The 72,089-nt window shown below is 41.3% G+C and overlaps 2 protein-coding genes across 6 annotated transcripts; one reads left to right on the top strand and one right to left on the bottom strand.

Annotated features, from left to right (window-relative positions):
- Nucleotides 1-9,401: 9,401 nt before the first annotated feature.
- ZNF182 (zinc finger protein 182) lies at nucleotides 9,402-33,982 on the bottom strand. 5 transcript variants are annotated; one of them, XM_055564797.1, is made up of 6 exons: nucleotides 33,744-33,982; nucleotides 33,285-33,467; nucleotides 32,388-32,447; nucleotides 17,645-17,777; nucleotides 17,238-17,333; nucleotides 9,402-12,568 (listed from the first exon to the last, which is right to left on the bottom strand). In XM_055564797.1, exons 3-6 carry the CDS (start codon nucleotides 32,400-32,402, stop codon nucleotides 10,941-10,943), a joined length of 1,872 nt encoding a protein of 623 aa, XP_055420772.1. In that variant the 5' UTR covers nucleotides 32,403-32,447; nucleotides 33,285-33,467; nucleotides 33,744-33,982; the 3' UTR covers nucleotides 9,402-10,940. The 5 variants fall into 5 exon arrangements, with proteins under 5 accessions (XP_055420772.1, XP_055420773.1, XP_055420775.1 ...); XM_055564798.1 differs by having other exon boundaries at nucleotides 33,696-33,982; XM_055564800.1 differs by having other exon boundaries at nucleotides 17,645-17,729; nucleotides 33,680-33,982.
- Nucleotides 33,983-39,843: 5,861 nt separating this feature from the next.
- LOC129639324 (sperm acrosome-associated protein 5) lies at nucleotides 39,844-42,354 on the top strand. The gene is made up of 4 exons (XM_055564401.1): nucleotides 39,844-40,215; nucleotides 40,648-40,806; nucleotides 42,001-42,079; nucleotides 42,183-42,354. The coding sequence occupies exons 1-4, from the start codon at nucleotides 40,080-40,082 to the stop codon at nucleotides 42,277-42,279; spliced, it is 471 nt and encodes a 156-aa protein (XP_055420376.1). The 5' UTR covers nucleotides 39,844-40,079; the 3' UTR covers nucleotides 42,280-42,354.
- Nucleotides 42,355-72,089: the final 29,735 nt, after the last annotated feature.

Below are 72,089 nucleotides of genomic sequence, written 5' to 3' on the forward strand. Positions count from 1 at the left end.
TGCTTTCTAAGGGACTTGCGTCCCTGTCCAGCATTATGTGCGGCTGTGACAAGGATTGTTTGTGTGATTCTCATTCCATTCAGAACTGTCACAGATCAGCTGCTTCACTCTCAGCCTCAAATGCTTCTCTGTTCCAAACAATGCCCCAATGTGGGGATCTGATCCCTGCTTCAGTTCCTCTCACACACAGCCACCCCCTGCCAGGTGCAGGTCCAGTCCTGCTCACTCTCATCTTTTTCCCACCTCCTTCCTTCGTCCTACCAAATTTTGCATGGGCCTGTGTATTATTTTCTGGCAACCAGGTACTCGTGCCCACTCTCAGATGGTGTTCTGCAATATCTTCTGTGTCTTAAAGTGTATTCGTGGTGTATCCATGGAGAGAGATGTATTCCAGGTCCACCTACTCCTCCGCCATCTTGTTCTCCCTATTTCCCCACCTCCAAACACAACCACACCATGGGGTTACAGCTTCAGCATATGAATTTGTTGAGGGACATAAACAGTCAGTCCATAACAACCATGAAAACAGTGCAGTAGTTATTTTAAATCAAGAAATTTAACATCAGTATCATATATTATCTCATTTGTTTTCACCGATTCTGGTCCTGGATCCAATCTAGGATCACACGTTGCATTAATAATCATGTCTTTTTTTGACACTATAAAACTCCTAGAGGAAAAATATAGGCAGAACACTCTCTGACATAAACCACAGCAATATCTTTTCAATCTATCTCCCAGAATAAATTATATAAAAGCAAAAATAAACAATTAGGACCTACTTAAACTCAAAAGCTTTTGCAGAGGAAAAGAAATAATAAACAAAATCTATCTACAGACTAGGAGTAAATATTTGCAAATATCTAACTGACAAAATTTACAGATAGTCCATGATACATAACAGCATCAAAACAACGCAATCAAAAAATGGGCAGAAGACCTACATAGACATTTCTCCAAAGAAGACATATAGATGGCCAAGAGGCACATGAAAAGATGTTCAACATTGCTAATTATTAGAGAAATGCAAGTCAAAACTACAATAAGATATCACCTCACACCAGTCAAAATGGCTATCATCCAAAAATCTACAAACAATAAATGATGGAGAGAGTGTGGAGAGAAGGGAACCATCGTACACTGTTGGTGGGAATGTAAATTGGTACAGCCACCATGGAAAACAGTGTGGAGGTTCCTTAAAAACTAAAAATAGAGTTGCCATACACCCCTGTAGTTCCACTGCTGGGCATGTGTCTGGAGAAAAACATGATCTGAAAGGATACATGCATCCCAGTGTTAATAGCAGCACTGTTAACAGTAGCCAAGACATGGACACAATCTAAATGTCCATTGGCAGAGGAATGGATAAAGATGTGGTACATATATGCAATAGAATGTTACTCAGCCATTAAAAAGAATGAAGTAATGTCATTTGCAGCAACATGGATGGACCCAGTAACTGTCATACTGAGTGAAGTTAGAGAAGGAGAAAATGACATCCCTTATATATGGAATCTAAAAAGTGATACAATTGAACTTATTTACAAAACAGAAACAGATTCACAGACTTAGAAAACAACCTTATGGTTGCCAGGGGAGGTCAAGCAGAAGCGATAGTTAGGGAGTTTGGGATGGACATGTACACACTGCTATATTTAAAATGGATAACCAAAAAGGACCTACATGGAACTATGTTCAATGTTATATGGCAGCCTGGATGAGAGGGGAGTTCGGGGGAGAATGGATACATGTTTATGTATGGCTGAGTCCCTTTGTTGTTCGCCTAAAACTATTCCAACATTGTTTGTTAATTAGCTATGCCTCAGAACAAAATATAAAGTTTTTTTTTAAGAGTTTTCAGGTCTGGTCAAGGGAAAAAATCTGGCCACAAAGTGGTAGAAGCACACAGCAGCTTTAAAATAATGCTTTGAAAGGATACAGGCAAGAGGATGTCCTCATAGCTGAAGACCTTCCAGGTGTTGAGGTCCTTTAATGGACCGGAACCTGGTGGTCCAGAGTTGACGATAAGAAAGTAAAAGAGAGAGAGAGGCTGATATCCCCCGGTTTATGCAGAACCCAATAAAGCCCTTGGCACAGGGCTTGCGTCGCTCACAAAGGCACCAGGTGCCCTCTCGAGGGGGTGAAGGCACAGTGCACCTTCTCGAGAGGGTCTTAGAAGTCTGGGCAGGAGAGTGAGCACAAGTTCCTACACTCCAGAGAATTAGTCAGAGAGAGAGAGAAAGAAAGACAGACACAGGGACCCAAGCTCTGATGGAACAAGGGTGTTTTAGTCAACATAATGTGGGTATATCTACTGTCTTACAAGGTAGCTTTGTTCAGCAAAGATAAAGATCAAAAGTCCAGACTTACAAATTATCAAGGAAACATAAGACAATCCATATCAAAGAGAGAGGGTTGTAAATAATCACTTTTACCGTATGGTTCATAAAATGAAGAGGGTCGTAAATAGTTACTTATCACCGCATGGAAAAACTAATGAAGGAAATGCATGTATTCCTCAGCCCCAGGAGCGGTTTGCCACTCCACTTAATTCCTGAATATTCAGGAATTAAGGAACAAAGGATTCATGACAGATCCAAAACAGCACACAGGAAGCCTCCTGTTAAATGCTTCCTGACATCCAGGAACCACGCCACTCAGAAGGGGAGAAGGACAAGGAAACTCCAGTGTGAGGGGTGTCTAAGAGGGGATTTATATGTCAAGGTAGAAAGTCTCTGTGTAAGTGCCCTAAGGAGCACAGTGGTTTGGGATCTTTTATAGACCTAGGATTTATCTTTTCAAATGGCTAGCTAATGTTGCCTGAAATTTTGAGGAGTATACAAAGCAGGCAGGCTCTAAATGGCTAAAAGTCTGCTTATTGGAGCTATATTTAAAACAAATGCGTGTGTAAAAATTTGAGTTTGGCACCAGCAACTTTTCAGCTAAGGGTATTGGCCTGCTGTGAAAAAGTAAACAATATAGGGCTAGTATACTTGGGCCGTCTTTGTCTCATTTATGTAACAGCTCATCCCCCGGTCCCATGTTGTTTTGCAACCTGAGTTGTAGGTCAGTTTTTTTTAAGATTTATTTATTTATGGTTGTGCTGGGTCTTTGTTGCAGTACACAGGCTTCTCGTTGCAGTGGCTTCTCTTGTTGTAGAACACAGGCTGTAGGCATGTGGACTTCAGTAGTCGCAGCACAGGGGCTCAGTAATTGTGGTTCATGGGCCCTAGAACTGGCTTAGTAGTTGTGGTGCATGGGGCTTTGGTTGCTCTGCGGCATGTGGGAACTTCCCGGACCAGGGATTGAACCAGTGTCCTCTGCATTGGCAGGTGGATTCTCAACCACCAGGAAAGCCCCTGTATGTTATTTCTTAACACATGAGTTTGGAGTCAGTGCAAAGCATCCTCAAGACCCAGAATTCTATAAAGACACAAACTGAGATTTCAAAGCCCCTTCAAAGCCAGTCTGCCAATTTAGTAGGGAAACACAGGAGAATCAATTAGGAAAGATTTTTATTTGTTCAATCTGTTTCGTCAGTAGAGTGATATTATGACCTCTATGGTGTATATCCCTGACTTTCAGTAAAACTTGGTGTTATCTACTCATATGTAGAGAGATGTATTGGCAAGTATGCAGGACCCCACCCTCATCCTCAGACAAGCAACCAATAAGTAATTTAGGGCTATGTGGTTATCTAACACCATGGCTCCTAAACTATGGTAAGATTCAGTCGAGAGTTCCAGTTCATGGATGGCTAGTTTAATTTATGTGGACATAGCTCTGTCTGGTCTTTTCATTGTTATGTGATGTCCCAAATGTATACTGTTTCTACTGCCCCCAAAACCAGTGATCCTAGAGTGGTTAGTATAAGAGGGACTCTGTGGAAAGCTCATTTGCAGTGATGGAGAGTGGTAGCTAGCATGATCTGTGGAGGCAAGTCCACGTGGAACTGGGGATGAGAGCAGCAAACTGCCTTTAAGAGCCAAAAATATTATTGAAGCAGATGAAAGCTTGATGCATCTCCCAAACAGGGCTACCATTTGAATTAGATGTGTCTGGGGCTCTGGAAAGGATGGGTTGGGCACCATGGCAGAGACAACAAAGAGAGTACCCCTAGGATTCTGTTTCCAGCTCTGGAAGGGAGCAGAAATCCAACATATCCCCATAGAACAACAGCTCCTAGCAGCATGCACAGCGTTTCTCCAGGTAGAGCCTCTTACAAAGGAACAGCATCATGAGAAAAACTCCCCTTCCTATCCAGGAGTGGATTGAGAGTATGTTCCATTGACCCACCTCTGTCATGGCTTAACACCCCCACTTTGACTAAGTGGCATGCCTATTCACAGCAAAGAAGCACCCTGTCAGTCAGCCCACTCTCCTTAGATTGCAGGTGCTACTAGGCACGTAGAGTATGTAGATCCTCCAGATGCCCTCATCCCTATTCCTGTGGTAACCCCTGCAGCTTATAAAGTGGGAGTGGGGGAAATTCAAGCTGATGCCTAGTATACAGTTGCCTGGAAACAAGAAATAAGATTTTTTTCCAGAGAAAAAATTTATTTTTCAAAAAGATACATGAATTATACTTTTTAAATTTTTTAAATTGAAGGATAATTGCTTTACAGAATTTTGTTTTCTGTCAAACATCAACAAGAATCACCCATGTCCCCTCCCTCCCCATCCTACCCTTCTAGATTGTCACAGAGCCCCTGTTTGAGTTCCCTGAGCCATACAGCAAATTCCCATTGGTTATCTATTTTACGATTGGTGTCATTAAGTGGATATTAACACACATAATATTGGTTTAATTTGCTGGTGATATGAGGGCAATACAGTTGAGTATAGTAAAAATAGATTCCTTGGCCTTGCCCCAGACTAAATCATATGCTCCTTGGGAAGTGTTCAGTGGGCTGAACTCAGAGCAGTTCAGCTGGTGATCACTTATGATGCCTGGCCATTAGTCCTTTGCATTGACAATTGGGTTGTTCTAAAGGAGTTAACTCTATGACTTGCACAATGGAAAGCTGAGGGGTAGATAATCATGAATAAGCCCTTGTGGAGTCAGGATATATGAAGACATTTGGGCTCACCTGCAAGAGCCTGAGTCCATGCTTACTGTCTTCCAGATCCCAGCTCGCAAGGCACTGACACTCCTTGCAATCAGGAAGCTGATGCCCTAGCTCAGGTATGTGACCTAGCAACTGACCCTTCGGTAGATACAACTGATTGAGTGCACAGGAAAAGCCATTACCATAGCATCCAGGTGGAACGCTATATTGCCAAAGATGCTGGATTGCCCTTGAAATGCAGTGACTTGGTTAATGCAGTAACAGCATGTCCTGTGTGTTCTATGCAATGTCCAAGGCAGCTGTCAAAGGGGTCTGGGGCCATCCACTGGAGTTCCCAAGTGGTGAGGGATTGGCAAGTTGATAATAGACTCCCTCCCTCTGAGAAAGGGTTCTAAAAATGCCTTGGTTTGTGTGGACACTGCGTCTGGCCTAACCCAAGCTTTCCTGTCACTGCACAAACCAGACTGCCACCATTAAGGGATTAGAGAAACTGAGTACCAAATAGATACCGTCATCGACTAGACAGTGATCAGGTGTCTCATTTCAAAGGTCACAATGTGAAAGACTGGGCAAAAGATCATGACACTGAATGGAGATTTCATCTCCTCTATAACAGGGCTTGTAGACAGCATGCAATGTTAAAGCAGCAGATTAAATTGCTACAAAGATAAAACCGCTTTGGCTGTGTAGAACGAAGTACTGCCCTAGGCTTCAGTAAATTTGAATGACCAACCAGTAGGGCCTGTAGCCCTATATGCCAGACTGGGAACCCCTGCCAAGATACCCAGCACTTCCCCTGGCCACCCTCTGTGTACAGGGGCTGGTTTGTGAAGCAACATCATCCTTGGGTGATGAGGAAAAGATATGTGGGGTCTTATTACCTCTGAAGTGCTAAACATATTCAGGAGTGAAATGTTCTCATCCCTTTTAGACCCTGGAGTGGGTATTTGTTTTCTCACCTTTCAAGGGAAATGGGCAGCCTTTGCCAAGATAAAATTGAGCAGCTTTGTTGTGTAGCCACTGAAACTGCCCCTTCCTCAGTCTTCAGAAGGCCCCAAGCCCAAGCAGATACCTTAAATCCTGAATCATGTCCTCTTATCAGGGTATCAAGTTACCAAACCAGACTTAATCTTCATGTTTGAGAAAGAAGAGCACAAAGAAAAATCTAAAATTGCATAGGTGAATGAGAACTAGAAAGATTGGGGATAATGGATGGTGGATGGAAGATTCCAGCCAGTGAGGAAGAGGTTCCTTTGATGTGCCACAGACATGCCAACAGTATTCCTCAAAGGAAAAGAGGTAGGACATGGATAGGAGTTCTTTAGATTAAAGGACCTCTCCATGAATCTTCCCCTACTCTTTGCTTAGCTTTGAGAAAGAACCCTGGGACTTCCCTGGTGGTCCAGTGGTTAAGAGTCCATCTTCCAATGCAGGGGACTCAGGTTCAATCCCTGGTTGGGGAATTAAGATCTCTCATGCTGTGGGGCTGGAGAAGACAATGGCACCCCACTCCAGTACTCTTGCCTCGAAAATCCCATGGATGGAGGAGCCCGGTAGGCTGCAGTCCATGGGGTCGCTAAGATTCAGGCACGACTGAGCGACTTCACTTTTACTTTTCACTTTCATGCACTGGAGAAGGAAATGGCAACTCACTCCAGTGTTCTTGCCTGGAGAATCCCAGGGACAGAGGAGCCTAGTGGGCTGCCGTCTATGGGGTCACACAGAGTCGGACACGACTGAAGTGACTTAGCAGTAGCAGTACCATGCTGTGGGGCAACTAAGCCTTCATGCCACAACTATGCCGCCTGTGCGCTCTGGAGCACATGTGCTGCAGCAAAGACCCAGTGCAACCAAAATTTTAAAAATAATATAAAATCAACATATAAAAAGAAAAAAGAACGCTGCCTGCCTGCCATGTCCTCAGGATGTTATCCTTGCCTCCTCAGGCTGAAATGAACTTTTCTCGATCATTCTCCCCTTCCCTGGCCTTTTTACTTTCCCTCTCTCCAGTTGTCAATTCCTTTCCTTACACAGACACTTAAAGAGCTGTCCTTACCTTTGTGACTTTCATTTCTTCTACTTCTCTCACCCTTGTGAGAAACCTCAAGGTGTTTTTCTCCCTGTGTTTTAGTCAGATTCCACCCCATCCAAATTTAAACTTTCAAGGACTTCCATTCTATGGCCCGATTGCTTGTTTCTCTCTGTTCCCCAAAATTGAAACTGTGGTGTCAGTTTTCTAGTTGTTTGCTGCCAGTACAAAGATAAACACTTTCTGTAATTTCAGCTTATATTTAGCAAGTGTGCTAAATTCACTTATTCAGAATGTATCTGTAGGTCCTTTGGGATTTTCTGTGTGTACATGTCACCTGCAGACACTGAGAGTTTTATTTATTCCTTTCCAGTCATTACTCCTTTTTCTTGCTTTATTTCACTGCCCAAGGCCTCCAGTACATTGTTGAATAGGAGTGGGCATAGCAGGTATCTTGTCTCAAGAGAAGTTTTTACTATATCACCATTAAATCTTTGCGATTTCTTTTAATGCACCCTTTATCAGACTTAAGGAAGTTCTCTTCTAGTCCTAGTTTGTTAATTTATATTTGGAAAGGGTGTTGAGTTTTATGAGATCCTTTCTCTACATCTATAGAGGTCATCATATTTTTCTCCTTTATTAATTACATTATCAACTTTACTGTCAGAGTTTTTTCATAATTCCTTGATGTTTATATTAAATCTGTAGTGATATCCACTATATCATTTCTGATTTGAAAATTTGTGTTTTCCTTTTTTTTTTCCTCCCTTGATCAGCCCAGGGTTTCTCACTTTATTAATCTTTTCAAAGAATGTGATTTTCTCTATTGCTTCATTACGTCTGAAGGACAAGAAAACAAATGTGATGGAGGAAGCTCCTAAGAAGTGTTAAGCATAGGTAGTAAGTACACTAGGAGCTTGAAATAGGAGCCAATGTGTGAAGTACAGGTGATGACTAAGCAAGCAGCTTTTGAGACGCAGGCAGAATTCCTAAGATGTGTTAAATATAGTCAGCAAGTAAGTTAATAGCTTGTAGGATGCATTAAAGAGAATAAATGAAATCTACTATGGAAGAAACAAGAGTTACTGAAATATAGGAATGTGAATATCAAGTCGATTTGGGGAAGGTGTCAGGGATACACTTGTCAGAGGGCCTTGCCCTCTCTGCATGTTGTTGACATGGAGAAACTGTTCATTGAGCTGTGTGTCCTGATCATAGGCTGCTCCCATCCCATATACCTGTGGTCACCAGTGGGGGGCCTGGGGAAGCTTCTGAGACCACCTCCCACTTCTTCCCCTCAGTTCTCATCAACACGAGCTTCTGCATCACTGAGACTCTGAGACCCTACAGCGCAACTCCACAGATCCCCCTCACTCACCACACATACCACCTGGCACTCGCCTGGTCTGGTGGTCTGCCACACGTTGCCCACCCACACTCTTCCTCTATGCACTTACTAAACACTCTGCCCCATTTTTCCATTAGCCTGACTGCCTTTCACTCTGCCCCATTCACCACTGTCACGCCCACTGTGCCTCATATTATTCCCAATTTATTCCACTTGGTCCACATTTCCAATATCCACCCTCTGTCTGCTCAAACTATTCACTCCCATTCTCCCTGGCATTGCTTACATTCAACTGTTTCTTCTCCAGTAACTCACTCTATTGGATACTTCCATTTCTCTGCCCTGCCCTGTTCACCCCCACTCTGCCCCTCATCGACCCATTCCCATACTCAGCCCTTCATCATCTTTCCCCCAATTCCATTCCATTTATCCACATTCTGCTGTTCATCCCCACTCCTTTGCCTCTGGGTCCCTGCCTCACTCACCTCTGATTACCTACACGGCCCATCACATCAGATTGCCACCTGGCCTCCAGGAAGCAGGAGTCCAAAATCAACCTCAAGTGGCAAGACCTGACCACCCCTCCCCATCCCACTTAAGGGTGACCTTTGATGGGCCAGAAACCCCAGGAATATTTTTCTATCAGTAGGAGGATGAAGTTCCTTCTGTTTTTTAATTTTATTGAAGTATAATTGATTTACAATATTGTGTTAATTTCTGCATAGCTAAGTGCTACATACTCTTTTCAGTCATGGTTTATTACAGGATATTGAATATAGTTCCCTGTGCTATAAAGTTGGACCTTGTTGTTTATCCATGCTAAATATAAGTTTGCATCTACTAACCCCAAACTCCCAGTCCATCCCTCCCCTCCCTCTTCTCCCTGGCAACCCCAAGTCTGTTCTCTGTGTCTGTGAGTCTGTTTTGTATGTGCGTGCTCAGTTGTGTCCAACTCTTTGCAACCCCAGGGACTGCAGCCCACCAGGTTCCTCTGTCCATGGGATTTTCCAGGCAAGAATACTGGAGTGGGTTGCCGTTTCCTACTCCAGGGGATCTTCCCAACCCAGGGATCAAACCTGTGTCTCCTGCACTGGCAGGTAGATTCTTTATCATTGAGCCACCTGGGAAGCCCTAAGCTCCACCTTAAGCGTATCTATATTTAAATGTTATGAAATCCTGTATCTGGAATCTGACTTCCTTTGAACACTAACAGAACAAAACACGTTGTTTAAAAGTTATTTTTTGAGAAGGTAGTACATCCACATAGTATAATTTTCAAAAGTTATCTCACTCCCAGTTCTTTCCCTCAAGCCACCCACTTCCCCATCCCTTTCCCAGAGGTAATCAAGGTTCCCAGCTTCTTGTGTATCTTTCCAGAGATAGTTTATGCATATACACTCAATTATGTATTTACCATTTATTCTCCTTTTTATATACAAATGGCAGCATAGTATTCTCACTATCCTGCACCTTGCTTTTCTCACCCAATAATGTATGTTGGATATCATCCCACATCACTATACAAATGGTGTCCAAGTTTTCTTTATCTATTCTTTTTTGTCTACCTGAAAGGTTGCTGTATGAACATTTCAGGGTTTCAGGAGCCATGTGGAAAGCTTCTAACCTTTTGTTTTCACAAACAGTACATCACTGAATACGTCTCTATGTCCATCTTTTGGTACATGCATGAGTATATACAGTCCTAGAAGTGGAACTGCTGGCTCAAAAGCCATGTGTGTTTTTGGTTTTGATTCTTTGGAATCATTCCTCCTTGAGTAAGTTTTCCTGGACTTGCTGTTTGCTGGAAGTTCATGTAGGGGAAGAAAAAGGGGCCATGTTCTAGGCAGATCAGAGCTTTTCCAGCTGGAATTTTTTTTTCCCATTTGGTAGTTCTTTCAGACTTCTCCAGAGTCAGTAAAGAGGGGCAGCTGTTGGTTTCTTCACAAGAACACTCCCTTCTCTTTCCCCAACCCCTACCAACTGCTCCTCTCACAAGTATAGACAACTTTCTGCAAATATGGCTTGTCTGAGCACTTCCTTGTTGAGGCCCCTGCCTGTCTCTCCTGAGACTTCCATATGGGTTGAGGAAACATCCCACCTGCCCATGCTCTGTTACCACTGTTATGCATCTATATGGTCTTGCACTTAGGGAATAGCCTAAAACTTGGCTAAGAGTCCTTACAGTGCTATCTCACATCTGCAGCCTTGACCACTCCTCTCTAGCCTTTGAACTCTCCTTGCACTGGTGCTTGATTTCCTCTGCCTCTGGCAGCCCTCTCATCTGTTTTCAGCTATTTCCTAATTTTGTCAGATACAAAGTCCTTCCTTTTCTCCTTGTAGCTTCTGGGTGAAGACTGAGATGAAAAGAAAAAAAAAAAAAAAAAAGGCTGACTTTACTCCTTATATTTAAACCAGAAGTCAGAATATACTTTTTAAATGTTTAATTAAACGGACAAAAATGTCCTTCAGTAAACACAAATGCACCATCAACTTTCTAATGTGCAATGAGCTTGGACTTCCAAGAATGACCTTTCCCATGGGCTTTCTTTCCTGTATGCGTTCTCTGATGTACAATAAGATTTGATTTTTGAGTAAAGGCTTTCCCACATTCTGCACACTTATAGGGTTTCTCTCCAGTATGAGTTCTCTGATGAACAGTGAATGTTGATTTTTCTCTGAAGGCTTTGCCACACTCGGTGCATGCATAGGGTTTCTCTCCTGTGTGTGTTCGCTGATGTATTATGAGCTGCGACTTCTGGCTGAAAGCTTTCCAACATACAGGACATTCATAGGGTTTCTCTCCTGTATGAATTCGCTGATGTATAATGAGCTTCGACTTTTCTCTGAAGGCTTTGCCACATTCATTGCATTTATAGGGTTTTTCTTCTGTATGTGTTCTTTGATGTATAATGAGATAAGATTTCTGGGAAAATGCTTTTTCACATTCATTGCATTCATAGGGCTTCTCTCCTGTATGACCTCTCTGGTGTAGCATGAGATAGGATTTCTGAGAGAATGCTTTCTCACATTCATTACATTCAAAGGGTTTCTCTCCTGAATGAGTTCTTTGATGTACACCAAGGTTTGACTTTTGGGTGAAGGTTTTCCCACACACATCACATTCATAGGGTTTCTCCCCTGTATGAGTTCGCTGATGCACAATGAGGGTTGACTTCTCGTTGAAAGACTTCCCACATTCCATACATTTATGAGGTTTCTCTCCTGTATGAGTTCGCTGATGTATAATGAGAGTTGACTTATCACTGAAAGTTTTCTTACATTCATTACATTCATGGGGTTTCTTTCCTGTATGAGTACTATGATGTATAATTAGATCAAGCTTCTGTATGAAAGATTCCCCACATTTGGTGCATTCATAAGTTTTTTCTCCTGTGTGGGTTTTCTGATGGACAATGAGGTTTGACTTCTGAGTGAAGGCTTTTCCACATTCATTACATTCATAAGGTTTCTCTCCTGTATGAGTCCTGTAATGTATAATGACAGTAGATTTTTCTCTGAAAGCTTTTCCACATTCTGGACACTCAAAGGGTCGCTCTCCTGTATGAGTTCTCAGGTGTATAATGAGCTGAGATTTTTGGCTAAAAGCTTTTCCACATTCTGTACATCCAAAGGGTTTCTCTCCTGTATGAGTTCTCCAATGTACAATGAGGTGTGACTTCTTGCTGAAAGTTTTCCTACAGGCAGTACATTCAAAGGGTTTCTCTCCATTTTTAATTCTCTGATGTAGACTAAGACCCTTCTTTTGCCTGAGGGTCTTCCCACACTCTTTATATCCATAAGGTTTCACTCTGGGAGTTGTTTTCTCATACTCAGTATGGAAGAATGATTTTGCACATCCATTATCATATTTCTTTCCCACAGAACTTCTACTATATAAGTCTAAATTATCAACCATATTATATCCAAATGATTCATATTTATGGGGCCTTTGTATTGAAGCAAAAAGGTTTGTACTCAGATAAAGTATGTTTCCAAGTTCATTATAGTCAAGGCCACTCTTACTGGTAATTGTTTTCTTGTCATGGAATCCAACTTGCATCAAATATTTATCTTGGTCATCCTGATGCTGTCTCTCAATCTGTTCATCAACCTGGCAGGCTTCTAGAAAGAAGTACAATAAACCACCTTTATACTTTGACATTATGGAATGGACCTTCTTTAGAAATGTTTTGCCATATGAAAGCTGATACTGATATGTCATTTTATCAGAGTTCCTGGAGAAAGAATCTTGACCATCAAATCCTGTTCTTTTACTTAACTCCCACTTGCTAGCCTTTTTGTTACCAAGAACAATCTTATCCTAACACTTCAGTCTTTTTTACTTCTACTTTTATATTACTCTGGGGACCTTATCACCCTTTATCTTCTTCATTTATCATATGAACTCTTTTAACTATTCCTGATATACTGTTGCTGTTGCTGTTAAGTCACTTTAGTCGTGTCCGACTCGGCGATCCCATAGACAGCAGCCCACCAGGCTCCCCCGTCCCTGGGATTCTCCAGGCAAGAACACTGGAGTGGGTTGCCATTCCCTTCTCCAATGCATGAAGGGAAAAGTGAAAGTGAAGTCGCTCAGTCGTATCCGACTCTTAGTGACCCCATGGACTGCAGCCTACCAGGCTCCTCCGTCCATGGGATTTTCCAGGCACGAGTACTGGAGTGGGGTGCCATTGCCTTCTCCTCCTGATATATTACTTCCACCTAGATAGAAATGAACACTGTGACTCATGGACTCAAATCTTCCAACAATCCTGAGATCCACATTTTCAATAAAATGTGAGAGAAAGATCCAGAATTAACCTTACAAAAACAAAGAAACCTAATGATCTTTGCTGAATTTGGATTTTTGCATTCATCCTAATGATCTTTGCATTCATCCAAGTTTGCATTCACAGTTCTTCAATACCAACTTCTACTTTTGCCTATACTATTTCCACTAAAAACTATATCTATTATTAATCCAAATCCTTCTTCATGTTTCATCACCCACATAGCCCAGTCCTGCATGTTTTGCTATATTCATAATCTAGATAAATTTCAAGAAGCAGTTTAGTCTTTTCAAAAAAAAGTTTACTCTGATCTTCTTATATAACTTTAACTTTCATTAACTTCTAAAGTAGTCAGTTATCTGTGCCACTCATTTAGACAGTTGAAAGCACAAAGCCTTGCTTTTAATATATCATCAATTACAAGATGCATATTACTCCACATTTTAATACCACTAAATCCAGATTCACCTTACAATCAATGACATGTCATTAATTGGTAGCAAATTTTCTTTCTCAGTGGTGTGTTTTAAAATCAATGGTGTCTGGGTCAGTAAATACTTTTTGCATATATATTGAATTTTTATTTTTTGTAGTTTAATTTTCTTCTCACCTTTTCCTAAAATTTTATATGAAAAATTTCAAACATACAGAAGAGTTGAAAGAAGAGTACAGTAACTACTCATATTACCACTTAGATTTAACAGCAACATTTAAGAGTAATACTGGATTTTAAAATGGATCATGCAGCTGTGGCTTCTCTTCCTATGACTTCCTTTCTTTCTATAGTAAAGCACTAGTTCTTAACTGGGTGTGAACGTCATGAAGAAAAGTTTTTACAAAATACATTTGATGGGACCCCAGCTCCACCAAGGATCTGCTGAATCTGGACCTCCTTAGGTATTAAGAAGCAACACAGCACATGTGGCTAGGGTTGTAATTTCTCTAGCCCAGGATCAAATCCTGGATCAGACTTTTACATGTTCTGTGACCTTAGGCATAGTAGCTAATCTATTTGTATCTTACTTCCACATCTGGAAAACAGGAATTGTAACAGTATCCACCTATTGTATGTCTATAGGATTAAATTAATTACAATAGGGCATGTATAGCACTTCAAATGTTTACTAGAAAAACTACTACAATAATAATAGCTACTACTATTATGATTAAGAATTATTATACTATAAAAAGAAATAAGGACTGTCTCAGGATATTTAATATATTCTTGAATTAAATGAAAAAAGACGAATAAAAATATGCACAGTAGACTACCATTTTTCCATGGAGGAAACAAGTATTAAGTATATATTTAAAATAATATAGGCTCATTCTGTAAAAAACAGTAGGATAAACTTTTAAATTTTAATAAATGGTTACCTATGGGATAAGGAAAGGAAAGAGTAGGATGGAGAGGGAAAGAGGCTGGACTTCTTTGAATATACATTGTTTTCTAGATTTGATTTTGGAATCAAGTAAATATTTTACAAATATTTTATATAATCATAAAGCAAAACTGAAAATAAAAGGATTACCTAATAGTAATAAGTATCAACTCATTCTGTATTTCCTAACAACCATGCTAAAAATTCTTGATTCTCAATGGCACCAACATGATGAGCTCAATTGAATCAACCCATTGTACACATTCAGCAGTCTCAGAATAATACTAACAATACTACCATCAGATGTAAAATTAATAAATTAAAAAATTTTAAGCCCAGAATTTGATTTGGAAATATACATTTGAATACATGATGTATTTTCTCTTAAAAAATCTTTTACATAGTTCCTAGCTATGTCAATTTAATAAAAAGCCTAGAAAACAATTCCCTACCATCCAAACTGTGGTCATGAAACATTACCACTAAAAAGAACCAAAGCTCCTTGGAGAAATGGCTGCAGGGCAGGTACAGGAAATACATAATATGAGCCTGGAATATCTTGTAACAACAGAAAGCAAGAAAGCTACCAAAGACTCAGGACCCAACTTAAAGGGGAATCCACTGGCCAGAGATGGAGCAGTTTGATTTATAATAAGGCAATGGATCAAAACATAAAAGTGTTTAAATCCATAAGTCCATAAATGATACTCAAAAAAGATGTATTAGGCACCTTTGAATGATGCAACAAAACCAACTCATTTTGAAAACTGGTAAATAAATGGAAAAATATATGTAACTCATATAATCAAATACAGTTGACCCTTGAACAACACAGGGGTTGGGGGCACTGACCCTCTGCACAGTTGAAAATCCAATTGTAACTTATTGGCCCTCCATACAGGCAGTTCCTCCTCCAAGTCTGTGGTCCCATATCTGTGGATTCAATCAACCATAGATTGTCTAGCACGGTATTATTAGCATTGAAAAAGGCATAAAAGTGGACCTGCATGCTTCAAACCCATGTTGTTCAAGGGTCAACTGTAACAGATGGAGGGCAATCCCTCTTTATGGAAGTATTCCAGCTAATCAACAAAGAAAGAAAGTCCTTAAAAGTGCCAACTTACAAATTTAGAACAAATGATAGAAAATGCATAGTTTTTCCAGCCATCTTAGTAATACAGTAAGCACCCTACATATGAACCTTCAAGTTTTGAACTTTCAAAAGATGCAAATGTGCGTTCACATGTCCATTCACGTAAGTCAGAGTAGTACCATATAGCTGATTGTGTTAGTTGGGTACCGAGGCTAACTTTGTTGGACTTATGAACAAACTGGACTTATAAATGCACTCTCAGAAAGGAACCTGTTCATATGTAGGGGACTTACTGTAATTGATTCAGGCAAGAATCATCAGTGAACATTAAAACCACTGGGTAAAAAATTTTTGAGGAACAGGATGTTCAGAGTTTGGCAGTTCTACAAAATGTTAAACAGTTATCACACAGTCTAACAATTCCACTATGTATGTACTCACAAAAAATGAAGATGTACATTTCAAAACTTCTGCATGAATATTCATAGTGGCATTATATTTAATACAGAAAAAGTGAAAATAACCTAAATGCCCATCAACAGATGAATGGATAAACAAAATGTGGAATATCCATACAATTAAATATCATTCCACCATAAAAAGGGATGACACATACTACAATATGAATGAACCTTGAAACATACAAATGAAAGAAACTGGACATAAAATTCCACATTTTGTATGGTTCTATTTATATGAAATGTCCAGAATAGGCAAAACTAGAGATAGAAAGTAGATTAGTGCTTGCCAGGGGATGGGGGCTGGGGGATTGGAGGGTGACTGATATGGGACAGGAGTTTCTTTGAGGGGTGATAATAATGTTCTAGAAGTAGATAGTGGGGTTAGATAGAATATTCTGTGAACATACTAAAAATCACTGAGTTTTTGAGTTTCACTTCAAAAGCATGAATTTTGTTGTATGTGTATTATATCTTAATAAAGATATTTTAAAAGAGAACCAAGATGCTTTAGGAGACCGAATCTGATAGGAATATCTAAACTGGATAGAATCAGGAAATCCAATCCAGAATTAGACCACTAGTGCCTAGGCCTGTGACTAATGTGGGCCTGGCTTCTGATGAGCAGTGGGAAATGAGAACAACAGAAGAGGCAGGGCTTGGGGCCAGGGGGCTGGCACTTATAAGACACCTGTATTACAGGGAAATGGGACTGTGCAGAAACTTATGGGTGAGCACCAACTTAAGGAGAGTGACCTGGTGGGTGTAGAACAGGGGAGAAGGTGTTAGTCTTAGGTGTTGATATCCCTGTCCTCCATAAACCATCCCTGAGATATTCCTGAAAGTCATTTCACAGACCCTCACCCCTGACTTCTGGAGAAGGCAATGGCATCCCACTCCAATACCCTTGCCTGGAAAATCCCATGGATGGCAGAGCCTGGTAGGCTGCAGTCCATGGGGTCGCTAAGAGTCGGACACAACTGAAGCGACTTAGCAGTAGCAGCAGCAGCACCCCTGACTGACAAGCTGGGATCTCCTGCCCCCATAGCCTGGGTCAATGCCACTTACCTGGAAAGCTCCAAATTGGAATTTTTCCTTCTGGCAGGCATTTCTCTTCCACCTCCAATTTGAGGATAAGATCTGGTTTGGTAACATGATGCCCTGCTAATGAGAAATGAAAGTAATACCTCCTAGGTCTTCAGAGATTCTGAGAAAAAGGAAGGTGGAGTGTGGGGCAGTACAAGGGATGTATTACTTGACACAATGGTAGTCAATCCAATTCACCTGGGTTTTGAGTTCCCAAACACCTTGTCAGGAAAGCAAAGAGGGGAAAGGAACTCTGATCCTTGGAATTTAATGTCAAACTCTTCTATAGTTCAGAGGCCTAACAAGTTTCAAACTTGAGAAAGGAAATGGCATTCTTGTTGGACAGAGTAATCATAAATAGCAAAATTACCTTAGGAAGCCATTCTTACCTACAGAGACCAGGTTGCTGTAGGTCTCCAGCATCACGTCTCTGTACAGGGTCCTCTGTGGAGGGTTCAGGTACTGCCACTCCTCCTGGGTAAAATCCACAGCCACATCCTCAAATGTCATGAGTCCCTGTAACTGTATATTCTTTTATTTGAAAATGCTGACCACTGAATGATAAGGATGGGATAAATATAAGGGAACTTCTGTTTGGGTTCCCAGTTCATGATGATGACAATACAGGATGTCTGTCAAGTTATTGACCTACTTGGTGGAGGGAAAAATCACAAGTCATGGTTGAGAAACTATTATACTACATAATAGAATATTTAAGACAATGTGGTATTAGGATGGACAAGTAGTCCAATAGAACTAAAAAGATAATCCAAATGTGTAGGGACACCTGAGTAATGATAAAGTTGAAACTTTAAAATAGTGAGGAGAGGATGATATTTTCAAATAAATATAGATGGGTTACTGGACCAAAAAAAATTACATTTAACCCCTAACTCTCACCATACACAAAAATCAGCTACAGGTAAATTGTAAATCTAATATGAGAGGTAACACAATGAAGTATCTGGAGAATACTATAGGAAAATGTTTTTGTAAGCTTAGGGTAGGGAAAATCAAAAACAAAGACATGAACAGCACTACTCATAAAGGAAAAGATATATGTTACAAGATTAAAAATACAGCAGTAAGAGAAGAGGAACTAAAAATAAAGAGCCTCTTGATGAGGGTGAAAGAGCAGAGTGAAAAAGCTGGCTTAAAACTCAGTGTTCAATAAATGAAGATCATGGCATCCAGTCCTATCATTTCATGGCAAATAGATGGGGGAAAAAGTTGGAAACAGTAACAGATTTTATTTATTTTTTCTTGGCCTCCAAAATCACTGCAGACGGTGACTGTAGCCACGAAACTAAAAGAAGCTTGCTCTTTGGAACAAAAGCTATGACAAACCTAGACAGTGTATTAGAAAGCATAGGCATCACTTTGCCAACAAAGATCCATATAGATCAATCCCCTGTCCAGGAAGATTCCACATGCCACAGGGCAACTAAGCCTGTGCATCACAACTGCAGAGTCCACCTGCTACAACTACTGAAGCCTGCATACCTAGAGTCCATGCTCTGCAACAAGAGAAGTCACCACAACGAGAAGCCCATGCACGGCAACTAGAGAAAGCCCGTGGGTAGCAACAAAGAGCCAGCACAGCCAAAAAGAAATAAAAATTTTAAAATGCATACCAAAAATTAAAAAAAAAAAAGAATATACAGTACTGTTAGAAAAAAATACAGCAGTAAAAAGGTAAATATAGATGGGGAGATTATCTTCAGCTTTCATAAGTGATAAAGGGTTCTTATCTGGAACATATAAAATAACCCCTACAAATCAAAAGAAACACAATCAGCACAGAAAAACAGACAAGACATGTGAATACTAAAATGAAAAACATACGGTCATATGTTCTGTGAACATAAGAAAATGTACTTAACCCCATTAGCACCCAGGTAAATGAAAATTTAAGCCCCACTGAGACACCACTTGGCACTCACCAGAAACATTATAATTACATGATTAAAATGCCATGAAACTGTGTGGACATGGGAACTCTCACACACTGTTAACAAGAATATAAAAACTGGTATAACTGCTTGGGAAAAAAGTTTGCATTGTTTACTAAAGTCGATGACTGCAAATACCATAGTATTTGCAATCCAGCAATTCTACTCCTACGTACACACCTTAGAGAAAATCAAGCACATGTACTCTAGAAAACAAGTACAAGGATGTTCACAGGAGGATTGTTTCTAATGCTAAGTTGTGGGGAAAACCCAAATGTCCCTCAGCAATACAATGGGCAAATTGTGGCACAGTCTTTCAAAGGAATACTATGTGGTAATGAAAAGGAATGAACTACAACTGCATATCCAACACAGATGAATGTCACAGATGTACTAATGAGCAAAAGAATCCAAACACAGTAGAGCACATACTGCATGATTCTGTTTATATGCAGGAAGAGAACAGGCAGGCCTAATCCATGCTGTTAGAAGTTAGGACAGTGGTTTCCTTTGGGGCTGGTATTGATTGGAAGAGGGCATGAAAGGGGATTTGGGGGTCCAGATATGTCCTAATCTTGACCTTGTTTCCAGGAGTGGCTCCACAGGGTGTTCACTTTGTCATAATTCATCAAGCTGTACACTTAGAAACCATACTTCATGTATGCTATAATTAAATGTATTTTATACCTTTACACTTAAAATTATTTTTGACAAGTGTAAAGACACTTCAATGGAAAATGGGAGTTCTAATTTCAATAAATGGTATTGGAACAACTGACTATCCATATGCAAAAAAAAAAAAAAAAAAAAAACTTCAACCATACCTCCAACATATATAAAAATTAACTCAAAATGGATCACAAACCTAAATGTAAAATCTAAACCTACAAAATTTTTAGAATATAGGAGAAAATCTTTTTAACCTTAGATTTGCCAAGTATTTCTCTGATGTGACACCAAAACCCAAGACACTGTTAAAAGAATAAAAACCCATGGAATGGGAGAAAATATTTACAAATTGTATATCTGACAAAGAAGTTGTATTGAAAATACATAAGAACTAGAACTCTCAAAACTTAAAAAAAAGCCAAGAGACATACTTTATCAAAGTTAAATGGCAAATAAGCACATACCAAGATGCTCAACATCATTAGCCAAGAGGAAACCAAATCAAAACCACAATGAGCTACCACTACATACGTATTAGAATGGGAAAAAACATGACAATGGCAAGTGCTGGTGATGCTGTGGAATAAACAAAGTCTCATCTATCATAGATAGAAATGCAAAGTGGCACAGACACTTTGGAAAACAGTTTTCCAGTTTCTTATGAAGTTAAGCATATACTTCCATAGTCTCGGCAATTCAACTCACAGGTATATTTTACCCAAGTGAAATGAAAACTTATGTAAATCCCAAATCCTGTACATGAACATTTATAAAGCAGCTATATTTGTAACCACCAAAATATGTAAATAACTCGAATGTTATTCAACCTGTGAAGGAATAAACTGTAATACACATAATGTAATCCAACTCAACAATAAAAATGAAAGAACTAATGATACATGCAAAAACATGGGTGAACCTCAAATGTTTTACGCTAAGTGAAAGTAGCCAGACACAAAAAGCCACGTACTACATAGTAGTAGTAGTGTTAGTCGCTCAGTTGTATCCGACTCTTTGTGACCCCATGGACTGTAGCCTATGAGGTTCCTCTGTCCACGGGATTCTTCAGGAAAGAGTACTGGAGTGGGTTGCCATTCCCTTCTCCATGGGATCTTCCTGACCTGGGGATTGAACCCAGGTCTCCTGCATTGCAGGCAGATTCTTTACCATCTGAGCATACTATATGATTTCATTTCTATAACATGGGAAAGGCAAAACTATAGAGACCAAAAATATATCAATGATTACTAGGGGCCAGGATGTGGCAAGGGGTGAACTACAAACGGGAAATATAGTTGACCCTTGAACAACACAGGTTTGAACTACATAGGTCCACTTAATATGCAGATTTTTTTCAATTAAATATATTGGAAAATTTTTGGAGATTTGCAACAATTTGAAAAACTCACAGATAAACTGTGTGCCCTAGAAATATAGAAAATATTAAGAAAAAGTCTTGAAAAAATAGTATATATGTAGATACTGTTCTATCCTTGCATAGACATAAGGTGATTTTTTTTTTTTTTTTTTTTTTGGCCACACTATGTGGCTTCCGAAGAACTGATGCTTTTGAACCGTGGTGTTGGAGAAGACTCTTGAGAGTCCCTTGGACTGCAAGGAGATCCAACCAGTCCATTCTAAAGGAGATCAGCCCTGGGTGTTCTTTGGAAGGAATGATGCTAAAGCTGAAACTCCAGTACTTTGGCCACCTCATGTGAAGAGTTGACTCATTGGAAAAGACCCTGATGCTGGGAGGGATTGGGGGCAGGAGGAAAAGGGGACAACAGAGGATGAGATGGCTGGATGGCATCACCGACTCAATGGACGTGAGTTTGAGTGAACTCCGGGAGTTGGTGATGGACAGGGAGGCCTGGCGTGCTGCGATTCATGGGGTTGCAAAGAGTCAGACACGACTGAGTGACTGAACTGAACTGATGTGGCTTCCAGGATCTTAGTTCCAGGCCATGCAGTTGAACCCTGGGCCCTCAGCAGTGAAAACTCAGAGCCTTAACCAGAAAGACTGATGTGAGGTGTTCCTCTCTGTTTCTCCTAACTCAGAACTCAGGCCAAAAAGCAGTAGGCATTGCTCTAAAAGACTGCAGGGCAAACTAACAACCCACAGATGCCTGGGCCAAAGATTACAGTCTAGACAGACAACAGACTGCCTGAGGCCTGAGATTCTGGGGGAAGTTAGGATATTCAAAAATACCCACTTACAGGGAAAGGTAGAAAGCCACATACATGCCCAGGATAGGACTTAGGCTCACCAAAGACATGAGAAGCCTAACTGCTCTAATTCTTCATGAGCATAGAAAAATGAAAAGCTTCCAAATTCTTACATGAATTGAATGTAAAATTGACACATAAACTCATTTAAGATTGTACAAAATAGAAGAATGCAGACTAATCTCACTTATGAACAACAGTGCAAAAATCCTAAATAAGAACAACTGAGGGTTAATCCCCATGTAACTTATATTGGCCCTCCATATCAGAGGTTCTTCCACATTTGTGGATTCAACCAAGTCCACAGGACTATGTAGTACTGTAGTACTCACTATTGAAAAAATCCACATGTAAATGGACCCGAACAGTTCAAACCCATGTTGTTCAAAAGTCAGCTGCATAAGCAAACAATAGATCCACATTAAGACAATAATACATCGTGACCAATTAAGATTTATTCCAGCCATACGATGATTGTTCAATATTAGAATATTCATTAACATAAATCACCATTAAACAGACCTAAAGAAAAAACTTATATGAATATAACTAATATAAGAAATGCTGATACAAAAATATTGAAACAGAATTCAATACCCAATCCTGATAAACAAAAACTACAGATTAGAATAAATGATAATTTCCTTAAAATAACCAAAGATAAAAACTGATAGATAAGATAGGAAGGAGGGAAGGAATGAAGGAAGGATTAGAATGGAAGGTAGGAATGGAAGGAAGAAGGAAAGGCAAACTGGAATGGAAGAAAAGAAAGGATGGACAGAGGGATGGACTGGACTGGAAGGAAGGACAGAATGTATGTTTTGCATAGGGGCCTTGGATCACCATGGATAATGTAATGATGTGATTTAGGGTTGGGGCTGGCTATACCACAAAGATCAACCACATGATTTAGGACGGGGGCTTTAGGTCACTCCCAGAGGGGCTGGAGAGAAAGAGCAGCCACATGGACAATCATGCCTATAAAATGAAGCCCTAATTAAAAACTCTGAACACTGAGGCTCACAAGAGCTTCTCTGGTTGACAGAATTCCATGTGTACTACCACACATCAATACCAATTACACAAAGTCAGGCATCTTGACCTCATGGGGACAGAAAAATGGAAGCTCCATGTTTGGTACTTTCTGGGGATCTGCCCTATATACTTCTCTCTTTGGTAGGTTCCAATCTGTGTCCTCTCCCTGTAACAAGCCATAGCCATGAGTATTACTGCTTTCAGTGAGTTCTCTGACTTCCTCCAGTGAACTGTCAAACCTAAGAGTGACCTTGGGGACCCCTAAACTTGCAAGTGGTGTCAGAAATGAGGGTGGTCTCTTATCAGGACAGTTTTCTCTAACTTCAGAGTTGTCAAACTCTTCATAGATAGAATGACACAAAGTCACAAAGATGCAGTTATCCCTAAGTTAATTTATAAATTTAATGTGATCCCAATTTAAAACACAAGCTTCTTAATGGTACTAAACAAGGTAGTACTAAAGATAATATCAAAAATAAATATGCAAGAATAGCTAGAAAATTTCTGGAAAAGAAAAACTGTCAGGGAGGAAGCAGCCCTACCAGATACCAAAACATATTTTGATACAGGCATTCTATCAAAGGACAGGGTTCGAAAGACCCACTTTTTAATAAACGGTGCTGAGTTAACTCGAAAGCCATTTTGGAAAGACTAGATTGGATCCATACCTCATTGCATAAGGTATAAACACCAAATGGATCAGAGGCCTAAATGTAAAAAAAAAAGAAACTAAACAAAGTACTGGAAGAAAGCATGGGTGAATGTCCATATAACCTGGATGCTGTTGTTCACTCACTCAGTGGTGTCTGACTCTTTGTGACCCCATGGACTGTAGCCCGCCAGGCTCCTCTGTCCATGGGGATTTCCAGGCAAGGATACTGAAGTGGGTTGCCATTTCCTTCTCCAGGGGATCAAACCCACATCTCCTGCAAGTCTTCTGTGCTGCAGGAGGATTCTTTACAGCTGAGCCACCAGGGGCAGGGAAAGACTTTCTAACTATTAATAAAAATTCAGATATAATAAAAGATTAATAAACATAACCACAAAATACAATATAAAAACACTTTGGTAAGTCTGAGGACAAAGCAGGGGTGAAATTTGTTGCAACATATATCACAAATTAAGACTGGTATAACATATATCACAGATAAAGATTAATATCCTTAACATATAAAGAACTCTTGAAAATCAAGGGGGGAAAAAGGACAAATACCTGACAGAAAATCAGGCAAAAAACATAAGACAATTAAAAAGAGAAATAAAAATATCTCTTAAATATATGAAATTATATTCAACTTTACTCATAATAACAGAAATGGCCATTAAAACTAAACAGAGATACCATTTCTTACCTAGCAGATTGGAAAAAATTTAAAAGCCAGACAACATACTCTATTGGTATAGTCACAGAGAAACAAGGCACTATCATACATTGTTGGTAGGAATATAAAACAGTATAACTCATATAGAAGGGAATTTAGCAATATCTAATCAATTCTATTTACCCTTTGATCAGCAATGCCACCTATAGAAATTTATATAGAAGATACACCTGAACGAAAAGGAAACAACATTTCATTTCAGCATTATTCTTTTTAAATTTTTATTTATTTATTTATTTGGCTGTGCCAGGTCTTAGTTGTGGCATGTGGGATCTAGTTCTCTGACCACGGATCGATCCAGGGCCCCCTGCACTGGGAGCACAGAATCTTAGCCACTGGATCACTGGGGAAGCCCTCAGCATTATTCTTAATTGCAAAATACTGCAAACAACCAAAATTCACACGTACATAGGAGAATGATTGAACAAACTGGTGCATCCCCTAATGGAATACTATGCAGCCGAAAAAAATGAATGAAACAGAAATAGAACAATCCTAAAGTTCATATAAAGTCACAAAAGACCTGAATAGATAAAGCAATCCTGATAAAGAACAACAAACCTGCAGGAATCACACTCTGTAATTACAAACTGTATTCAAAGCTATAGTAATCAAAATAGCTTGATTTGATTGAATCAAAATAGTAATCAGAATACTTGCATAAAAACAGACACACAGATCAATGGAACAGAAGGCCCAGAAATAAACCCATGCATATATGGTCAATTAACTTATGACAAAGGAGCCAAGAATATACAATGTGGAAAAGATAGCCTCTTCAATAAATTCTAAAATAAATTCTGTTGGGAAAATTGGACAGCTACATGCAAAAGAATGAAACTGGAACACTATCTTATACTACATGCAAAAATTAACTCAAAATGGTTTAAAGACTTGACTATGGGACCCAAAACAATAAAATTCCTAGAATAAAACATAGGTTTTTTTTGGTTAATAAAAAATCATTGGTTTAATGAGTAAATCATTGGTTTAATCATTGGTTTAATGATTAACACCAAAAAGCAAAATTCAACAAATAGGACTACATAAAAACACAGCAAAGGAATCCATCAAGAACATGAAAAAACAACCTACCAAACAGGAAAAAACATCTGCAAATCATATAAATTATAAGGGGTTAATATTGAAAATATATAAAGAACTCACAATTCAGTATCAAAAATAAACCCAGTATCAAAAAAAAAAAACAATTAAAAAATAAGCAGGGAGTTTTCCCTGGTGGTCCAGGGGTTAGGTCTGCCTGCCAATGCAGGGAACATGTGTTCGATTCTGGTCTGGGAAGATTCCACATGCTGTGGAGCAACTAAGCCCATGCACCACAATTACTGAGCCCTTGCTCTATAGCCCCTGCTCTACATCAAGAAAAGGCACTGCAATGAGAAGCCCATGCATCACAACTAGAGAGTGGCCCTCACTGGCCGAAACTGGAGAAAGCCCGGGTGCAGCAATAAAGACCCAGTCATAAATATTTTTTTAAATCAAAACAAAAATAAGCAGAGGATCTGAAGAGACATTTTTCCAAAGAATACATTCAGATGGCCAACAGGCACATGAAAAAATGCTCAACATCGCTAATCATCAGAGAAATGCAAATCAAAACCACAATAAGCTATCACTTCACACCTGTCAGAATGGCTATTATCTAAAAGATAAGCAATAGCAAGTGTTAGCTAGGATGTGGAGAAAAGGGAATCCTTATGCAGTGTTAGTGAGAACGTAAATTGGTTCAGCAATTATGTAAAATAGTATGGGAGTCCCTCAAAAAATTAAAAATAGAATTATCATATGATCCATCCATTCCTTTCCTGGCTATTTATTCAAAGGAAACAAAAATGGACTGGAGATGTATGCACCTCCATGTTCACAGCAGCATTATTTACAATAACCAAGACATGGACTTTACCTGAGAGTCCACTGAAGGATGAATGGATACAGAAAAATGTGATAGACACACATACACAAATGGAATGCTATTCAGCCATAAAGAAGAAGGAGCTCTTGCCATTTGTGACAACATGGATGGATCTTTAGGACATTATACTAAGTGAAATAAGTCAGAGAAAGTTAATACCATATGATCTCACTTGTATGTGGAATCCAAACAAACAAAAGAACCCTCACAGACACAAAAAACAGATTGGTAGTTACAAGACGCAGGTGGTGATGAGTGGGGATATACAAAATTGGTAAAGGTGGTCAAAAGGTACAAACTTCCAGTTATAAAATATCTGTAAGTAACACCTGGGGATGTAATGCACAACATGATGCATTAATAATACTGTATTGTATATTTAAAAGTTGCTAACAGAAGAAAACTTGAAAGTTTTCATCCTAAGAAAAAAATGAGTAACCATGGTGATGACTGTTAACTAGACTTATTGTGGTGATCATTTTGGAATATACACAAGTACTGAATCATTATGTTGTACATCTAAAACTAATGTATATGTCAATCATATCTCAATTAAAATGAATGAGGACAATATTTGTAAACATACATGGAGCAACTTCCAGGATATATTGTTAAGGGAAAAAAGCAAGTGCAAAAGAGTCTATAAATAAAGTATATTACCTTTTTGAGTAATATGAAAGGGGAAATCATCACATGAGTACATCATGCAAAATGCCAGGTGGGATGAAGCACAAGCTGGAATCAAGATTGCTGGGAGAAATATCAATTACCTCAGATATGCAGATGACACCACCCTTATAGCAGAAAGTGAAGAAGAACTGAAGAATCTCTTGATGAAAGTGAAAGAGGAGAGTGAAAAAGTTAGCTTAAAACTCAACATTCACAAAACTAAGATCATGGCATCTGGTCCCATCACTTCATGGCAAACAGGTGGGGAAACAATGGAAACAGTGACAGACTTTATTTTGGGGAGGGGCTCCAAAATCACTGCAGATGGTGACTGCAGCCATGAAATTAAAAGATACTTGCTCCTTGGAAGAAAAGCTATGATCAACCTAGACAGCATATTAAAAAGCAGAGACATTACTTTGCCAACAAAGCTCCATCTAGTCAAGGCTATGGTTTTTCCAGTAGTCATGTATGGATGTGCGAGTTGGACTATAAAGAAAGCTGATTGCCTAAGAATTGAGGCTTTTTTGAACTGTGGTGTTGGAGAAGACTCTTGAGAGTCCCTTGGACTGCAAGGAGACCCAACCAGTCCATTCTGAAGGAGATCAATCCTGAATGTTCCCTGGAAGGACCGATGCTGAAGCTGAAACTCCAATACTTTGGCCACCTGATGCAAAGAACTGACTCACTTTTTAAAAACCCTGATGCTGGGAAAGAATGAAGGTGGGAGGAGAAGGGGACGACAGAGAATGAGATGGTTGGATGGCATCACTGACTCGATGGACATGAGTTTGAGTAAGCTCTGGGAGTTGGTGATGGACAGGGAAGCCTGGCATGCTGCAGTCCATGGGGTCTCAAAGAGTCAGACCCAACTGAAGGACTGAACTGAACTGAAAGGGGAAATTTTTAAAATATACCTTTATCTGCTTCTTTTAAAAAGAAACACTATAAGCATAAATCAGAAACTAACAAGACTGGTTATCTCCAAGGTAGCATGAGAATTGGGTATTAGGTACAGGAAGAGGTGACAATTCTGTGTATATATTCTGTCTTCAAATCATATTAACATTTTATATATAGTATAAAGATAAGGATAAAGTTAAATCAACAAAGATGTAAAGAAATAAAATCAAAATGGAATACAGACAGAAAAAATGAACCTAACTGTATACCAAATAAATAACATAACCACACTATATAGGGAAAAAATCAAAAGGACAAATTAATTCATGTAACTTCTAAACAGAGTACTTTGATTACATATCCTCAGTATAAAAGGCATGCAAACAATTTGTGTACTGTACTCAATAGGTTGATTTTTCACAGGTGTGTAGGAATTCTGAGTCTATCTTCTGTATATTGTAAGACTAAGAAAATGAATCAATATATTGACGCTAGGAGCCAGTGCTCTCACTGTTGGTGAAGGGAGATGCAAATATGGAGTAAGAGAGGTCTAGGAAGATTCCTGGGATATTGCATCAATTCAAGCTATGCATGTATGTATGTGTGTGTATACACAGACATACAGAAACACAGTTCACTGAAAAGACCTAGAAGTAATGATGCCCCAACAGCAATGAGCACACCTACCATCCAGATTTTGATTTCTATATATAATTATTTGCTAACAGGAACCAGTGCTGCTTGGAGAAATGGCTGATTCTAGGCCTCGGGTAGGAAAAGTAAAAGATGGAAGCTGGAACATCTTATTATGTCGGCAGTAAGGTAGCGCTCAGAAAAGTATCAGGATGTGACAAAAGGACACAAAAGCCAGCTAGGGGATCCCCCTGGATAACTCAGGGGCAAGTGAGCAGCAAAACAAATAATGACAATTATAACAGATTATAATCTACTGAAAAAGTTAAAATCCATAAAAATTAAAATTCTGTATTAATGATATAAATCAAGAAGAGGGAGCCCCACCTCCTAACACCATCACTGACCTTGGGCATTAGGATTCCAACATGCGAAGTTTGGGGGCACACAAACATCCAGACCATAGCAAAGGCCAACAAACAAAAAAATCAATCATATTTCTATATACTGGCAATGAATACTTGAAACTGAACTTTTAAAAACAAAACCATTTACAGTGGCTTAAAAAATGAAGCATGCCATATTGTTGTGGAATGAACTGTGTCCCCACTAAAATTCTTAAGCTGAATGCCCAAACCCCCAGTGTGACTGTATTTGGAGACAGGGCTTTAAGAAGGTAATTAAGGTTAAATGAGGTCATAAGAGTGGGACCTGATCCAACAGGATTGGTGTCCTAAAAACAGGAAGAAACACCAGAGCTTCCTCTCACTCTGCAGATGGACAAAGGAAAGACTATGTGAGGACAGTGAGAAGGCAGCTGGCTATAAGCCAGGAAGAATTTCCTCACCAAAACCAACTCTGATCTGGGACTTCTAGCCTCCAGAACTGTGAAAAAATAAATTTCTGTTGTTTAAGCCACCAAGTCTGTGGCATTCTATGACAGCCTGAGCAGACTGATACACATATACAGAATCTGTATGTTGAAAATTATAAAATGTTGATGGAGCCAGTAAATGAATATCTAAATAAATAAAAGGAGAGATAAATAAATACTGTGTTCATGGACTGGAAGACACAACATAATAAAGACATCAAGTCTCCCCAAAATGATCTATAGGTTTAACTCAATTCCTATCAGAATCCCAGCAAGATCATTTTTAGACATGTAAACAAGATTATTCTGAAATGTACATATAAAGACAAAGGCACAAGAATAGCCAAAAAATGTTGAAAAGGTAGAATACAGTTGGAGAAATCATACAACTTGATTTCAAGACCTATCATAAAGCTGCAGTAATGAAGACAGTGTGGTACTGGTGGAGGATTAGATACACAGATCAATAGAACAGAAGACAGTCCAGAGAGAGATCCCACAAATATGGCCAACTAATTTTTGACAAAACCATAAAATCAATTCAATGGAGAAAAGATGGTCCTTTCAACAAATGGGGGTTAGAACAAATAGAAATCCATTTGCAAAATTATGAACCATGACCTAATCCTTACGCCTTACATAAAAATTAACACAAAATGGATCTTGAGTCTAAATCTTGAGTAAACCTAAAATTATAAACATAATAGGAGAAAATCTTCATGACATATTGTGATATTGTGACTCATAATAATTTTTGGTCTTAGCTCCCAAATTCTGGCAGAAAGAGCTCCTGAAACCCTTGGAGTATCTCAAGCAAGGAAAGCAATAAAAGTGTCTTTTGGTATATTAATGAGATGACTTTAGGACCCCACCTAAGGAGGGGGTCCACGTGATTAGAGGACTGGAAGTTTTACTCCCACCCCCTAACCTTGGGGATGGGGAGAGGGACTGGAGGTTAAATCAAAAGTCAATTGCTAAATAAATAACAACAACAAAGCCAATGGCCAATGAGTTAACCAATATGCCTATGTAAAGAGTTCAGTTCAGTTGCTCAGTTGTGTCCAACTCTTTGTGACCCCATGGACTGCAGCACGCCAGGCTTCCCTGTCTGCATAAAAATCCAAAAGGACTGGATTCAGAGAGCTTCTGAATTGTAAACACATGGAGGTGCTAGGAGAGTGACACACCTGGACCTAGAGAAGGTGTGGAAGCTCTTCCCCATATACTTGGCCTTTACATATCTCTTCCATCTGCATGTTCATCTGTATACTTTAATATATCCTTTAATAAACTGGGAAACATGTTTCCCTGAGTTCTGTGAGCCACTGTAGCATATGAATCTAACTCGAAGAGGGGGTCACTGGAAGCTCTGATCAATAGCTGGTTGTACAGAAGCACAGGTGATAAGCACTGGGCTTTTGACCAGCATCTTAAGTTGGGAGGTGGGGCAGTCTTGTGGAACTTAACCTTAACCTATAGGATCTGACACAATCTCCAGGTAGACAGTGCCAGTATTAAGTTGTAGAACACCCAGCTGGTGTCAGAGATTTGCTTGTTGTGGGGGGAATCCACCACACATTTGGTGACCAGAAGTATCAGAAGTGTTATTTGTGAGAGTAAAGGAAAACTTATGGGAGTGACACAGTAGGAAAGAACTGGGCTTTTCTCTACATAGGAGATACAAGACTAGAGTTTTTCCATTTAATTAGGGTGAGGCAAAGAGTTCTTAGACCTGACACTGTTAGGGGAAGCACACTGACTGAAACCTCCCACCCTGGCCAGGCACCATAGTAACCATTTGCATGATCTGTTTTACGACAAGAGGTCCTGCTAAGGAACATGGAACTAATAAGCCACCACCAACCGGAGGAGCTCAGGAAAGGTCAAAAGGAGACACCACATGTCCGACCACCTCCCAGAATCCTCTCTAGCATACATGTTGGCTGAATAAGGCATGCATCACCAGGAAGGACTCTGAGTCAGAATGATTGGCTATAAACAACCTGGAAACCATAAAATCCCATCACCATAAAACCCAAGACTGCAAGCCATGTAGCAGAATGTTCTCCTGGGTTCCTTTACCCTACTGCTCTCCACCCAGGTGTCCTTTCCCAGTAAAATCTCTTGCGTTGTCAGCACATGTGTCTCCTTGGACAATTCATTTCCGAGTGTTAGACAAGAGCCCAGTTTCGGGCCCTGGAAGGGGTCCCCCTTCCTGCAACAACACCAAAAGCACAACCCATAAAGGAAATAGTTCATAAAGTGGACATTTTCAAAATTAAAAATTCTTGCTCTGTGAACAACATGATTAAAAGACAAGCCACGCACTTGGAGAAAATATTTACAAACCATGTATCTGACAAAGGACTTGTACACAGACTATACAAAGAGCTCTCAAAACTCAATCGTGAGAAAAACAATCCAATTTAAAAATGGGCAGAAGACTTGATCAGACACTTCACCAAAGAAGATATGCAAAAAGTAAATAAGCCTTTATAAAGATATTCAATATCACTGGCCATTAGAGAAATGCAGATTAGTCTGTGATTGAAGACAACTCCACCACCCAAAGGAAGATTCAGCAAAGAAATGACTTGAAAGGCAACTGAAGGAAACCTTTACTTCCCTGAGGACTTGATGTGTTCTCTTGGAAGAGTAAATGGAGCCAGACTAATACTGTAATGTGTAACTGTCTGTTACACCCTAAGTCATGTGTCCACATTTTAATTTGGCCTTTGCTGTCTCTCATCTTCCCTGGTATTAACACTTACTTATAAATAATCTATTTTCTGTTTGAGATTCCTACATCACTGAACACATCCATGGTAAAATAAAAGGAAGAGACAACATCCTTACCTGGGGTTCGGCCATTCCCTCCTCTTCTTGGGAAAAAACAAGAGATGTGTGAAGACTGAGCTAGAAGAGTGGAGAAGTGCAGAGCATATGAGAGACCCCACCAGGCTTCCAGTGCCCAGAAATATCTGCCTAGAAATCCCCTCACACCAGCTGGGCACATGGCTGCTCTGTGGAAGTTTGGGAAACCATGTGGTTTTAACAACCACTTGTGTATTCTTGAGTCTTTTTCTCATGCGAAAACAAAAGTTTTCTTCTGTATATATACTTGTGTATTGACTCAAAAATTGTACTTCTAGGTATTTTCCTTAATGAAATAAATAATGGATCACAATTTCTCCTTAAGTGTAGTTTCATCTCAGCATTGACTTTTAACAATGCCAAACTTATGATCCATAATAAGGGATTAAATTCTATGTAGCTATTAAAAATAATCTTGTATGGAACTGTACACTTATTATGTTTATTTTTCTGTACGTTTCTAAATTACAAGTATTTTAAATGTTATACGATAAATTTTTAAGCTGAATCATAGTAACTTCTAAATGAAAAAAAGCTAAGTTATGAAACTGCAGGAACCTATGCATTAAATGTTTAAAAATGCATACACCTTATACACACTACAAAATGTCTAAGAATTACAATATAAATATAGGGGCATAAAATTAGTTCCTTTTTATTTTCTTCTCCTCTCATTGCTAATCAATCTACAATGCAAATGTTACCTACTTTTAAATCCCAAAAAGAAATTGAACTTTAAAATTATTATTCCCATGCGTTTTAAGCCAGATCCCCCCAGATTCCATACCACCAGTCCCTGCCCGACCTTCCCAAGCCCCAAACTCTGGAGGCCCTTTATTGGGTGAGTACTCTCAGGTGCCTCTTCTTGCTTCTCCTCACCTCACTGGGGCCGTCTCGCCCAGGAGTCAGAAGGAAGCCCTCGGGTGCAGATTCACTTCAACTGGAGCATTCAAAACAGGCCCCTACCTAGGGGGCTCGGAAAAGGGGATATGGGCAGGAGAAGTAGGGGCACCTAGGCAGAGGCTTGAGGATGCGTATAAACCCTTAGCGCAGGTCACTGTGCTAGAAAATGTGTAAAAGTCAACATTTAGTAAGCCCCATTCAACCCTGACTAGCCCCATAACTTTGTCTACAACTGAGCCCACAAATCCTCATTCACTGACCTCTTGGTCCACCATCACTCGCTCACCCCACAACGTCCCACGTCAATGACCCCCCCAAACCCGCTTCATTCGTTCCCCAGAACTCCCCATCACTCAGCCCATCATCCCTACCACTCGCTCCCTCAACCTCTTTCTCGACAACAGATTTTCTGCTCGGTGCAGAGGAGACAGTTACGAGAACTAGCGCCGGAGAAGCACTTCCGCTTTGGGACCAACTCAGGCTCCGCAGCCCAAAGGGCTGCAGCGGCCGGGTGTGCGCACTCTCAGTGGGGCCTTTGAGCCCGCGTCCGCCAATAGTCAACATGGGGCCCCCTCCTGCCGGCCGGACGCGAAAGCAATGGGGCCGCAGCGCAGGCGCAGAAGAAAATGGCCGCTCCGGTGACGTCACTGCTCTGTCGAGATGGCCGCGCCTACCGCTTCTCCTCCCTTCTAGGGCTGCAGTGTAAAACAGGTGTTTATGATCTGCAGAGGCCGTCATTCCTAAGACTCCAAAGACCGGTTTCCTTATTGCGGGAGGGGAAATGCCCAATTAAGGAAAACGCTAGCAGGCGGGAATTTGATGTCTTGAACCTGGAGGGCAGCATCAGGTTTGCAGGTGTAATTGAATAGGAACTCGGGATGCGTGGCAGAATTGTTCTGCGTGCACAAAGGCTGACGGTAGGAAAAAGTCGCTGGCTCCATCCAGTGGCCAAGGCTGGGAGTTTACAGTCTAGCGTTTGAAGGACGGTGTGCGGACAAACAAGCTGCTGAAGAATAAATAAACGGCGACCTAGTACATAAACACACACCGGGATGAAGGGGATGTGTTAAGTAGTGGCTGGGAGGCTGTTTTCTCAGGATGGGCAGGGACAATCTCCTTTTGTCGGAGGTTACAGTTACGCTGATCAAAGGAGCCAGCCACACAAATATCTGAATCAAAGAGCTTTGTGGTGGAAGGTGAGGCTGTTGCAAAGGCCCTGCCTGAAGTAGGACTGGTTTGGCATATTGGAGGAACAGAAACAATGTCAGTGTGTTGGGAATGTAGGAATTGTGGGCAAAGGAGAAGTGAATGGGTGGCAGATGCCCTAGGGCCTCCCCTGCCAGGAACCGAGCTCCTATTTCCTTCTGGACATAATGGGATGCCATTAAGGGGAGGGGTGTCAGATTTTTAAAAGTCCAGTCTGAAGCAATCTGGCATTATATATTAACTTTTTAAATACATGTATATTTGACTATTTTTTTTTTTAATTGCCTGTCTTGCACCACTAGAATATGAGCTGCGCAGGAATTTACTTAAGCACCTCCTGTAGGCCTGGTAGTGTTCTAGACATTAGGAATATAGCAGGGAAGAAAACAGAACCAAACAACCAAATAAAATGATAGAAACAGCTATGTAACCTAGGGCAGGACTTAACTCTCTGGGCTTAATTTCCTCATCTATAAAATGAGGATAATGACAGCACTTACCTATAGGACTGTGGTGACAAATGAACCGTTAATTTTAAATAGTTTAGAACAATCCCTGGCACATACCAAGTGCTAATATGCAAGTGATGATGATGATATTGATGATTAAGATAAAATTAGACATGTGTCTGTATAAAACTTTTACTAATAAGGAAAAAATAAAAAGATGACCTGCAGGCTGCTTTGTGGATAACAGATTTCAGAGGGCAAGGATGAAAACAGGAAGAATAGTGAGGAGGCTTCTGCCAACGGGCCCAGTAGGTGATAATGGAGGCTCAGACCTAGCTCAGTATCTCCTGTGTGCCAGGCACTGTGTGAAGCACATATGACCTGCCTCAGATACTCCCCATTTTCTGTGAACAATCCTGTGGTCCTCCCTCTTGTCAGGTGAGGAAACTGAGTCCCAGAGATACTAAGTAACTTGCCCAAGGTCACACAGGTTCCCAAGATCAGATCTTTAACTTCTAGCCAATAATACTTTGTTTATTTGGTATACCACAGAACTTTTGGAAAGTATCTGAGGGTCCTTATTCCAGAACCATTAAAAACAAGGCAACAAATTTTGGGGGGCCAGGAATACATATGGAACTTCCTAACAGACAAAACAAAGAGAGAAAGCAGAAAAGTAACTCAGGTCTCTTGCACTCTTAAGGATTTGCACCTCCTGGATACAAAACTTGTCAACTCTCTGAATGCATCAGAAGGTGGAAAATAGGAGGATCTGGACCTTTAGGGCCCATGTTATTCTGGCCTCTTCCAGCCTGTAAACATAATTTCTCTATCACCTTGTACATATACATACATACACACACCCCTACATAGAGAGGAAAATCCTACAGAGTTGGTGGGTCTTGGAGTACAGTGACTGCCAGATCCAAAAATGTCCCTGAACTAGCGATACAGCCCTACAGAAACTATCCCAGGGTTCAGAGTGTATATCCACAAACTATGTGAGACCAGTTTTTCTGCTGTGGAGCTAGGATGCCCACTCTCTGTCCTAGGCATCCTCTACCATCAGTCCTTATGGGTACAAATTCATTCAGTAGCCTAAGCACCAGATTGCTGGTGAAGGGGTGTGAAAATGTGACAGCTAGCTGGTCCCACCACAGAATCTGCACCATGTGACACTCTCGCTCAAATCCCCCGCCCCACCTCACTGGTAAGTCATTACAATTGTTCTTAAGATACATTTTCTCAAAACCGTTGCTATTGTGAGTGGTCATTTTGGACCATGAGGTAGCAGGTGAGTTTGGCAGAGGTACAGCACAGGAGCAGCCAGCTCTTTGGTGATCTTGGAGCTGCCACTCTAGCCCTAAACTGCCTGCCTCCAAGAGAATGATCACTTTCCATCCTGTTCCATCCATTGGTGTTTAGAGTGGTGTTTGTATGTGCAGCCAAACTGAATCCTGAACAATATATCACACTTTTCTGTCTTGACAGATGTGTCACTAAACAGAGACACATGGGACCTGTGGGGGCAGGAGGGATGAATAATGATGAAGGACAAATTGGGAATGAAAGGGTGAGGAGAGACAAAGGATGATGGCAGGGAGATGAATGAGCAGTAGAGTGGAGTGAATGTGGGTAGTGTGGGGCATGAGGGAATGACTGTGCATTCAATTTTGAATCAATTTGAATCAATTTATGGATGATACTGAGTAAATGATGGGAAAATGAGGTACCATCTAAGTGACAAAAAGTGAAAGTGGAAGGGGACTGTGAGTGAATGGGGCAATGAAAGGTGGTGAATATGAATGGGTTTGATAAAGCAAGAGCGTGCAAGTTGATATGAGTACCAAGGATTAAAGTGTACATGAATGATGGTCTATGGGCCACAGTATGAATAAAAAGAGGCTAATTTAGGGGAAAAGTAGCAGAGAATGAAAGTCATGTGAGGCACAGAAGGAAGAATGGGGTGCACAAGGGACAGAATAAAATGAAATGGAAATGAATATGTGGTAGAATGTAAATAAGTGAATTGGGTCGAGTTTGTTTGAGTGAAGGTACTATGAGGAAGGAAACTGGCCAGAGGTGAATGAGGGGCAGACTTGGATTCAGTTCAGTCCAGTCGCTCAGTCGTGTTCAACTCTTTGCAACCCCATGGAGTGCAGCACACCAGGCCTCCTTGTCTATCACCAACTCCCGGAGTTTACCCAAACTCATGTCCATTGAATCGGTGATGCCATCCAACCATCTCATCCTCTGTCATCCCCTTCTCTTCCTGCTCTCAATCTTTCCCAGCATCAGGGTCTTTTCAAATGAGTCAGCTCTTTGCATCAGGTGGCCAAAGTATTAGAGTTTCAGCTTCAACATTAATCCTTCCAATGAACACCCAGGACTGATCCCTTTAGGATGGACTGGTTGGATCTCCTTGCAGTCCAAGGGACTCTCAAGAGTCTTCTCCAACACCACAGTTCAAAAACATCAATTATTCGGTGCTCAGCTTCCTTTATAGTCCAACTCTCACATCCATACATGACTACTGGAAAAACCACAGCCTTGACTAGATGGACCTTTGTTGGCAAAGTAATGTCTCTGCTTTTGAATATGCTATCTAGGTTGGTCATAACTTTTCTTCCAAGGAGTAAGCGTCTTTTAATTTCATGGCTGCAGTCACCATCTGCAGTGACTTTGGAGCCCAAAAAAATAAAGTCAGCCACTGTTTCCCCATCTATTTGCCATGAAGTGATGGGATGAGATGCCATGATCTTCATTTTCTGAATGTTGAGTTTTAAGCCAACGTTTTCACTCTCCTCTTTCACTTTCATCTAGAGGTTCTTTAGTTCTTCTTCACTTTCTGCCATAAGGGTGGTGTCATCTGCATATCTGAGGTTATTGATATTTCTCCCAGCAATCTTGATTCCAGCTTGTGCTTCATCCAGCCCAGCGTTTCTCATTATGTACTCTGCATATAAGTTAAATAAGCAGGATGACAATATACAGTATTGACGTACTGCTTTCCCAATTTGGAACCAGTCTGTTGTTCCATGTCCAGTTCTAACTGTTGCTTCCTGTCCTGCATACAGATTTCTCAAGAGGCAGGTCAGGTGATCTGGTATTCTCATCTCTTTCAGAATTGTCCACAGTTTATTGTGATCCACACAGTCAAAGGCTTTGGCATAGTCAATAAAGCAGAAATAGATGTTTTTCTGGAACTCTCTTGCTTTTTCGATGATCCGGCGCATGTTGGCAATTTGATCTCTGGTTCCTCTGCCTTTTCTAAAACCAGCTTGAACATCTGGAAGTTCAAGATTCATATATTGTTGAAGCCTGGCTTGGAGAATTTTGAGCATTACTTTACTAGCATGTGAGATGAGTGCAATTGTGCAGTAGTTTGAGCATTATTTGGCATTGCCTTTCTTTGGGATTGGAATGAAAACTGACCTTTTCCAATCCTGTGGCCACTGCTGAGTTTTCCAAATTTGCTGGCATATTGGATTATACTGGACTGACTGGGATTAGATTGGGAAATGCAGGGTAGCATTCCAGTAATGGGCAGGGATCCCAGTGAGAATCAGCCCAGGTGAATGAGCTGAAACATGTATGTGAATGGAGGTAAAGATGGTCAGAGTGATAGAGGATGGAATTAAAGAGCAGAAGAAGGTGAGGAACTGGCTATTATACAGCAAAAGCAGAGAGGGTGAAAGTCACTTGGCCCAAGGTGAGTCAAGTGGGGGAAATGAGGCCCAATGTGAGTAAAAAGTGGTAAATCTGAGACAGAGTGTGACTCAGTGAGGGTACTGTGGGATGAAGTGGGAGCAACTCAGCATGAATCAGGAGCAGAACGAGAGTGATGAGTGAAAACAGGGGTTACATTGGGAATGACTTTAAATGAATGAGACAATGAGCGGCAGCATGTGAGTAAATGGAGGCAGTGAAGATAGAGGCAGTGAAAAATGAGAAAGAACAGAGGGGATCAAGCGTAGAGTAAGTATGTGTGGATAACTTGGGCTAGTGTTTGAAAGTAATACAGTTCCAGGAAATGCAGGTAATATGGGGGCAGCCTTTGAGAGGACAGAAGTGAAGAAGGGGCAGAAAGAGAGTGAATGAGGCGAGAATGAGACCCAGTGTCAATGAATAAAGCTGAAGGATGGGCCACATGAGACCACTGGATGGGAGTCATTTGATGCACTGTCAGGCAGTGAAGGTTAAAGTAGGAAATGAGAGTCTGAGTGGGAGTGAAAGGAGGTGAAGAAGGAAAGGATGTGAGAGAGCTTGGGTTATAGCAAGTAGAGGGTTACGGAATTACAGTAACACAAGGCCCAGCGTGAATGAATATAAGTGGATACAAGACAGTGTGAGTGGACAAGGGAATAAACGGTAGAGTGAGAATGGGGGTGAAAAAGCAGTAGGGTGAACATGTATGTGTAATATATAATGTGGGGCAGAGTCTGATTAAACGGGTGTAATGTGGGGCAGATTCCAGTAAATGAGGGTGGAACAGAGCACATTAAGTGAAGGGAGGTGAAGGAGGTGCTGAGAGTGAGTAAAGGGAGGTAATGTGGAGCAGAGGGTGAGGGCACAGTAATCATATTTTATAGAGCATGAGGAATCTGAGGTGGTGGTAGACATGGTGTAGTGACTAGAGCTGACTACTCAGCGGAGTGGGGGAAATGGAGGTGATGTGGTGCAGAGTCAGTGCAAATGGAGGTGACCCAGTGGTAGAGCATGATTAACGGGAATAGAGTGGGACAGTGTTAAGGAACATCGGGGAATATGTGCTGAGTGTGAGGTTTAGCACTTGGGGCCTGTCAGTCCCTTGGGTGTCCCAAGCCCCTCTCTCCCTGCATCCCTTTCTGACATCTCTGGGTTTCTCCCTGTCCCTGTCTCCTTCCACCTCTGTGCATATATCAGTATCTTTCTTTTTTCTTTGTGTGTGTCTTTAAGAGAGCTGGCACAGGGGAAGATGGTGAGATGCCCAAACCTCTCTCTGGTCTCTGTGTTCTAAAATCTATCACCTAGCTCTTTGCTCATAAAGCCCAGAGTTCCAGTAACCCCTAGTTCTGCACACTGCAGGGTGAGTCTGGAGCAGGGGAGTAAGTTAGGACGACTTGTGGCTGTCATAATGCAGGTCTCAGGCACTATTGTAGTGATCCTGATGGCTGCCAACGTGGAGGCCAAGATCTACGAACGCTGTGACCTGGCAAAGAAGCTGGAAGCGGCAGGCCTCAACGGCTTCAAGGGCTATACCATTGGAGACTGTGAGACCCCAGTTGCCCCAAATCCCACCCATGCAGTGAGCTGCCCACCACACTCAGACCCAGACCCCACCCCCTTGCTATCTGTTATCTCCCCAGGCTAGGGAGTGATCCTCTTGGTCACCCTCTGACTGTTATGAGTAGTTTAACTAACTCTAGTTTCATCATCATTGCCTTCCCAACCATTTACCTTCATCTCTACTATCACCACCATCATTACCATCAATGTCACCACTGCTTAAATCACCATGAATGCCATCACCACTGCCATTACCAACACCTTTCCAGAGTCACCAACATCAACACCACCACCAAACCAAGATCATCACCCCCACAACTGAGAGGAAAACCATGCCTGCCCCACTCCCTCCTCCTACCCTCTTCCCTCTTCCCAGGACTCATGCCTCTCTGCTACCTTTTCCCTCCCTGCTCCAGGGCTGTGCATGGCACACTATGAGAGTGGCTTTGACACTTCCTTCATGAACCACAATCTCGATGGCAGCAGCGAATATGGCATTTTTCAGCTGAATTCCGCCTGGTGGTGTTACAACGGTGTTACACCCAGCGAGAACCTCTGCCACATGGATTGTCATGGTGAGGCAGCTCTGAGGACACACTGAAGCCCTGCCTGGCGCCTCCCCAGCATGCAGAGGGCAAGACTGCCTAAGCCATAATCTTGAGTAGCAAGCAGAAGATTTATAGGGAAAGGAGCAGAGTTGCCTGGGCTGTTTCAGATCCCAACCAGCCTGTATCCTTACCCAGACTGCCCTGAGGTGCTGTCTAGGTCAGGAGGACTCAGAGCTCCCAACCCTCACCTAGAATAGAGGCTGCCATTTTCTAGGACTAGGAATCAGGAGGGGGAAACTGTCCTGATTTGGGATTAGGATTGTCCAGGCCTAGAGGGAAGAAGCTGCTATCTGTCTGTAGGAACAGAAACAAGGTACCTCTGTGCAGAAAGGAGAGAATTTTCCAGACAAGAGTGTTGTATTGTTAAGGACAAAATTGAATAGCAGTAGAAGTTGTTCAGGGTTGGCTGAAATGGAGACTGAGGCTATCTGGGACCAGCCCAAATGGCGATTGAAGCTGTCCAAGTCCTGCCACAGTGACAGAAGAGGTAACCCAGGACTTGTCCACTTGAAGGTTGAGGTCATCCAGGACTAGTCAACATGGTGGTTGAGATTATTAACTAGTCCAAATGACAGTTAAGGTCATCCTCGTCCATCCACCATAGCAGTTAAGATCATTTAGGACCAGGCACCATGATAGCTGCAGTTGAACAGGACTAGTCAACATGGAGACTAAGGTCACTTGTAGCCAGTAAGAATGGGTGTTGAGGTTATCCAGAACCTGACAACATAGTGTTTGAAGTCCCCAGGACTGGCCAACCTTGCAGTTGAATGGTTTCCCAACAAGCCAACGTCCACTGCAGTTGAGATCATTCATAACCAAACAAAATGACAGACAGTTGAAGTCATACAGAATTGGCCAACATGGAGTCTGAGGTTGTCCAGGACCAGTCAATATGGTGGGTGAGGTTATATATAACCAGCCAACATGACAGTCAAAATCACCTAGGATCAGTCAATGGGTTAAGGTTCTTTAGAACCAGTCAACATGGTAGTTGATGTAATTCATAACAGGCTGATAAGTAAATCAAGGTCATCTAGAATCAGGCAATATAGTGGTTGAAGATATTCAGGTTCCAAGAAACCTAGAACCCCTGGTCCCTTCATATACTGTCACCGTGTTCCTAGTACCCCAGATCACTCTGTCACCTCTTCTCTTTAGAACTGCTCAACCGCCATATTCTGGATGACATTATGTGTGCCAAGAAGGTAGTGTCCTCAGAGAGTGGCATGAGTGCTTGGTACGTTCATGGGGATGGCTTGGACCCTGGGTAGCTGGGATAGTGCCACTGTCACCCCATCAGCCTGTCCACTTCATCCCCCCTCTCTCCCTTCATTTCCCAGGGATTCTTGGAACCAACACTGTTATGGCCATGATTTATCTGAATGGCTCAGGGGATGTGATATGAATGCAAAACCTAACAAAAAAATTATTTCATGACTCAGCTTCCCAGGAATGGAGATTTTATTTTCCTCTCTGTTCTTTCTTCTGTGGATATAATAAAGGATGATATCTATAAACAATGCAAACAACCTCTGATGTCTGGCTTTCTTCATTTTTCCAGTGCCTTAAGGTGCCCCTATTCAATCACTCCCTCCATATATTCAAAGCTCTAATCAGGGGACATGAGATCACTTGGGGTGGGGCTGGAAGATAATGTAGTGATTAAGAATATAGGTTCTCCTGGGTTCAGATACCATCTCTACCACTTACTAGCTGGGTTGCCTTGTGTAAGGCACTTAATTTCTTTGTGCCCCTGTTTCCTCATCTGCAAAATGAGGATGATAGTGGTAGTAACTATCTCCTGGGGTTGTTGAGAGAATTAAATGAATTAATGTCTGTAAGGTACATAAAGTGGTACACAAAGCAGTTCTAAGTCTGGAGGTAGAAGAGTGGAGTAGGGAGGTATGAAAATTGGCTTCCCTTAAAAAGTATCACTCCTGGTTGAAGTAACTATAGGGTGTTTAATTAAGGCAAATACAGAATCTTCAGGGGAAAATTGAATTGGTTTCAGCTTACACAGGAAGCTCAGTAGGAATTGGGATTTTGAAGCATTCACATTCTCTCACATAGTACCATTCTAACTCTCAGCCCCCAGCTCCTTCTTTCATGATCTATAACCAAAGTTTCAAATGACAAACTGGGAATTTAGGCCAGGAATTCAACAGCTGCACAAGGTAATAATTATTTTTACAGTCCATTTTGAGCAGAGAATTTAGGCATTTGAACTTGCCATTCTTTCCCTTTATGCTGGCCAGCCCCATTGGAAGCAGCCACCCCCTTGAGGAAACAGTCTCTCACATTCTTTGTATTCTTTGGTTGCAGTGGATATTCAACTACCCAAAGCCTTGTTTTCAGTGCTGACTTCATTCAAGATAAGCACAGATGATCATTAAGGCAGCTATCTGCACTGCATGCTGAGAAATGCCAGAGCCCCCTTCCTTAATGCCACCTGGATTTCCCCTGCCTTCATCCTCAACCAGCCTAGATGACCAAATTTCACATTTCCTTGAGGGTCCAATAAAAGGTACCATCACACTGGATACCAATTTCTGAATGAGATACTTATTTATCAAATGAAGCATAGATAAACTCTGGTGAATTTAAGTAAAAATCAGATCTTCTAAAACCCTAGCAGGTAGCTCATAGTATTTCTGGGAAGATTTCATGATCAAATTCAGAAAGGGGGAAGGTCCACACACACAGAAAAAGCCAAAATCTTGACCACAGAATAGGTCAGGGCAGATATACTAGCACTGGGACTTCCCTGGTGGTCCAGTGGCTATGATTCTGCACTCCCAATGCGGGGGGCCTGGGTTCAATCCCTGATGAGGAAATTCGATGCCACATGCAGCAACTGAAAAGATCCCACATGCCACAAGGGAAGATCAAAGACCGCAAGTGCTGCAACTAATACTGAGCGCAACTAAATAAGAAATACGGGCATTATCAATTGTTGCTTTTGAAAACTGGATTTGATGCCTTAGTGTTTCCTTCACATTGTTCTGATCATGTATCCCTTCTATTTATTTACATTTATAGTATATCATTGTTATTCCTTGAGTGGTTATCTCTAGATCTCTAATTTTATATCATGGGGTTTACTGATTCTTCCTGACCATCAAGGTGTTCTCCCTGAATTGAGCCAGAACATAAGAGAGCCCCTTGTGCTGGCAGGCCTTTGGTTTCCTGAAGAGTTGCATCTCTTTAGTTTTGCCTCAGCAGGACACCATTGACTGACATGAAGACATTTTAAGTCACACATAGAGCAATGTTATCCCTGCATTTATCACAAGATTGCAGATGAGGCTGAACTATCAGAAAAATGTCTTCAAACCTCAATGCCAGGAAATCTTTGCTTCTGAGAAGTGGCTCACTTTCTCTATATGGTTGAGATAAGTAAAGCAAGTGTTTTTCCGTCCCTTTATGTCATGGCTTCCAAGAAGCTCAGAAAATAACTAGCTCAACATAATTATGAAAGATCCTATGATCTACATATATACATTTCAATTTGGCTTTGGTTTTTCCCCACTTTTCTAGTCCTGCTACTGCTGCTGCTGCTAAGTCGCTTCAGTCGTGTCCGACTCTGTGCGACCCCATAGAAGGCAGCCCACCAGGCTCCCCCGCCCCTGGGATTCTCCAGGCAAGAACACTGGAGTGGGTTGCCATTTCCTTCTCCAATGCAAGAAAGTGAAAAGTGAAAGTGAAGTCCCTCAGTCGTGTCTGACCCTCAGCGACCCCATGGACTGCAGCCCACCAGGCTCCTCAACAAATAATAATATACTAAAAACATAAGGTTTATTATATGTGTGCCAGGTATTGTTCTAAATACTCAATTGATCTTCACAACAACCATAATGGTGTAGGTATTATTACCACTCTCTTCATCATCATCCCCATTTCACAGATGGGGAAACTAAGGCGCAGAGAAGTTGGAGACTTGCCTAAACTTAGAAAGTTATTAAGGACACTTTGGCTCCAGAGTCTGTGTTCTTAATCACTATTAGTTCCTTGCCTCTAAGTGTCCTGACAGGTCGCAGGGAGGGGAGCAAATAACAACTTGCCTGTAACTTAGTCATGTCTGACTTGTGGAGTGAGGGCAGTGGTCTAAAAAGGCAGAACAGTTGAGTGAAGAAAACAGAAGAGTTGGAGATGGCATGGAAAAGTTAGATTGAAAGTTCACCAAATCATCAGGCTAGAAGTCCATAAATGCCAGCTAAAATGGCCATAACTATAGCCAAAAAATGGGAAAGAACATGTTTTCCCCGCAGACCTCCATCATTCAACATCACCACCCTATCAGGGACCTCATGGGACCTCCCAACACTCATTCTCACCCATTACTGACTCCAGAGACCCGCCCCCCATTTCACACCCTACAGACCCTCCCATCACTCCAAATACCCTCATCATTCACTCTACAGATTCCCCCATCACTGACTTTAGAGACCTCCCATCACAAACCCCACAAATGTGTCATCACACACACCCCCAAAAAAACACACCCATCAATTACCCTACACACCCTGTCACTCATCCCACATCCCCTGTCAGGCATTCCACAGATGCTATCACTCAGCTTACAGACCTCTCACTACGTACCCCCAGAGACTTTTATTGGTCATATCAGAGCACCCCTCCAAGTACTCACCCAGTAAATTCACGTCTTTACAAAGCCCATACTCACACGTGTAACTTTGCCCACAGACCACTAGCCCTGTCTCACTTTCATTCTGAGTGAACCCTCTACCCTCTTTCATCCCCTTCTCTGATGTTAAGAACAGAATTCTTATTCTGGCGAGATCTGCCTGGAATTTCCAAAATCAGTCACAACTTCTTCCGACAACTACTTTCTTGGTCCTTGACCCCCACCATCGGTGCATTCCTGATCACCGGGCAATTGCTCTTCCTAAGACCATCAGTGTTAGTAGCCCATAGTATCACTGATAGCAGTGTTCTGTAACAGCATTGACTGTGTGTGGCTGGCAATAAAAATGGCCGTGCCAATAAACCGGATCATCAAGGGAGCAGACATCTTTACAAAGGTTACCACTCTATAGCAGAGAAAGTTTGGAAAAGATGGAATTTCGGGAAGAATTTGAAAATTTGCAGTAAGAGCAGAGCCTTTTGTATAAAGACTAGCGATGGGCAAGTTATACTCACATTTTGGGGAGGTTCCTGGGAACTCATAGGTACAAACATAGAGCTGAGGACCACAGACCCCTGTGGGGAGATACCACTGGGGAGATGCAGGAGGGAGGCCAGGAATAGTGCAGCTCTCCCTGGAAACTATTATAGGGAAGAAGAGAGGCAAAGCCGGGAATGATACATTCCTCTAGAGATCAGTCAGTATGCATCACTGGAGACATAGGGAGAAAGTAGTGGGTAGTAGTCCTCTCAAGAAGATAAAATTATGGAGATGGAGTAAAGCAATCCTTATGATAGACGCTATTGGGCTAGGAGCGAGTTGGTACGCTCCTCTGTGGGAGATACCACTGGCATAGATGGGGGGAACGCTGAGGGTGGTATAATTCTGTACTCAAAGAAAGAGATGTATGAAGAAACTGGTACCAGTAAGCATAAGTACAGAGAGTTGGAGACAGAAGCCCCGGGGGAACTGGGGCAAAATGGGATCCTAAAAGGAGACTAGGTGAGAATCCAGATCTGATAGTGACCTTCCAGGCCCATTTTGCATCCTCCTCCTGGGAACCTACCACAGAAATATGAGGTGTAACCAAGATACCAGGGTCAAAGTCCTATGGGTTGGGGCTCTGGGTCTCCCTGAGGCCTAGAGAAGGAGCATACAGGGGGCAAACCAGTGCTCAGGTTCTGAACCTTTAATGCTCTGCCATATTAATCATACTCTACTACTTAGTCATGTGAAAGGCAAAATGCATGGGACACTAAAGGAGATTGTTTTTTCCAGGCTTTTGCAATAGGGAAGACTTTCTTTAAAGAGAAACTTCTCAAAGGCAAGGAAAGCAATATAGGGTTTTATGTTGTTGTTCGGTCGTTCAGTCACTCATTCATGTCCAACTTTTTGCGACTCCATGAACTGCAGCACACTAGGCTTCCATCCTCACTATCTCCCAGAATTTGCTCAAACTCGAGTCTATCGAGTCAGTGATGCTATCTAAAGAAGCAGGTAAAAAAAGAGTCATATTTGAGTCATGAGGAAGGACTAGGACAGGGTTTATCTTGGAATATGCAGAAGTATGGGGGACTGCTATGGACTGAATTGTGTCCCTCCTAAAATTCATATGTTAAATCCTTAACCCCCAAGGTGCTATTATTTGGAAATAGGGTCTTAGGGAGTAATTAGCGTTCAGTTATATCATGAAGATGGGACGCAGGTCAGATGGGATTAGTGCCCTTATAAGAAAACTGCAGAAAGGAAGAGGCTGTGTCAGGGCACAGTGAGAAGCCAGAAAAAGAGCTCTCCCCAGGAATCAAATCAGCCATCCCTTTATCTTGGAATTCCCAGCCTCCAGAGCTGTGAGAAATAAATTTCTGTTGTTTAAGACCCCCAGTCTATGGTATTTTGTTATGGCAACCTGAGCTGATTAAAACAGGGAACTTTATAGTTCCCTTTTCAGGAACACAAAAGGGTTGGGGGATTTCTTCACTGCTTTCCAGAAGCACAGGCCTCCCTCAGGTATAAAGTCCAACACTTCCAGTCACCTCCATTCCAGCTCACTCTGCCCCTCATGGCTCCCATTCCTCCTGACTCTACCAATCATTTAAATCTACTCCTTCTCACTGTGCCCCAGATTTACCCATTCAGTAACACTGTTTATTCACTTTCATTCACTCTGCTTCATGGCTACTATTCACACACTCTGTACCTCATTTTTTTTAAGTGAACTATTTTTAATTAATTAATTTTATTTCTTTATGGCTGTACTGGGTCTTCATTGCTGCGTGCAGGCTTTCTCTAGTTGTGGTGAGTGTCAGGGTACTCTCCAGTTGCGGTGCACGGGCCTCTCATTGTGGTGGCTTCTCTTGTTTCAGAGCACTGGCTGAAGGGCAGGTGGGCTCAGTAGCTGCGACTCGTGGACTCTAGAGCACAAGCTCAGTAGTTGTGGTGCACAAGCTTAGCTGCCCCATGGTGTGTGGAATCTTCCCCAACCAGGGATTGAACCCGTGTCCCCTGCATTGGCAGGCAAAATCTTAACCACTGGACTACCAGAGAAGTCCTGTATCTCATATTAATACCTTTTTATTTCAAACAATGTTCTCACATATTTATTACTGAACTAACCTGCTAGTGAAGAAACAAAGAGAACATAGAAACAAAGGGAAAAATCACTTTTCTAATAAAACCTGTGCAAATTTCCAGATAGCAGTAATGTTTTCAGCTTGGTAAGATGCTAGTGACTCTGATACAGCATAAATATGTGTGCCATCTTATGTGCAATTCCTTACAGACCCAGCTTTGTTAGTCTCCAGTGTCTCCTTTTGGAGTTGTACCTGATTTTATTACCAGTTTATTCCCAATCCATTAGGGAATGGAACTATTCTTCTTTTGTTTCTTGTCCAGGAATCACTTAATCCTGAAAGTCTTATGAGAAGAAAGTCATAGCGAGGAACAGAATCAATTGAACACACACCACAATTGTGGAGAAAGGGAGAGACAGTCGACATCTCTTTTACTGTGGTAAAATACACATTACATGAAATTTACTATTTTAATCATTTTAAAGTGTACAATTCAGTGTCATTTAGTACATTCACAATGCTCTGCAACCATTTCCACTATCTAGTTCCAGACCATCTTCATCACCCCCCAAAAAAGTGCTTACCCATTTCCTATTCCCTCCTACCCCCAGCCCATGGTTACTACTAATCTACTTGATGTCTCTATGGATTTGCCTATTCTGGATATTTCATGCAAATAGAATCATACACTATGTGGCTTTTTGTATCTGGTTTATTTCACTTAGCATGTCTTCAAGATTCATCCATGTGGTGGTATGGTGTCTGTAATCATTCCTTTTCATGGAAAAATTGTACAGCTATACCACATTTGGTTTATCCACTCATCAGCTGATAGACATTCGAGTTGCTTCCACCTTTTAGCTGTTGTGAATAGTGCTGCTATGAACATTTGTGTACAAATTTGTGTTTGAATTTCTGGTTTTAATTTTATTGGGTACATTCCTAAGTGTAGAATTGCTGGATCATATGGTATTTCTATGTTTAACTTTTTGAGGAACTATTTTCCACTGTTGCTGCACTATTTTACATTCCACACCAGCTCTGTAGGTGTCCGATTTCTCCATATTCTCCCAAACACTTGTCATTTTCTGTTTGTTTTTATTATAGGCATCCTAATAGCTGTGAAGTGGTATCTCATTGTGGTTTTGATGCGCATTTTCCTAATGACTAGTGAGGTCACAAAGAGTCGGACACGACTGAGCGCCTTCCCTTTCACTTTTCACTTTCATGCATTGGAGAAGGAAATGGCAACCCACTCCAGCATTCTTGCCTGGAGAATCCCAGGGACGGGGGAGCCTGGTGGGCTGCCATCTATGGGGTCACACAGAGTCGGACACGACTGACGTGACTTAGCAGCAGCAGTGAGGTCTTTCCAGGTGGTGCTAGTGGTAAAGAACCTGCCTGCCAATGCAGGAGACATAAGAGATGCAGGTTCGATCCCTAGGTTAGAAAGATCCCCTGGAAGAGGGCATGGCAACCCACTCCAGTATTCTTGCCTGGCGAATTCCATGGACAGAAGAGCCTGGAGGGCCACAGTCCATAGAGTCAGACATGACTGAAGCGACTTAGCATGCATGCAATGCCTAATGACAGTGAGAATATTTCATGTGCTTATTGGCCACGTGTATGTCTTCTCTGGAGAAATGTCTTTGGAAAAAAATGTCTTTTGTAAATGGATTTTTGTTGTCAATTGTAAGAGTTCTTTATACATTATGGATACCAAATGCTTATCTAATGTATGATTAGCAAGGACTTCCTCTGATCCTCTAGGTTGCCTTTTGACTCTCCTGATAATGTCCTTTGATGCACCAAAGTTTTTATTTTTATTTTCTGGTCACACTGCGCAGCTTGCAGGATCTTGGTTCCCTCACCAGAGATTGAACCCAGGCCCTTGGCAGTGAAAGCCCAGAGTCCTAACCACTGGACCACCAGTGAGTTCCCAAAAGTTTTACATTTTGATGCAGTCTAATTTCTCTAATATGTCTTTCATTGCTTATGGTTTTAGTGTCATATCTCAGAGACCATTGTCAAATCTAAGGTCACAATGATTTACCCCTATGTTTTCTTCAAAATAATGTTTTCTTCATAAGAATGTTTTACTTCTTATATTTATGTCTTTGGTAAATTTTGAATTAATTTTTACATGTGATATAAGTTAGGTTCCAATTTCCTTCTTTTGTATGTGGAAATCCAGATGTCCTCGCACACTGCTGAAGAGACTTCTCTTTCCCCCATTGAATTGTCTTGGCACCCTTATTGAAATCAATTGACCATAAAAGTGTGGGTTTATTTCTGGATTTTCAATTATATTCCATTGACAGGTACATCTATCTTTGTGCCAGTATCACACTGTAGCTTTGTAGTAGGATTTGAAAACAGGAAGTGTGAGTTCTCCAATTTGTTCTTTTTCAGATTGTTTTGGCTATTCAGGGTCCTTTGTAATTTCATATAAATTTTGGTACCTGCATTTCCATTCCTGCAAAAAAAGAGGCCTTTGGAATTTTGATAGGAATTGCATTGAATCTATAGATTGCTTTGGGGAATATTGCCATCTTAACAATGATAAGTCTTCCAGTCTGTGAACACTGGAAGTCTTTCCATTATTTAGGTCTTTCATTTCTTTCAATGAAGCTTTGTATTTTTAAGTGTACAAGTCTTGCACCTATTTGGTTAAATTTATTAATAAGTATTTTATCCTTTTTGATCCTATAAAATGGATCATAAATAGGATTACTATAAATAGAATAAAATAGATTATAAATAGAATTGTTTTTCTTAATTTCCATTTCAGATTGTTCATTGCCAGTGTATATCAATACAAGTGATTCTTATATGTTGATATTTTACATTGCCACTGTGCTGAATTTAGTTATAAGTGCTAATAGGTTTTTGTGGATTCTTTTTTTTTTACTTCAATAAAAATATATTTTTTAAATTAATTTATTTATTTTTAACTTTACAATATTGTATTGGTTTTGCCATACATCAACATGCATCCGCCACAGGTGTACATGTGTTCTCCATCCTGAACCCCTCTCCCACCTCCCTCCACATACCATCCCTCTGGGTCATCCCAGTGCACCAGGAGTGTGTGTGTGTGTGTGTGTGTGTGTGTGTGTGATCATATCATCTTGGAATAGAAATAGGTTTACTTCAATTTTGGTGCCTTTTATTCCTTTTTCTTGACTGAAAATCACTCTGGCTAGACCTTCAAGTACAATGTTTAGCAGAAGTAACAAAACTGGGCCTTCTTGTCTTGTTCTCCATCTTAGGAGGATACTTTCAGTCTCACTATTGAGAATGAGATTAGCTATGGGTTTTCTATAAATGCCCTTTAACAGGTTGAGGAAGTTGCCTTCTATTCCTGGTTTGTTGAGTGTTTTTTTAATCATGAAAGGATGTTAGATTTTGTCAAATGGTTTTTATGCATCAATGAGATGGTATTATGTGGTTGAGATATTTTCTAATTTCAGTTGTAATTTGCTCTTGATCATGGGTTATTTATAAGTGTGTGACTTATTTTCAAACATTTCAGGATTTTCTAGTTATCTATTATAGACATGTAGTTTAATTCCACCGTGGTCAGAGAATATACACTGTATAACTTCATCCTTTGAAATTTGTTGAGACTTTCTTTAGGTACCAACATGGGATCTAGTTGGATAAATACTCCTCATGCACCTGAAAGGACTGTGAATTCTTTAGTTATTGGGTGTAGTAATTATATGAATTTGTGCTAATTATATGAAGTTGGTTAACTGTGATATTCAATTCTTCTATATCACTTCTGATTTTCTTCTGTTTGTTCTATTCCTGACAGAGGTGTGTTCAAATCTCTAGCTATGTTGTGGGTTTGTCTATTTTACCCTTTAATTCTATCAACTTTCACTTTATATGTTTTGAACCTATGCTACTATGTGATGTAGTAAGCAGAATAACGAACCCCCAAAGATGCCCCGTACTAATCCCCAGAAACTGAATATGATGAGTTACCATGCACATGAATGCTTTTTACATGACAGAAAGGACATTACAGGTGTAATTAAGATTATTAATCAGTGGATCTTAATTTAGAGAGATTATCCCACATTACCCATATAGGCCCAGTGTAATTGTTCAGTTCAGTTCAGTTCAGTCGCTCAGTCGTGTCTGACTCTTCGCGACCCCATGAATCGCAGCACGCCAGGCCTCCCTGTCCATCACCAACTCCCGGAGTTCACTCAGACTCACGTCCATCGAGTCAGTGATGCCATCCAGCCATCTCATCCTCTGTCGTCCCCTTCTCCTCATGCCCCCAATCCTTCCCAGCATCAGAGTCTTTTCCAATGAGTCAACTCTTCGCATGAGGTGGCCAAAGTACTGGAGTTTCAGCTTCAGCAGCATTCCCTCCAAAGAAATCCCAGGGCTGATCTCCTTCAGAATGGACTGGTTGGATCTCCTTGCAGTCCAAGGGACTCTCAAGAGTCTTCTCCAACACCACAGTTCAAAAGCATCAATTCTTCGGCACTCAGCTTTCTTCACAGTCCAACTCTCCCATCCATACATGACCACAGGAAAAACCATAGCCTTGACTAGATGGACCTTTGTTGGCAAAGTAATGTCTCTGCTTTTTAATATGCTATCTAGGTTGGTCATAACTTTTCTTCCAAGGAGTAAGCATCTTTTAATTTCATGGCTGCAGTCACCATCTGCAGTGATTTTGGAGCCCAAAAAAATAAAGTCTGACACTGTTTCCACTGTTTCCCCATCTATTTCCCATGAAGTGATGGGACCAGATGCCATGATCTTCGTTTTCTGAATGTTGAGCTTTAAGCCAACTTTTTCACTCTCCTCTTTCACTTTCATCAAGAGGCTTTTTAGTTCCTCTTCACTTTCTGCCGTAAGGGTGGTGTCATCTGCATATCTGAGGTTATTAATATTTCTCCCGGCAATCTTGATTCCAGCTTGTGCTTCTTCCAGTCCAGTGTTTCTCATGATGTACTCTGCATATAAGTTAAATAAGCAGGGTGATAATATACAGCCTTGACATACTCCTTTTCCTATTTGGAACCAGTCTGTTGTTCCATGTCCAGTTCTAACTGTTGCTTCCTGAACTGCATACAGATTTCTCAAGAGGCAGTTCAGGTGGTCTGGTATTCCCATCTCTTTCAGAATTGTCCACAGTTGATTGTGATCCACACAGTCAAAGGCTTTGGCATAGTCAATAAAGCAGAAATAGATGTTTTTCTGGAACTCTCTTGCTTTTTCGATGATCCGGCGCATGTTGGCAATTTGATCTCTGGTTCCTCTGCCTTTTCTAAAACCAGCTTGAACATCAGGAAGTTCACGGTTCACGTATTGCTGAAGCCTGGCTTGGAGAATTTTGAGCATTACTTTACTAGCATGTGAGATGAGAGTGTAATTGTATGAGCCCTTAAAAGCAGATACTGGTGGAAGAGGAAGGCAGAAGGGAAAGTCAGTGATTCAAAGCACAGAAAGAAGTTGCCATGCTACTGTCATCTTAAAGATGGAGGGGACTATGTGAAAAAATAAATGAATTATGAAAACAAACTGTATGACTTTGGAAGTATATTCTTCCCTAGAGTCTCCAGAAAGGAACACAGCCCTGACAACACCATAATTTCAACCTTATATGAAACCTTCAAAAGAGAACCCAGCTGAGCCACAATTTCCCTGGGCATCTGTCCCATGGAAACTGTGAAGTAATAAATGGGTGTTGCTTTAAGCTGTTAAGTTTGTGATAATTTATTACAGCAGCAACAAAAGCTAATAATGCAGGTAGATTAAAATTCAAGAACTGCTGAATCTTCTGAAGCTTTTATCACTTTTATCATTATGAAATTTCCTTCTTTATCTCTACCAATACTTCTACCTTACAGCCTCCTTGCTTTGCTATTATTATAGCTACAACAGCTTTCTAGTAGTGATTTCATTGTATATATTTTTTCATCCTTTTATGTTCAACTTTTCTGTGCCTCTTCATTCCTTTCTATATTTCTTGCTTCCATTTGGGATCAGATTAAAATAACTGCACTTAGTATTTCTAGTAGTATAAGTCTACCGGTGATGAATTCTCTTAGCTTTGTATTAAATTTTGTATTAAATATTTGTATTTATTTCACCTGCTGTTTTGGACTACCAATATAGAATTGGGTGTAGAATTCTCAGTTGGCAGATTTTTTTTTCCTTTCAGCACTTCAAAGATATCATTCCATTTTTTTCTGATTACCAGAATTTCTCTTGAAAACCCAGCCATTCATCTTATTGTTTTTCCTTTGTCCTTTTTTCTTTGACAACTTCTAAGGTTTTCGTTATAATTTTGGGTTTCATCAATTTGAGTATGGTGTGTTTAGATGTGGTTTTATTTGTGTTTATAGTTGGAGAAGACTCTTGAGAGTCCCTTGGACTGCAAGGAGATCCAACCAGTCCATTCTGAAGGAGATCAGCCCTGGGATTTCTTTGGAAGGAATGATGCTAAAGCTGAAACTCCAGTACTTTGGCCACCTCATGCGAAGAGTTGACTCATTGGAAAAGACTCTGATGCTGGGAGGGATTGGGGGCAGGAGGAGAAGGGGACGACAGAGGATGAGATGGCTGGATGGCATCACTGACTCGATGGACGTGAGTCTGAGTGAACTCCGGGAGTTGGTGATGGACAGGGAGGCCTGGAGTGCTGCGATTCATGGGGTCGCAAAAGAGTCAGACATGACTGAGCGACTGAACTGAACTGATAGTACTTACAGTTTGGTGTGGTTCTTGAAACTGTTCCCTGATGACTTCCATTAGTGTTGGAAAATACTCAAACAGTACTTCTACAAATTAGGTTGGTGCAAAAGTAACTGCGGTTTTTGCATTGTTGAAATTTGCCATTGATATTGGAATACATTCTTAAATAAATCATTTTCATGTGCATTTCTCACTTTATGATTTTTTTGCTAATGACTTATTACTTGTTATTTATTCTATATTTATTTTAGACTATGGAAATGATGTTAGGCAAAGAGTTTCATTGCATCAAGTTTCTTGAGTTCAAAATGGGTTGTAAAGCAGCAGACTCAACTCGCAACATCAACAACACATTTGGCCCAGGAACTGCTAATGAATGTATAGTGAGTGTAGTGGTGGTTCAAGAAGTTTTGCAAAGGAGATGAGAGCCTTGAAGATGAGGAGTGTAGTGGCCAGCCATCAGAAGTTGGCAGTGACCAAGTGAGAGCCATCATTGAAACTGATCCTCTTCCAACTACAAGAGAAGTTGCTGAAGAACTCAATATCAACCACTGTATGATCAGTCGGCATTTGAAGCAAATTGGGAAAGTGAAAAAGCTCAATAAGTGGATGCCTCATGATCTGACTGAAAATTTAAAAAAAATTGTCTTTTTGAAGTGTCATTCTCTCTTATTCTATGCAACAACAACAAACCATTTATCAATCAGATTGTGACGTGTGACAAAAAGTGGATTACATACTACAACCAGTGAAAACCAGCTCAGTGGTCAGACCAGGAAGAAGCTCCAAAGCACTTTCCAAAGCCAAACTTGCACCAAAAAAAAGGTCATGGTCATTGTTTGGTGGTCTGTAGCCCGTCTGATCCACTACAGCTTTCTGAATCCTGGCAAAACAATTACATCTGAGAAGTATGCTCAGCAAATTGATAAGATGCATTGAAAACTGAAATGCCTACAGCCAGCACTGGTCAGCAGAAAAGGCCCAATTCTTTCCCACAACAATGTAGTCATGTATGGATGTGAGAGTTGGACTATAAAGAAAGCTGAGTGCCAAAGAATTGATGCTTTTGAACTGTGGTGTTGGAGAAGACTCCTGAGAGTCCCTTGGACTGCAAGGAGATCCAACCAGTCCATTCTGAAGGAGGTCAGCCCTGCATGTTCATTGGAAGGACTGATGTTGAAGCTGAAACTCCAATACTTTGGCCACCTCATGCGAAGAGTTGACTCATTGGAAAAGACTCTGATGCTGGGAGAGATTGGGGGCAGGAGGAGAAGGGGACGACAGAGGATGAAATGGCTGGATGGCATCACCGACTCGATGGACGTGAGTTTGAGTGAACTCCGGGAGTTGGTGATGGACAGGGAGGCCTGGCGTGCTGCAATTCATGGGGTCAGAAAGAGTCGGACACGACTGAGCGACTGAACTAAACTGAACTTATATGAGATTTCAGTTATATATTGCTATGTAACAAATGACCACAAAACTTAGTGACTTACAACAACAACCATGTATTATTTTAAGGAGTCTGAAGATTGCCTGGGTGATTCCTCTGCTGTTCTCACCTGGGCTCACATATCCAGCTGCAGTCAGCTGGAATGTCCAAGAAGGCCTCTCAGTCGTGTCAGGGGCCTTACCTGGGGTGACTGTAATGGCTAAAATGGCTGGGCCTCTCTTCTCCACTTAGATTTCCATCCTTGACTTCTTTGCATAATGGAGGAAGAGTTCTACAAGAGTGAAGGCAGAAACTGCAAATCTCAAACTTTTGAGATTTGGGCTATAACAAGCATAACATCACTTCTGTGACATTGTACTAGTCAAAGTAAATAACCAGGCCAGCCCAATATAAGAATGGGAGAAAATGAAAAGGATTGTGGCCATTTTAAACTTACTACATGTGACAAAGAAATAATGTTCCTGCTAATTTTTCCAATACCAATGCCCATCTGATCTAGATCTTAAATCAAATTAGCTATTAATTCTTCCACCACCAATGCTTCTCTGTTTCTTAGACTCATGAATCTGTTACTACTTCTACAATCAACATCCCCGAGGTCTAAACTGCATCTTTGGTATTGCTAATATTCCCCCTATAACTACCCCTCCTGACTATTCAGAGTGTCCAGGTTTCTATTAACCCTTCTATCAGCAGTGTTCCTCTTGCCTGAGTATCAAAGGTAGATCTCATACAACCATTTCACAATCAATGACTCTGCTATGGATCATAAAACTGTGACTATGTTAATTCTTTTGTAATTAAAGTATGGGTCTCAAATTATGAGTCCCTTTTCCACCATCAGTATTGATCAAATGTGCTCTTGAATCTGTATCTTGAATCTATTCTAACTTTTGTTAACTCTGTCAGAGACTTTGGGATTCCAGGGGCAGAAAGACTGTAAAGTGAAAGTGAAAGTTGCTCAGTCATGTCCAACTCTTTGCAATCCCATGAACTATACAGCCCATGGAATTCTCCAGGCCAGAATACTGGAGTGGGTAGCCTTTCCCTTCTCTGGGGGATTTTCCCAACCCAGAGATGGAACCCAGGTCTCCCGCATTGCAGGAGGATTCTTTACCAGCTGAGCCACAAGGAAAGCCCAGAAAGATTGTAAGTGATAGGCAAAGATTGGCCTTGGCAGATCTCAGAGGAGCCAATGGGAGGTTGAGAGGATATTAGTACTGTGAGTGACAGGCAGAGGTGAACTGTACCCATTTGAGGGGCCAGTGGCTGAAAGTGACAGGCAAGGATAGACACTGGGAAGACAATGGAAGGCCTGGAAGACAATTATGCTTGGGCTATAAGTGGCAAGCAGGAGTTGACTCTGCCCTACTGAAGGGGCAATGAGAGGCTCAGAAGATAGTGAGAATGTGACACTAGCACTGTGAATGACAGCCTGGAATGGGCTCTGTCACATTGAAAAGCCAGTGAAGGCTTCCCTGGTGGCTCAGTGGTAAAGAATCTGCCTGCCAGTGCAGGAGACACAGGTTTCGTCCCTGGTCCAGGAAGATCCTACATGCCATGGAGCACATCAGCCTGAGGGCCACCACTATTGAGCCTGTGCTATAGAGTCTGGGAAATGCAACTACTGAGCCCACACACCCTAGAGCTCCACAACAAGAGAAGCCATTGCAATGAGAAGTCCATGTACCCACCACTCGCCACAACTAGAGAAAAGGCTGTGCAGCAATAAAGACCCAGAATAGCAAAAAAAAAAAAAAAAAAGCCAATGATAGGCCTGGAAAGTGGTAATGCTGGTGCTGCAAATGACAGGCTAGGGTGGATCCTGCCCAAATAAAAGGGTCAATGGGAGTCCTGGAGGGTGCTGACCCTGGGGCTGCAAGTGACAAGCAAGGGTTGGCTCTATCAGCAGTAAAGAATCTGTGGTAGATCTGAAGGATTGCAGTGCAGGGGTTTGATGGTCAGATAAGGTGGGCCATGCCAGCACTGAAGGAACAGTAGAAATTCTGGAGGGCTGTGAGTGATAGGCAGAAGCAGGTTTTATCCTACTGAAGCCCAGTGGGAGGTTGCAGGAAAGGTGATACTGGGTCTAAGGACCAATAAGAGACATGGAGGGTGGTAATGGTGGGTCTGTGAGTGACAGCCCAGGTCAAGTTCTACTGGACTGAAGACTCAATGGAAATTGTAATGCTAAGGCTATGAGTGACAGCCTGGGAGCACACCCTGAAATCATTAAAGGATCAATGAAAAGCCTAGACAGCAGTGACTCTTGGGTTGTGAGTGATGGGCAGGGGCTGACTTTGCCAATATATAGCCCCATGGCACCCCACTCCAGTACTCTTGCCTAGAAAATCCCATGGATGGAGGAGCCTGGTAGGCTGCAGTCCATGGGGTCGCGAAGAGTCAGACACGACTGAGAGACTTCACTTTCACTTTTCACTTTCATGCATTGGAGAAGGAAATGGCAACCCACTCCAGTGTTCTTGCCTGGAGAATCCCAGGGACGGGGGAGCCTGGTGGGCTGTTGTCTATGGGGTTGCACAGAGTCGGACACGACTGAAGCAACTTAGCAGCAGCAGCAGCCCCAATATGAGGCAGTGACCCCAAGCCTGGGAGAAGTGGTACCAGCATTGAAGCCAATAGGAGGACTGCAGGTGGTGATGTTTGGACCAAGAGTGACAGGTGGGGATAGGCTCTGCCACATTGAAGAGCCATCAACCAAATCCCTTTGCTTTAACCATGAATCTGGATTTCTACAAACTATTCCACCATCACCTGTTTCATATTCCTGACCATAAACCTGAGACTTTCTTATCTATTTCACCATAATCTGACATCCCAACTGTACCTTAGTAAACACTTTCACCAACACTCTTCTGGTCTAACATTAAACCCAGTCAGTCAGTTTAGTTCGCTCAGTCGTGTCCCACTCTTTGAACCCAGGTCTCTGTTAAATATTGTGCCATTAATAGCTTTATGATCTCAGGTCAATTCCAGCCCTTTATGAACTATTCCATCATAAATGCTATTTTGGTGTAAATCTTGAATCCAGACTGTTATTAACAATACCACTATCAATACCCCTCTGCTCTAAATTTGTATCTGGCCCTGTGTTAACTATTCCAACATCAATTTCATTTTGATCTGGATACCAAATCCCAAGCACCAGACAATGCTTCTATCATCGCTGTCCCCCTAAACTGACCTCCAATTTGGGTCTCTGTTAACTTGACTACCATCAATTTCCTTCTTTTTTAGAACTTGTCTTTGGTTCTATTATCTTGTCTTTGATCAATGCCTCTATTAAGTTTTCCAGTATCTCTGATATTCTAGACTGATTTCAAAGTCAGCCACTCTAAACTATTCTACCTATACCTTGAAACTATAGTAATTAACTCTTTAATAATTAGTGTAATACAAACAATAATCACCCTTGGGTCTAGGTCTCAAATCCTTGGCTTCTGTCAATTCCTTCATCAATGCCTCTCTGCTTTGAAATTGAAAAAGATCTCTGTCAACTTCTCCACTGTGAATATCCATCTGCTGTGACCTTGAAGCCAGGTCACTTAACCACCATTAATGCCCCTTGAGTCTGATCTTGAAAGTGAATTTCTGTTACCTATGTCTCCATTAGTGTCCCTCAGCTGTAACTTCAAACCCAGAGCCTCTATTACCTCTTCCAACATGAACGCCCCTTTGGACAGACCTCAAACTCAAGTATATTTTAAACTATTCTACTATCAATGTCTCTGTGGATTTACCTTAATCCCAGGCCCCTATTAACCCCTCCACCACAAATTATCTTCTGGTCTAGATCTCAAATCCCAGGCCTCTGATTTATCTACCTCTATCAGTTTTATTCTGGTCTGACTTCAAATTTTGGTCTGCAAATTCTTTCAAAATCAGTGCCTCTTTGGCTTAGATCTAAAATCATGAACCTGTTACCAGTTCTATTATTAATGTTCTTCTCAACTTAGGACCTAGAATGAATGCTTTTACTTTCAAATTCTCTCTGGGCTGGTACTGAACCTGGACACCTGTTACCTGTTCCACTATCAGTGCTCCTCCTGTGACCCATGTGTCTGTTAACTATTCTTCCATTAATACCCTTCTAGTCTAACCTTGAATCTGGGCTTTTGTTAAATATTTTAATATCCAGCTTTTCAGGTGTGAACTTGAACCCAAGATTTTCAGTTTTCCCCTATTTATTGAGGTATAACTGACAAACAAAAAGTGTATATATATATATATATATATATATATATATATATATATGGAATATATATATATGGAACATATATATATGGAATGCATGTAATATATATATATATATATATACTGGCTTCCGTGGTGGCTCAGTGGTAAAGAATCTGCCTGTAATGCACAAGACCCAGGTTCAATCCCTGGATCAGGAAAATCCCCTGGAGAAGGGAATGGCTATCCACTCCAGTTGGAGAAGTACTCCTGCCTGAAAAATCCCATGGACAGAGGAGCCTGGAAGGCTTCAATCCATGGGGTCGCTGAGGGTCGGACACGACTGGGCGACTTCACTTTCACTTTTCACTTTCATGCATTGGAGAAGGAAATGGCAACCCACTCCAGTGTTCCTGCCTGGAGAATCCCAGGGACGGGGGAGCCTGGTGGGCTGCCGTCTATGGGGTCACACAGAGTCGGACACGACTGAAGTGACTTAGCAGCAGTAGCAGCAGCATCCACTCCGGTATTCTCACCTGGAGAATTCCATGGACAGAGGAATCTGGCGGTCTACAGTTCATGAGGTTGCAGAGAGTCAGACACGACTTTGAATGAGCGCCACAATTAAGTTAATTAACACATTTGTCACCTCACATATTTACTCTTGGGAGTGGTGGTAAGAACAGTTAAGATCCGCATTCTTAGCAAATTTCCAGTATACAATGTATTATTAACTATAGTAACTATGCTGTAAATTAGATCCCCAGAACCTATTCCTCTTTTTACTGAAAGCTTGTATCGTTTTACCAACCTCTCCCCATTTCCCCTACCTCTTAACCCCTGGCAACCAACATTCTACTCTTTGTTTCTATGAGTTAGTTTACTTTAGATTCCACATATAAGTTATACCATACATATTTGTATCCCTCTGTTTAGTTTATTTCACTAAGCATAATGCCCTTCAGGTTCATCCATGTTGTTGCAAGTGGCAGGAGTTTCTTCTTTTATTGCTGTATAATATTCTATAGTGTGTGTGTTCATGTATTTTCTTTATCCATTCATCTGTCAACAGGCACTTAGATTATCTCCATACCATGGCTATTGTGAATAATGCTGCAATGAATATGAGAGTCTAGATATCTCTCAGAGACTCTGATTTCATTGCCTCTGGGTATATACCCAGAAGTGAGAATACTGGATCAATTTTTAATTTTTCAAAGAATCTCCTCACTTTTCCTTATAGTGGCTATTGTTGTTCGGTTGCTTAGTTATGTCCGACCCTTTGCAACTCCATGGGCTGCAGCACACCAGGCTTCCCTGTCCATCACCATCTCCCAGAACTTGCTCAAACTCATGTCCCTTGAGTCAGTGATGCCATCCAACCATCTCATCCTCTGCCGTCCCCTTCTCCTGCCTTCTATCTTTCCCAGCATCAGGGTCTTTTCCAATGAGTTGGCTCTTCGCATTAGGTAGCCAAAGTATTGGAGCTTCAGCTTCAGCATCAGTCCTTGCAATGAATATTCAGGACTGATTTCCTTTAGGATTGACTGGTTTGATCTCCTTGCAAGGAACTCTCAAGAGTCTTCTCCAGCACATTTCAAAAGTGGCTGTACCAATTCACACTCCCACAAACAATGTATAAATATTCCCTTTTCTGCACACTCTCACCAACACTTGACATCTCTTGTCTATCAAGCCTCTTTTTAGTATTACACCATCTATGCTGCTCTGGCATGACCTTAGCTTGGGCTTCTTCAAATTATTCCATCAGTAACTCTCTGTTCTAGACCTTTAAACTGTGCCTCCACCTTCACTTATACAATCAGTGTCCCTTGATTCTAAACTAGAACCTATGTCTCTGTTAACTATGCTAACATCAAACCAACAGCCTTTCTGGCCTGATGGCTTGGGATTTTGTTCATTCTTCCTCTATCAATGACTCTGTGATTATTAATTTTTATATCAATTTTACTGGACCATGACTTTGGTTGAATATTATTCTGTGTGTCTGAGAGTGTTTCTTGATGAGATTAACATTTGAATTGTAAACAAGTAAGGCAGATTGCCCTCCCTAAAGTGAGTGGCCCTATCCAATCTATTGAAGGCATGAATAGAAGAAAAGACTCAGTAAGGGAAAATGCACTCTCTAAGCCTAACTATCTTTGAGATGGACACCATTCTTATGCACCCTGACTGTAACTTACACCATTAGCTCTCCTGGGTTTCCAGCTTTCTGATTGCAGATCTTGGGTCTTATTAGCCTCCATAACTGTGTGAGCCAATAACTTTATAATAAATCTTTTTATGTATGCATGCCCATGTGCACAAATGTGCACACACCACTAGACACACACACACTCATACACACATACACACAATCAGTTCTGTTTCTCTGAAAAAACCCAGACTAATATAACCCTTTTGTTCTGATTTGGAACCTGGGCCCCTGTTAACTATTTAATCATTAATACTTTTCTGATTTGACCTAAAACTCAGGCTTCTGTTAAGCATCCCATCTTCACTAGCTTTCTGCTATAATCTCAGCCCAGGCCGCTGTTAACCTTTCCACCATCAATGACCTCAATCTCAGTGTTCTTGAACTATTCCATTATCATTGCTACTCTGATCCAGGCCTCTGATATTCATCCATTGACAATTTTCTTTTATGAACTCAAACATTTGTCTCTATTAACTCTTCTATCATCTGTTGTTAACTTGAACTTGGGTTTGTTTTTATTCTTCCATCACCATCATCTGTCTGCTATGACCTCCTATTCTAGTCACCATTTTGCTCCCCATGCCCTCTAGTCTATGTTTTGAACCCTTCTGCTAACCATTCCATCAGCAATGATTCTCTAATCTAGATATCAAATCCTAGGCCTCTGATCATACTTTCCCCACCGTGCCCCTCTTCCTTGACTGTAAATTTAGGTTACTCTTAACTCTTTCACTATAAATGGTTCTTTGCTCTAAATCTCAAAGCCTGGGTCTCTGAGCTCTGTTCTGCCATCAGTATCTCTCGCTTTTATTGTCAATTCAAGTACTTGTTAATGGTTTCAACATTAATGCCCCTCTGGACAGACCAAAAAGTTGAATATTTATTAAACTTTACACCATTTATGTTGCTATGGTCCAATCTCAGTTCAGGCCTTCTTCAGGTGACTATACAAGGGCGTGGATACCAGAAGTGACTCATTGGAAGGCATGACTCATTCGGATACAGTAATATAACAGTCTACGACAATTGTTAGTAATTCCCACATCACTGCTGATCCAGGTCTCTGTTAACTTTTCCATATTAATGGCCTATGATTCTTAAGTAAAATATGTGACTTTGTGAATTCTTCTACCATCAATACTCCTCTGGTCTGGATTTTGTTCCTGGACATATGGAACAAATTTCACCATAAAGGTCTTTTTGGTTTGTCCTCAAATAAAGCCTTGTATTATATTTTCAATCATCAGAACATTACCAAACCAAACTTGGGTCTGCCTGCCTACTACACAGCACTCCTGACACCAGGTTATGGTGAAGGGAATTATGGCTTTAATTGCAGATGCCAAGCAAGGAGCAGGGGCAGCTCATGCTCAAAAGACCAGAACTCCCTGACAGCTTTCAAGGAAAGATATTTAAAGCAACATTGTGGGTGGGGGCTGCAGGGTGTGTAATCAGCTCATGGACTTTCTTCTGATTGGTTGTTGGTGGCAAGATAACAGGGTGATATTTCAGGAATTTTAATCATCAACCTGGTTCCAATCAGTCTGCGGTCTAGTGCTTATGCTCAGCATGGAGTCACCACCCCTCACCTGAGTAGGGGGCTTTAGTTTCCCCCAAACAACTCAAAGTTATGTGTCAGATTGTTTTATATATATATATAAAATCTTGAGGAGGAAATAAGACTCCGTCTTTTCACTGAACTCTTGTTTCTTTTCTGCTTTTCCTTTGTTTCTGCATTCCGTAACTTCCCTAATTAGTAACTGTTTGAGTCTGCTCTCTGGAACTCAGGGAAGTCTAGGAGACTAAGGTCTTTTTCTACAAACAAGAAACAGGGGACACAGAGGGACTTTTGAGCCAGTAGGGTCTCACAGGTTCCTGCTCAATTTCAATCCCTCTTTTTTGATATTCATCTATCCTGAGGGGAACAGGAAGGGACAAGAAGGGAATAAAATTTTAGATAGAGGGGTTAATCATAAACTCAGTAGGGTAATTCTGTTTTATGGGGACATGGTTCAAATGCTCCTCTAGTCTCATCTTGGGCTTCCCAGGTGGTGCTAGTGGTAAAGAACCCATCTACCAATGCCCAAGACATAAGAGATGTGGGATTGGATGATCCCTGGGTTGGGAAGATCCCCTGGAGGAGGGCATGGCAACCCACTCCAGTATTCTTGCCTGGAGAATCCCATGGACAGAGGAGCCTGAAGGGCTACAGTCCACAGTGTTGCAAAGAGTTAAAGACGACTGAAGCAACTTAACAACTTAACACGCATGCACACAGTCTCCTCTTGAGACTGGGTTCGAGTTGAGAGGAATGTTGGGTTCCTCTCAACATTTCCACCAGCAAAGACACTCTGTTGTGGGTCTTCCTGGGTGGTCCAGCGATTGATTAAAACTCTGCCTTCCAATGCAGGGGGCTTGGGTTCAATCTCTGGTCAGGGAACTAAGATCCCACAGGCCCTGCAGTGTAGCTGCACTCACACACAAAAAAGACCCTCTGTTTTAAACTTAAATCCAAAACTCTATTAATTATTCTAGCAAAAGAGCTTTTCTCTATAGACAAACCCAATTCTCTGTTAACTCTTCCACCATTGATACCCCTGTGAACTGATGTTGACCCTAGGCCTCTGTTTACTCTTTCATTATTAATGCTTCTACAAGTAGAACTCATGATCTAAACTAGGCCTCTGTTAATTCATGTGAAATAAAATTCATAGTTTATGGGAAAACAAGAAAAAATTAAACATAAACATTCTTTTCTACCCTTTGACCTCCTCTCTCCCCTCAACCAGGCTTCCCTGGTGACTCAGTGGGTAAAGAATCCACGTGCAATGCAGGAGATGCAGGACATGTGGGTTCAATCCTTGGGTGAAGAAGATCCCCTGGAAGAGGAAATGGCAACCCACTCCAGTATTCTTGCCTGAAAAATCCCATGGACAGAGGAGCCTGGTGGGCTTTAGTCCATAGGATTGCAAAGAGCTGGACATGACTGAGAAACTAAGCATGCATGCATGTTCCTCCCCCCTACTGTGCATTCAGATCAGATCTGCAATTATACATTGACCACACCTCCCCTATCAGCAGGAATACCGACTCAACCATAAAGAGCAACATTCTTCTAGCATCAACAAAACAACTCCTAAAAAGATAGCATTCCTTCCTGATCTTAAGGGGTCACATGACCCACCAGGCTGACACTTAGATCTTGATTATGTAAACTGTCAATAATGTGTAATTTAATGCAAAGCCCTCTGTCTCAAAAAACTTATATAACTGTGCTTTGACTTCTAACAAGTACAACAGTTTTCAGAGCTTTCTGAGATGCTCTTCCTGAGTTATAATCCTCAAATTTAGCTCAAATAAAAATTTCCAATTTTTTCTTAGATCAACTGATTAATTTTTCATCAACACTCTTCAATATTTTATGAATTTCATCTAGATATCAAATCCTGTACTACTGTTAACTTTTATACCATCAGTGTTCTTCTGTATTGGATCTTAAGATTGGACTACTGTTAACCTGCCCACCATCAATGGATCTCTAGTCTAGGATTCAATATTTCCTGTCTATTAATTCCTCCACCATCAGTGTTTCTTGGCTATGATCTTAAACTGGCCTCTGTCAACTATTTCACCATCATGCTCCTCTCTCGTTGCTATAGAACCTAGACTTCTATTAAGTCATTCACCACCAGTGTCCCTCTGGTTTTATCTTGAATATGGATCTTTGTTAAATATTACAACATCCATGTCTTTCAGGTCTGAAGTAGAACCCAAGCCCTTGTTTACTATTGCACCTACACAGTCCTTTTGATCTTACCTTGAACTCAGCCCTGGTAAAATTATTTCACTACCAATTCCTCTTCTAATCTAGATCTCAATGTTGAACCCACATGTTTCATTTGGTTGCTATGTCTCAGGAGTACCATAATCATTTTTAGTATTGCTTTTTTTTGGCCATACCACACAGCTTGCAGGATCTTAGTTCCCTGACCAAGGATTGAATTCAGGGCCACAGCAGTGAAGGCCAGGAATCCTAACCACTAGGCAATCAGGGAACTCCCTCTTTAGTATTGTTTTTAGTGATCCTCTAGCATTCCATACTTTGGAGGTATCATTTCTTTCTCCAGTACTCAAGGTTGTAATTTGGGTTATTCCCAATTTCTTGGTGTTAATTAAAAAAACCTGTGATGAAGATTCCTAAAGTTAAATCTCTGTGAACATCCATAATTATTGTCTTTGATGAATTTCTAGAAATATAAATAGAATTGCTGGATCATAAGAGGGCAACAAGTAGTTCATATGAAGAGACAACATTTTCATACATTCCAATATAAAGATGCTTGCCACTCTGGTTTCTCAACACTCTGTTCTTCCCCTTGGGGTCTTTCTAAACAGGAATGAAAAATTATATAGTCTCTAGTGAGATGTTTATTTATCCTGTGCAGTAAAGATTTAATGCAGCAGGCCTGGGCTTCCCAAACCCTGCATATTCCAAATGTCTTCAGGAGTGGCCCTTAACCAGTTCTTCAGTGATAACCTCTGAATCCTTGGAATATCTTCCCTGATAAGAGCATCTTTGTGTATCTGAGGTCTTGGACTACACCAGATACTTTATGCTAAAACCCAATTTATGTTGAATGTGCACTCTGTGTCTCTGGGACTTTGGGTCACACTATATTTGTTTCACCTCTGGAAGGCTAGAGACTAAGTAGTTAAGGTGAGTCACGCAGGTACTACATGCCTATGTGACTGACCACCAATAAAAACTTGAATACCAAGGCTCCAATAAACTTCCCTGGTTGGCAATACTTTATACATGTTGTTACACATCACTGCTAGATAAAACAAGTGCTGACCATGCAATACCACTGGCAGAGGAAAACTGGAAGCTAGGCCTGGTTTCTTCTGCACTCTGCCCTCTGCATTTTTTTTCCTTTTCTGATTTAAATCTGTACTTTTTCACTATAGTAAACCATAGTCATGAGCTTTTGATTATGGTATGCTATATTTTGATGAAATCACAACCGCTTTTCTGAGTTTTGTGAGTCCTTCTACTGAATCATCAAACTGAGGGTGCTCCTGGAGGCCCCATATTTGACATCAGAAGTGACATTCACTAGAATGACCCTGACTCACTGAAACATGGTAAAAGTATTGTTTGGGGAAAGGAAGGATGAGTGGATAAGAATTGATGAGCCATTGATGCCTGGATAGCCTCCAAGTCACTCACAGTATAAAGTAACAGCTGTGCTTTGATCAGTTACTAGAGATAAAAGTTACCAATGGAATTTAGAAATGACAGACCTCACTCCTGAGGAATTGCCTCATTGGGTGTATTAAAGTTCTCCAGAGAAACAGAACCAAATGAATGAAATATATACAAACACACACAAACATATGATTTATTATAAGGAATTGGCTCATGCAATTATAGAGGCTGAGAAGTCTCACAATATGCTGTCTGCAAGCTAGAGATCCAGGAAAGCAGGTGGTATAAATTCCAGTCCAAATCTGAAGGATTGAGAACCAGGAGCATCAACGGTATACACACCCTTCCCCACCCTCCAACCCCACCCCCTGTTCAAAGGCAAGAGTAGACCAATGTCTCAGCTTAGTCAAGCAAAGAGAGTAAACTTTCCCATCCTCTGCCTTTTTGCTCTATGCAGGTCCTCAACAGATTGGATGGGCCCATCCACACTGAGGAGGGCTCTCTGCTTTACTCAGCCCAAATACTGATCTAAATTTTAATCTCATCTGAAAATACCCTCACAGAAATACCCAGAAATAATGTTTAGCCAAATATCTGGGCACCCAGTGATTCAGTCAGGTTATCACATAAAATTAACCACCACACTTGAAATATAAGGATATGCAAAATAATAAGAAACAAGCTAAATATACAATCTCTTGGTTATTTTATCTGTAATAGCTAAAATGAAAGTAGGGTGTCAAAGTAGATTATGACACTGTGCCAATTTTAGATTTCAACTGGTTTCAACTATAACTGCTAGCCTCAGTTCAGTTCAGTTCTGTCGCTCAGTCGTGTCTGACTCTTTGCCACCCCATGAATCACAGCACGCCAGGCCTCCCTGTCCATCACCAACTCCCAGAGTTCACTCAGACTCACGTCCATCGAGTCAGTGATGCCATCCAGCCATCTCATCCTCTGTCGTCCCCTTCTCCTCCTGCCCCCAATCCCTCCCAGCATCAGAGTCTTTTCCAATGAGTCAACTCTTCGCATGAGGTGGTCAAAGTACTGGAGTTTCAGCTTTAGCATCATTCCTTCCAAAGAAATCCCAGGGCTGATCTCCTTCAGAATGGACTGGTTGGATCTCCTTGCAGTCCAAGGGACTCTCAAGAGTCTTCTTCAACACCACAGTTCAAAGGCATCAATTCTTCGGCGCTCAGCCTTCTTCACAGTCCAACTCTCACATCCATACATGACCACAGGAAAAACCATAGCCTTGACTAGACGGACCTTTGTTGGCAAAGTAATGTCTCTGCTTTTGAATATGCTATCTAGGTTGGTCATAACTTTCCTTCCAAGGAGTAAGTGTCTTTTAATTTCATGGCTGCAGTCACCATCTGCAGTGATTTTGGAGCCCCAAAAAATAAAGTCTGACACTGTTTCCACTGCTAGCCTCAGAATCACTACCAAAGGAGAAAAAATATGCTTGGATAAACTCAGCAGTAAAGAATCCTCCTGCAATTCAGGAGACTCAGGCTCAATCCCTGGGTTAGGAAGATCCCCTGGAAAAGGGCATGGCATCCCACTCCAGTATTCTTGCCTGGAGAATCCCATGGACAGAGGAGCCTGGCAGGCTACAGTCCAGGAATCACAAAGAGTCAGACATGACTGAAGCAACTTAGCATGCACCAGATTGTATTTCTACAACCCCTGGTCACCAGGAAGGTGGCAGGGAAGCCAAAGAAAGAAACTATTGACACCTAAAGGAGTGTCAAGAGTTTAACTAAGCTGCTCCACAGTTTTGCTGCCTCAGCATCCATTTTGTTTGACCAAGCAGCCTGTGGGGGCCTTAAACTGTCACTAGCTCACTCATGCAAGCATGTACACTGATAACAGCCCACAGAATAGCAAGTAAATATAAGTTCCTGATATGACTTCCTCAACAGCCCTTGTGATAAACAGTCTCCCCACCTAGGACCTTCCCCTTGTGTACCCCTTAGATAAGACCCCTGTGGAACTTACCAAAACCCCATTTTTTTTTTTTGGTTTGAATTGATCAGTTCAGCCTTAGCCCAGAAACCCTAAAGCACTCTGCTCAACGGACCTTAATAAAGGCATGTGTCCCAGGTCCTGCCTCTCTCTCCACCTGCACCCTGTCTTGATCCACCCCCCCCCAATGTGGCCCACAAATGTGTGCCCCCTCCAGGATGTATAAAAAATAAACCTCTTTAATTTCAATTTCTTTATTAAATCTAGGCTTTCCATTCAGCTCCCCAGGCCTCTATTTAACAAATTTTAATTTAACAAAGTCATAACAAGGACTTATCTCATTTTGTAGATCACTATCAACACCTTCCCTTTATGCATCTTACAGATATAAGAAAATTAGGGTGACTTACAAAAGAATGAAAAACTACAATAGGGAAAAGTCAAGGGACTTGTCCAAGTAGGATGAACAAGTATCTTTATATATTAATATATCATTATATATAAATCTTTAAGCAGTTAATAAGAGGGGACTCAGCCACCTGCTCATGGACACTTCCCTGTAGCAACCCAGGTGTCAGGGCTGGGGCAGGGTGACCTTAGACCTACTTCTATGGCATGACCCTGCCACGTGCTCACCCTCATCCTTTAGACTTTATCCAGCCCCAGGGGCAGTGCTGGGAGTAAGTAATAGTTGGGATGGCTGCCAAAGTGCTTATACTTGCCAATCTTCGGGTTTGGTTCAGTGATTTAACTCTACAATAGCACCATGATGCACTATGCACTGTTTTACAGATACTGAAACTGAGAATCACAGTATGTTTTGTAATTTTGAGATGTGGAATAACAGTGGGGCAAAACTGAGTATAGAGAAAAGCAGATGGGACTTGACCTTCATTAGAAATAGACTTTGGGGACAGAGAGGGATGGACTGGGAGTTTGGGGTTGGTAGATGCAAACTATTACATTTAGAATGGATAAAAAACAAGGTCCTACTGTATAGTACAGGGAACTATATCCAATCTCCTGGGACACCACAATGGAAAAGATAAAAGAATGTGTATATGTATTGTATAACTGAGTCACTTTGCTATATGGCAGAGATTGGCACAACATTGTGAATCAACTATTCTTCAATTTTTAAAAAATCAAGAAAAAAGAAACAGTTATTAAAATGGGATTAATAAAAGAGACATTGATGGGGCCAAAATCAAGGCATTAATGCAGTTCTATTGGAGACTCTTGTGGACCAGTGTGGCCCTCTGCTTGACAACTGGAGCTGATTCATTAGAAAAGACCCTGATGCTGGGGAAAGATAGAAGGCAGGAGGAGAAGGGGACGGCAGAGGATGAGATGGTTGAATGGCATCACTGACTCAATGGACATGAGTTTGAGCAAACTTCAGGAGGTGGTGAAGGAGAGGGAAGCCTGGCGTGCTGCAGTCCATGAGGTCACAAAGAGTCAGACACAACTGAGTGATTGAACAACAATATGCTATAAGAGGAATGCAAGAAATTGTATTCACAAGCAGGCGGACTCTTAGGGCTGACTTTGAATAAGGAGCTGCCAAATCCTACTACCACAAGGATGCTGTCCTGTGAACAGCTCCCTGTTAAATATCAGACAGCTACCTAGTTTGCTGATGGTGGTTCCAAAGTGGACAGATAGCACCCTGTTTGGGAGGCTACCACATTACAACTGACTCATAAAAGCTCCAAATGAAGATGGCAAGAACAAATTATTTTCGTGGTTGAATTGCATGCTATTTTTCTTGCAATAATGGAAGAATTGGACAAAGAAAAAAGCCACTGTGTTTGAATTTTTACTGACTAATGGGTCATGGCCAATGGTCTGGCCATGTGGTTAGATAGATGAGCAATAGAAAATTGGACTGTTGAAAGGATCCCCATATGGGGCACAGCTCTATGAAAAGCAATAGGGGAATTTAAATGGTGCCATAAACTAGAACATGTTGATAGCCATCAGAAGAACCTCTTTCCAGGAGCCAAAGGATTTGACAAGTAGATATTGATGTGCTTGCTTGAGATAGCCACCTGGGTCCATGAAATGAGTGGACAAGGAAAAGATAGAGCAATGCAAGGATGAACTGATCACTGACATATTCCTCTAGCACCCACTGAGTCACAAAATGTCAACCAGAACTGCCCTGTCTGGCAAAGGAGGCAGAGATTTCAGATGACTATACATCAAGGCTGTATATTGTCACCCTGCTTATTTAACTTATATGCAGAGTACATCATGAGAAA

This window comes from Bubalus kerabau, chromosome X (assembly GCF_029407905.1).
Source record: "Bubalus kerabau isolate K-KA32 ecotype Philippines breed swamp buffalo chromosome X, PCC_UOA_SB_1v2, whole genome shotgun sequence".
Lineage (NCBI taxonomy): Eukaryota > Metazoa > Chordata > Mammalia > Artiodactyla > Bovidae > Bubalus > Bubalus kerabau.

Coding starts and splice junctions, on each gene's coding strand:
- ZNF182 (XM_055564797.1), bottom strand. Junction 17,334..17,644: donor CAGCAACCTGGTCTCTGTAG/GTAAGAATGGCT, acceptor ATTTCTCATTAG/CAGGGCATCATGTTACCAAA. Junction 12,569..17,237: donor TCCAATTTGGAGCTTTCCAG/GTAAGTGGCATT, acceptor ACTTCTTTCTAG/AAGCCTGCCAGGTTGATGAA.
- LOC129639324 (XM_055564401.1), top strand. CDS start 40,080: ATGCAGGTCTCAGGCACTATTGTAGTGATCCTGATGGCTGCCAACGTG. Junction 40,807..42,000: donor CTGCCACATGGATTGTCATG/GTGAGGCAGCTC, acceptor TCTTCTCTTTAG/AACTGCTCAACCGCCATATT. Junction 42,080..42,182: donor GAGAGTGGCATGAGTGCTTG/GTACGTTCATGG, acceptor TTCATTTCCCAG/GGATTCTTGGAACCAACACT.